At 39.9% G+C, this 72,089-nt stretch overlaps 1 protein-coding gene across 1 annotated transcript; it reads right to left on the bottom strand.

Moving 5' to 3' along the window:
• Nucleotides 1-27,576: 27,576 nt before the first annotated feature.
• LOC137503353 (myb/SANT-like DNA-binding domain-containing protein 3) lies at nt 27,577-38,499 on the bottom strand. The gene is made up of 4 exons (XM_068230910.1): nt 38,100-38,499; nt 37,931-37,995; nt 37,722-37,823; nt 27,577-27,639 (listed from the first exon to the last, which is right to left on the bottom strand). The coding sequence occupies exons 1-4, from the start codon at nt 38,497-38,499 to the stop codon at nt 27,577-27,579; spliced, it is 630 nt and encodes a 209-aa protein (XP_068087011.1).
• Between the last annotated feature and the right edge of the window lie 33,590 nt (nt 38,500-72,089).

Raw genomic sequence — 72,089 nt, 5'->3', positions numbered from 1 at the left:
TGTACCTGTGGCCACACATTGCAAGTATCACTGCGCCAACATCGAGGGAAAACTCCTCTCTCACGATGCTTTGACATGATCAGGTTGGGCTGCTTATCCAGATCGCCTGGAACTTGTGAAACTTGAATAGAATTTGCCCCGTAACTACGAAGATTCCTGGACGATGTGGAAGTCTTTAAACGGACAAAGTGGGACAAAGTAAAGAATAATATCCACCTGATACTAATGCTCGTATCTGGCACTAGGCAGCACCACTGTACTATGTATCATCTCTCTTGTAATTTGTACTGTATTATGAGACTGACACAAATAAATAAACGACCTCCTTCAGTTTATCTCAAAGATACACTTTAAGGAATGAGGTGTAGGGGAAGAAGGAGAAAATCTTGGCTACGGACTGTGCGAGAATGGTATGGACTCGGTACCCCAACTTGCTTAGGACAAGGGTCAGATCGCCCCGATGACAGCCGACATACGATGAGTGTATTGTAGAAGAGAAGAAGATGGGACATTGCTAGTTTTATATTGTCAGTATATCTGTACAACTTAGAATGCGATAAGCCTGAATTATTCCGCCTCGTGTGGCTTAAATACTGTTTTAATAATAGACATGGCCTAACTGTCACTGCTGAATGTTTCATACGGCAGCGCATTTCGACACACGGCGCACTTCCGTCTCGGAATGCAAGAGAAACAGTGCTTCGCGATGGCGTGGTGGAACATGAACCACGTTTCATAGCTAACTCTAATTCACTGACTAAAATGTTCGACGTTCTGATACAGATAAAATATGAGGTTCATGAAATATTTAATGAGCAAATGTACAACGAGCAGTATGATAAATATATGATGCCCAGTATTGTACAGTTCGTCGCCATAAGACCTATCTGTGTCGGCGCAACGTAAAGCCCCTAGCAAAAAAAAAGTATTGTACAGTAGTAGCAGTATACCGGTAATATACAGCGTTAACTTCTTTATTACGCGCTTACAATGGTACTAAAAGCCGTTAAATGCACATTAAACAGCAACTAATGTGAATAATTATAAAATGATTAACGAAACCTAAAAACAGTTTAAAATAGTTTTTCTATGTATACCTAAAGCATGCGGTACCTGAGGGGCTCAGACGGTTAAGGCGCTGGCCTTTTAACCCCATCTTGGCAGGTTCGATCCTGGCTCAGTCCGGTGGTATTTGAAGGTGCGCAAATACGACAGCCTCGTGTCGGTAGATTTACTGGCACGTAAAAGAACTCCTGCGGGACTAAATTCCGGCACCTCGGCGTCTCCGAAGACCGTGAATGTAGTTAGTTGGACGTAAAGCAAATAACATTTTTATTATTATTTCAACTTGAATAATTATTGTTACGGAGTTATCCGTGGTAGTTAGAGTTGAAAGAAGGTGCGGGCGGGAATAGGTCTCAACTACAAAATTAAAGTTAATTTAAAACTTTAACAAAGGTTATATTTCTTTTCAAAATCAACAGATAACAACAACAGAGTAACAGGTACCAAGTAGCAGGAAAACAAGTTAAGAAATTACAATTCGTTACAAGACTTGGACTTCGAGCCCCAAGTTTAATTCCTGAGCTCTCAGCTCACAACGACAATTGCTAAAGGGCAGAAAACCCCTAAGGACAAGGAGCACTTGGTCCTAATTACAATATTAAAGAAAAGAGCAGAACCGCTCTCAATATTACAGGCCTATCAAAGGCTACAACAAACTTCATTTCAGACTGCCCTCAAGGCACACCAAGAGACAGGGGTATTAGATACCCAACCTACAGGGCCTTTACATGAGGAAAACAAAACATCAGTTTAAGTTACTGGCCCATAATGCAAAATTGAATGGAGGCGATAACTTGCACTCCTATACAACGTTTTGTCTAAAAACCTATGTGGCACTAGGCCCATAATACAGGGGCTAATCCCAATCTATGGAGGTGACTAGTCGGCAAAATAAATTTAAGACTTAAAGAAGGAAGAGAAAAACGGTTACGAAAACATAGTCACCTCGAATTCAAACTGAAAGGGAGTTCGAGAGGGTGAAGCACTCTCTATCCCCGCTTTATAGTAAAAGCGATTTGAAGTTTTTACATACACAGAAAGGAAATTTACATATTAAAGGAATAGGTTACATATTAAAGGTTTCGAAACCTCCCCGAGAGTTAAACTGCTGGGCTAGCGAGAAATACAGATGTTAAAAGGCCATTACCTTGTAGATGAACTGCTGCTTGAAGAAAGAGGCGCTTCCCGCCCCCTGCTACATGTTCACACGCTAAGAGAGATGTTACTGAAGAGGCGAGGAGACCAGAAAAATAAGCAGTTTTTATACCCTCGCGGAAAATTCGAGACGTTTCATGAATGATTACAACCCGCCCACAAAATTTTATTGGATAACAGCAAAAACGAATACACAAGACGAGGAAGAAACACCTTATTGGTGGAAAATTAATTACAGAAATTCCTGATTGGCTACATTCAAAACAGGCGGAAAGAAAGGATTTATATTGCCAACCCACAAACCACAGAACAAAATTTAGTAAACATAAAACTTAGAAATACAATATTTCTTCAAAAAAGTTCATTCCATTGCACCAGAGTGCGTAATCATAGTTTTTTCTCTGTAGAGACATCTAGAAGAGTATGTCCACACTTCTTGATACGGAATAAACAAACACAAATCGATATAGACACAGTTCAGAACACTTCAAAATTACCAAATTTACAGTAGTGACATCTTCCAAGAAACCGTTGAGGTAATAGCGTTGTTAAAGTTCAGGCTTTGGCCTGTAGAGGAGTTTTCAACTGGCGCAATATTTAAATTTGCGGCGTGGAGGTGTACCGCCCGGTACAAATATAAAATGAGTAATAAAATCCCAGAAGTGCCCAAGATCGGTATTATGTGTGTGGTAACAGACTTGGTCTATTCCAGTTTAAAATTTTACTTCAATTTTAAGTTTTAAAACATAAATTTAGAAACTTTGCACTTCTTTCTGTTATAATGTGACTCTCCTTTCAGAACAATAATGTCATTTTTCCGTGTGAAAGACCTTACATTGTGGAGTGCATTGTTATTTTAATCATTTGACTCGCGATTCGGAATATAAAGAGTCTCGGCTTATCTTCAGGGCAATGTCACGCGGAGTGTTTCTATTGTGGCGAGGAGATGATCAAAGCACCGTCACTGTTTCAAAGCTGTGCTGTTCCGAACCATCGATGTAACTGACGTGTGTTGGTTCCTGTTGACGCGACATGACACACGAAGTGATCTCAGTGCTTCGAAACAGTAGAGCCTTGATGTGTTGATTGCGCCGGCACAGTGTTTCGAACCCTACTGGGCCTACGGTATAAATGTAAGGTGATCTAGGGACGTCTCCTCTGAAATATAAATACAAGTTTTTCGCTTATGAACATTCAGAGTGGATACATCCCTGTAGCTTGTACCGTCACGCAGGAGTATAAATTTTTCTAAAATTTTGGCAGATATCCACCTCGTTAATAGCTCGGAACACGGGGCGCATGACTGTACCTCGAAGTGTTTCGTCGTAGATACGTACAGAAGTAATGCGGCAATCACCTCACAACACGATGGGTCCCGCGGAGTGATGACAGCTGCTTTAAAATTTGAGCCAAATTGCTTTCTCTTCTACTTTTCCTTTTCAAATTTTAAATTTTACACTTTGCTAAACAAATAACGATTCAGGTACAGCACTAGCTCGTTATCTTTGGTACAATGTTGGAAAAATCAGATAATAGTAAATTAACAATATGAGCATGAAACTCCCTAATTACAATTTTTACATGAGCGCTACTGATCCTTTCAATCAACAGTCAAGGAGGCGGATCTCCCAATTTCTACATCAGTGGAAGAGCTTTCTGTTCTACAAATTCACATTTTAGTGGACTATTCTCGAAAGTTACAAGTTCCAGGCCTATTCAGGGACAACAAAAGTAAACAGTAGTCACTGCCCTAACTGCTCAACAGTCTAATTGCCCAAAAATGAAATGAATGATGTTAACTGTAACAAGTGCCCATCATACCTGACCTTTGGTAAAGTTACTGGCCTAAAGGAGGCGAACACTTGCACTCCTTACACTACTTGGGATTACGGCCCGACGTTACAGAGGCTACGGAGGTGACTACATGGGTTCAGACATGCCAGGTGGATTTTAACGGTTATAAAATCATAGCCACCTCAATATCAAGTTGAGAGGGAACACAACAGAGTTAATCACCCTCTATTCCCTGATTTCGGTTAAATTCTCATGACTTGTTTGAAATTTACATTTAAAGTTTGAAATTAACATTTGAGGAAATAAAAGTTACAGTACTAAATATTTTAAATGCTCCCCTCGAGCTATCACGTAGTTACGCCGAGACTGCCATTACCTTGAGCTGGTGGACATCCAGAAGATGGACGAGGGAGCCTTTCCCCTGCCTCCGTTACGTACAAACTCTAGACTGGAGCGGTCACCAGGCCTCGGCTTTTATAGTGGAGAGGAAAGGTCCAGGAAACTCTGGACACACCCCTATTCTTATTGGTTAATTTATTAAATGTGAGAAATATTTGATTGGTCGATGAATAAATGTACAAAAATTTTCGCTGGCCGACGTCTTCAGTTATTTATTCGAAACTAGCTGTAATACCCGGCGTTGTCCGAGTAACTTTTGAATGCTTACCTTTGGTATTTGTATTACCAGTTAGTTATGTGCGAAGTGGATGCTTATTGATTTATTTTTGAGATGTTGACGTTACGACCTATTATATAGTTTTAGAGTTATTTAGACGTATCTGATTTCAAGTTTTAGATTATTTAATTTTCGAGTAAAGCCTTGTCCTTGTGGAAGCTAGAATTCACTGGAAGTATTTGATTCTTTCCAAAAGTTAAAGTAATAATTATATATATTTACCCGTCACACTATACATATGATATACACGATTTCGGCAGTCTTTAAGACTGTCACAATCAGTCTAGTGACCCCAAAAGCAGTGAATTCAACACTAATCTCGGTCATTTTCTACTATATACTTTTAAGCCCTTCTCAGCTCCTGTCTCAATGGAGACCGAACGTGGACTTAAACAGTATCAAGAGCGTCACAGTTCGTATAAGAGACACATAAACAATGGATTTCGACATTAATGTCGGTTATTTTCCATCACTTTTGCACGTCAGCCCCTCTCATTCCCTAGCCCCAGCTGAGGCTGTGATTTTTCATCTCCATAGTATTATTTCTAAGATGGTAAGTCATATGTGTACCAAGTTTCTTTGAGAACAATTCTGGAACATACCCACATACAGTACATCCATAATATCCGATATATTTACATTCATTTCCACCCCCTCTCAACCTCCACACTGATTGCGGCAGAAGTATGACTTAACCATCCAGAGTGTCACAGATCAACTCTGTGACGTCGTAAAGAACGTATTTGACATTTATATCAGTACAAAATCGTTTATTTTTATATTTCACCATCTCCTCTAGGTGTGCTAGGGGTGTTTTACCCCAACAGTATTTTCTTTGATAGTAAGTCATACGTGTACCAATTTTATATGAGTGCTATGCTGGATGAAGAATACATCCGTATTTTTGGTCATTTTGAACAGTTTTCTTTCCACCCCTTCTAATATCCCTGCCGACAGGGGCTGAACATCGACAACCTCAGCGACCTCGAAAAGTATGGACTGTACACGAATGTTTGTCGTTATCTGTTATTTGTTATATTTCAGCCGTCGTTCTGTGTTTTTTATAATTCACCCTCGCCCCTATGGGTGCTAGGTGTATCTGACCCCCACAGTAACGTATCCTATATAGTAAGTCATGTGTATACCAAGTTTGCCCCTAAAGTGAACCTGGGATGTCTCAACCCTACGTGGTTTGTCTCATTACACTAACAATCTGGAGTGCCGCTATTCATCTCAGCGACCCCGAAAACTGTGGATTCGACACTATTTTCGACTATTTTTTATACCACTCCTCCCCCGCCCCTAACCCAAAGGGGGCTGAACTTTGACTTATAAAAATCCGTAGACTCACTATTCATCTCAGCCACCCCGAAATGTATGGATTCGACAATATCTTCGATTATTTTTATATCACTCCCCCATCGCCCCCCTCCCCGAAGAGGGATAGACTTGGACGTAAAAAAATTCTGGAGTGTCACTATTCATCTCAGCGACCCCGAAAAGGATGGATTCGACATTATTTTCTATTATTTTGATATATCACTCCCCCCTTGCCCCCACCCAAAAGGGGGCTGATTTTGGACGTTAAAATATTCCGGAGTATCACTATTCACCTCAGCGACCCCGAAAAGTATGGATTCGACACCATTTTCGAATTTTCTTAAATATCACCCCCCTCGCCCCCCCCCCAGCCCGTAAGGTTACTTTGGGTGTCTCACCCCCACGCGGTTTGTCAAAAAAGAATCCGGAATGTCACTATTCATCTCAGCGACCCCGAAAAAGGATGGATTCGACATTATTTTATATTATTTTGATATATCACTCCCCCCTTGCCCCCACCCAAAAAGGGGCTGAATTTGGACGTTACAAAATTCCGGAGTATCACTATTCATCACAGCGACCCCGAAATGTATGGATTCGACACCATTTTCGAATATTTTTAAATGTGACCTCCTCGCCTCCCCGCCCCTAAGGGTACTTGTGGGTCTTACCCCCACGCGGTTTGTCTCCTGATACTAAGTCGTAAGTGTACCAAGTTTGGTGTAAATCGCTCCAGTGGTTTAGGAGGAGATGCAATACATACATACATGCATACATACAAACATACAATGACATTTATATATATACTAGCTGTAGTGCCCGGCGTTGTCCGGGTAGCTTTTCAATGTTTACCTTTAGTATTAGTATTATCAGTTAGTTAAGTGTGAAGTAGATGCTTATTGATTTATTTTTGAGATATTGCTTTTACGAACTATTATGTAGTTTTAGAGTTATTTAGATGTATCTGATTTCAAGTTTAGATTATTTTATCCTTGCGTAAATCCTCGTCCCCGTTGAAGCTAGAAATGACTGGGAAGCATTTGATTCTTTCCAAAAAAAAAAAGTAATAATTATATGTATTTGCCAGTCGCACCGTACAAAATGATGTGCACGATTTCAGCAGTCATTGAGACCGTCACAATCAGCCTAGTGACCCGAAAAGCAGTGTATTCAACACTAATCTCGGTCATTTTATACTATATACTTTTAAGCCCTTCTCAGCTCCTGTCTCAATGAATACTGAACGTGGACGTAAACGGTATCAAGAGCTTTCGACATTAATATCGGTTATTTTCCATCATTTTTGCACGTGAGTCCCTCTCATTCCCCGCCCTCAGCGGAGGCTTTGAATCTTCATCTCCATAGTATTTTTTCTAAGATGGTAAGTCATATGTTTACCAAGTTTCGTTGAGAGCAATTCTGGAACATACCCACATACAGTACCTCCATAATATCCGTTATATTTACATTCATTCCCCCCCCCCCCCCGACTCAACCAACATATTGATTGCGGCTGAAGTATGACTTAACCATCCAGAGTGTCACAGATCAACTCTGTGACCTCGTAAAGAACGTATTCGACATTCATATCAGTAAAAAATCGTTTTTTTATATTTCGCTATTTCCCGTAGGTGTGCTAGGGGTGTTTTACCCCAACAGCATTTTTTCAGATAGTAAGTCATACGTGTACCAATTTTATATGAGGGCTATGCTGGATGAAAAATACATCCGTATTTTTGGTCATTTTGAACATTTTCCTTTCCAGCCCTTCTAATATCCGGGCTGAACAACGACAAGCGGCGTGTGATTATTCATCTCAACGACCTGAAAAAGTATAGCTGTATCTTAATTAAGGCCATGGCCGCTTCCTTCCAATTCATAGGCCTTTCCTATCCCTTCGTCGCCGTAAGCCATATCTGTGTCGGTACGACGTAAACAAATTAGCCAATAAGAAAAGAAAATAGAAATGTATGGATTCGACTCAACTTTCGAGTATTTTTATATATCATTCCCCCACCCCGAAGGAGGCTAAAATTGGACATTAAAAATTTCCGGCGTGTCACTATTCATTTCAGCGACAGCGAAAAGTATGGATTCAACACTTCTTTTAATGATTTTTATATCTCACCCCCTCGCTCCCTACCCCTAAGGGTTGTCTCATGATGCTAAAAATTCGGAGTGCCGCTATTCATCTCAGTGACCCAGAAAAATGTGGATTCGACATTATTTTCGACAACTTTTATGTATCACTACCCCCTCGCCCGAACCCTGGAGGAGCTGAATTTGGACTTATAAAAAATCCGGAGTCTCACCATTCATCTTAATAACCACGAAAAGTATGGATTCGACACTATTTTCGGTCATTAATATATATCACTCCCCCATCGCCCCCCACCCAGAGGGGGCTGAACTTGATTTTAAAAAATTCCGGAGTGCCAAAATTCACCTTGGCGACCCCAAAAACTATGTATTCGACACTATTTTCGATTAATTTTATATAACACTCCCCCCGTCTCCACCCCAATGGGGGATGACCATGGACTTTACAAATATTCGGATTGTCACTATTCATCTCAGAGACAACGAAAAGTATGGATTGGACACTATTTTCGAATATTTTATATATCACCCCCTCGCCCCCGCTCCCCAATGGGTACAGGGGGCCTCCTACCCCTAAGTGATTTGTCAAAACAAATCCGGAGTGTAAACATTCACCTCAGCGACACTAAAAAGGGTGGATTCGACGCTATTTTCGGTCATTTTGATACATCACTCCACCCTCGCCCCCACCCCAAAGGGGGCTGAACATGTACTTTAAACAATCCGCAGTGACACTATTAATCTTGGCGACCCCGAAAAGTATGGATTCGACACTATTTTCGATAAATTTCTTATACCACTCCTACCACCGCGCCCCTTCCCTAAGGGTGCTGAACTTGGACTTCAAAATCTTCCAGAGTGTCACTATTCATCTCAGCGACCACGAAAGGTATGGATTCGAGATTTTTAAAATATTTTATATGTCAACCCCTAGCCCCCCCGCCTCAATGGTTACGTGGTGATGTCTTAGCCCCACGCGGTTTGTCAAAAGATATCCGGAGTGCCAATATTAATTTCAGCAACCCCGAAAAGGGTGGATTCGACCCTATTTTCGGTTATTTTGATTTATCACTCACCCTCGCCCCCCAAGGGGGCAGAACTTCGACTATAAAAATTTCGGAATGTCACTATTCATCTCAGTGAACGTAAAAAGTATGGATTCGACACTATTTTCGAATATTTTATATGTCACCCCCTTGCGCCCCTCCCGTCCCTATGGGTGCATGGGGTGACTTACCCCCACGCGGTTTGTCAAAAGAAATCCGGAGTGTCGATATTCATCTCAGCGACCCCGAAAACGATGGATTCGACACTATTTCCTGTTATTTTGATATACCACTTCCTCCTTGCCCCCCACCAAAAAGGGGCTGAATTTGGACTCGAAAAAATTCCGGAGTATCACTATTCATCTCACCGAATCCGAAAACGATGTTTCGGCACTATTTTCATATATTTTTATATGTGACCCCCTCGCCCCAACCCCAAAGGGGGCAGAAGTTGGGCTTTAAAAAATTCCGGAATATCACTATTTATCTCAGCGACCATAAAAAGTATGGATTCGACACTATTTTCGAATATTTTATGTCACCCCCTTGCGCCCCCCCGCCCCTCAGGCTACATGGGGTGTCTTACCTCCACGCGGTTTGTCAAAAGAAATCCGGAGTTTGACTATTCGTCTCAGCGATCCCGAAAAGGATGGATTCGACACAATTTCCTATTACTGTGATATATCACTCTCCCCCCGCCCCCGCCCAAAAGGGGGCTAAATTTGGACTTGGAAAAATTCGGGAGTATCACTGTTTATCTCGGTGAATCCAAAATGATGGATTCGACACTATTTTTGTATATTTGTTATGTGACCCCCTCGCCCCCCCATCCCCAAGGGTAATTTGGGTGTCTTACCCCCACGCGGTTTGTCTCCTGATACTAAGTGGTAAGTGCACCAAGTTTTCTGTAAATCGCTCCAGTGGTTTAGGAGGAGATGTCATACATACATACAATGACATATCTATATATATAAATATATAGATATAGTAGTTCATCTCCACCTCAGAAGCGCAGCACAATAGTAGTGACATCTGTCGAGAAATGTTCCACACTATTTCCAAAATGAGTTTCAGATTTCATGATCTAGATGGCCTTCTACAAGGCGCTGGTGCGGGTGTACCTCCGGTACAGTAACCACGGCATGGATCTGTTGTGTTCTACCTCACCAGTGGGTGCGAGATGTGTCGCACATGTGGATTTGACTCTGTTTTACGACCTGATGCTCTTCCCGGCGTCAAGCCTACGTGATGGGATGTAATCTCTATTACGTGTTGATAGTGTTGCGTAAATATTCTGGGACAAACACAAATACCCAGTCCCCGAGCGTGAACCAAGACCAATTACAATATTATCAGACCTGAATGCATACAGTGGTGGCTCGTGATCAATTCCACCAGTGGGGCCCGATATAGAGTTTTCGGCCATGGAAATGGGATTGCGGCAGGTATTTTTGAAACATGGGTATCTACACCGTACCACAAAAACTCCAAAGGTGAGTACGTATTGTAACAGTAAATGTGGTACTTCGGTAGACATGAGACGCAGGGCGTGTACCATTCGTTGAAGTGCGTACAGAGGGAGAGGGTTTGTTTAGAAATAAATCTTAAAATTTCCTCTGAGTTTATTAATAAATTCAAAGTAATTTCACCTCTGTACAGCAGATACAGTAGAAAATGTTCCTCGTCCTAGGGCTGGCGATGTCCTTGGATTCCGGCAGCTCCTCCTTTTCCCATACCAGTGAACCACCATTCCTCCCCCGATGGAAGTTCTAGAAGATCCATTCGATGTCTTGAAGATCCATACGGTGCTGATGAAGGGCGTTGAGGTAGTCCTCGTGAACGATGAACGTGAATGAACATCGTTAAGCTTTGGGGCGAGTTAATGCAAAACTGCTTCTGCACAGATGAGAGAAAAGTTTATCAATGGTTTTAACAAGGTTCAAACACGAAAAAAAAGTATCTTTGAAAGTTTATCACACGGTCAAATGTCACTAAATTTTGTCCCGTGTTAAATGAGAAGAAGGCCACTAAACTCGAATGAGCATGTAAGTTAAATACTCATAAAATAAAAGTCTACTCGAAACTTATCGTCGAATTTTAACAGAGTCACTTGAAGTTTGTGGCACTTGGCATAATGTAAAGTAATGCCGCACGACTTAGTTCTTAGTTTGAAACACTGTTCAACGTAATTTAATTGGATTAGAAAATAAAGATGTTTCACTCGTGAATTCGAACTCATTCACGTATTGATAATAACATGAAATTAAAAGACGAAATTAATCATGTATTGACAGTCCTCGGTTCGACTGTTCGTAAAATCGAAACGCACAACTGAATGTTCGTAGAATTGAAATGTGCTGTTTAGTAGAATTGAAATGCACAGATCACACATGCACAGTTTTCAGTTCATGACCTACAAATATTTACACAGTTCATGAAATGGTAAATTAGTGACGTAGTCATGCTTGCAATCGAGTAAATCTGGTTTAAAACACAGTCTCATAAACTTGAAGTATTTAGTACTCTGTAAGGAGCAAACTGTCCTAAATCCTGTCCGTAACATTAAACATCAAATTACGAGCACTCGAAAACATTCGCAAGTCTTAGACACTCGTGTAGAATAAACAGTCACTTAATAATGTTCAGACGAAGCACAATTTATATCACGCCCCGTCGGAGTACAAGTTTATCACTCACAGTATAAAGAAATCCGTACAAGTCCATATTAGACGCGATTGGGTTAAAGCCCACGGACTCGAAGATTGATAGCTGCTTCACGCTAGATCACGGTCCTCGCGAACCGACTGTATGAACTCCACTGCCTAGCGTGCACATACATACTCTGGCCACATATTCAGGCCACACACTGCTCTGCTGAGGGAAGCAGTACCGTATTTATATCTGATCCGGGCCTTCACATCTCGTTCCATAACTTCGCCTCATGTCAGATTTACGTGAAACTCTGCAGGAACGTAGATAAGGGATCGGGTTACACGATGATATTGTTAAATTTGTTTAATTATTATTGTGGGGAAAGTTATTACCTATAGAAACTCGAAGAACATTCCACATCAGTCTAGGCTCTGTGTTGTGGTGAGGCATGCTGTGACGTCACCCGCTCTCTACGTCACACGCACACAGCTGTTGCTCGCCGTCCAGTCAGTCTTTCTTAGCCGGCCCGGAGCGTAACGCGTAAGTTTTTTTTCAAGATTTCTATTACGGGGACATAGTTTTGTACCGCCGTTACCGGTACAGTATATCAAAATATATCGGCCTAAATATATACACTAAGTAGTTAATAATGAAGGAATAGTATTTATTTCACCAAATGGCACATTACTTATACAGCGGTTGAGCATGCCTGTTCTTCTGAACAATGACTCTGTTGTTAAGGTTGGGCATCCACCAGATTCCTCCTTATGAATTGAACAAGCAGTGAGTGAATTCAGTCTGTTTTGACCAATATTATTCAAAGATAATCATTGACTCTTTTTAATGTGCTGTAACTTCGCTCTTCTTTCGCTGTTGAAACTGGCGTAGTTAGTTCAATTTGTAGAGTTTTGTGTACCTCAGAGAACGATCCTTCGGAGGAATGCTTCATGAAGAATGTGAACAAATCACAGGCAGAAGGAATATCCTTAAAGTATCATTCCGATAAATCACTGAAAGTTCATTCTTAGTTTATCTTCGTAGATAAATGGATTGCAACTTAATGAGAAAGTATTGGCTAAATTCGCTGGGAAAGTTTCTCTGACCGTAGCAAACTTTTCGGAACAATATTTCGAAACTACTTAATATATGAGACTCTTGGAATTGGTCTTTCATTTGGTTGATCACTATATCCAACACTTCGTTGGCATCTACAATCAGATTTAAACCAGAACTCTATTTAGAGCTTTTTGTTGCTGTGGTATAACATTCATCATCATCTTCTTCCTGATACCATTCATTATTCTCTCTTATTCCAGAAACAGCTGATTCAAAACGTTCTAATGCATTGAATATGGTAACTGCATTGGCACTCTACGTCGGAATTATGTTATACAAATTATCAATATGTTTCATCGTCTAATAGAAGAATTCCAGAAGAAAGCAAAAATTCTGAATTGTTAAGTAATTTTTAGCCGGGCTGAGTGGCTCAGACGGTTGAGGCGCTGGCCTTCTGACCCCCAACTTGTCAGGTTCGATTCTGGCTCAGTCCGGTGATATTTGAAGGTGCTCAAATATGTCAGCCTCGTGTCGGTAGATTTACTGGCACATAAAAGAACTCCTGTGGGACAAAATTCCGGCACCTCGGCGTCCCCGAAAACCGTAAAAGTAGTTAGTGGGACGTTAAGCAAGTAGCATTATTATATTATAAGTAATTTTTAAAACCAAAATACTCCCTTATTGTTACATCATCCTAACCATCTTCGATCTCAATCTTTTCAAAACATTCCAATAAATGTGATTTCTTTTAAGCCCATACTGCATGTAGTTGAATTGAAATAGTCCAACAGGGGTGATTAGGGCTAAGTTTTCTTTATCTTCATCTGCTAAGCATACCTGGCAGAAGGCTTGTCACATGTCTAATTTAAGAAACACTGTTTTACCTTGAAGAAAGTAACTGAAGTCATCAGTGTGAGGTATAGTACACTCTTTGAGACTGCGATAGTTACCACACACACACACACACACACCATGTTAACCCGTCAAAGCCCAAATACAATGTACGAAATAGATCTATGAATTTCATTTTAGATTACATTTCTTGCCGACCGGCCGTTTATAATTTAATTTCGTTTATTTAAAGTGTTCTGTTCAACGTGATGGTACGATTTTTTCCTTTAATTTATTTCTTGCCGACCGGCGGTTTTAAAAATAATTCCGTTATTTTACCCTTGGTGTTCATCTTTAATTTAATTGGAGTTTTTCTGTGGATTTAGTGAGGTCAGGTTACTTTGATTTCATCTAATTTGATGTTATTTTAAAGACCATTTTATTCCTATTCGATTTAAAACTGATTTTATTTTGTTCAGTTAACCTATTATTTTATCTTGGTAAAACAAAACTGCGAGGATGACCTGTAATTTGATCTGTTAACTTCTCTTTGAGTTTATGAATTATATTTTTCTTAAAAAAAGGAAAGATTTGTCTTGTTTTCTGCTCTATAACTATTTGACACACTGACAGCTGGTAGCTTGATCCACCGGTTTATCGTTGTTTTCTGCCACCTGGAGGTAAGTTTACTCTGTTTCTATGTTCTTTTCGTATTGTTTTGGGTGTGTAGTGTATGTGACGCTTCCTGTTTGTTTCTCTTGCACTGGACCTTTTATCCTGAGTGGTGCAGTTTTACTGACGATCAGCTAGGTTGGTATGGGTTACCTAGCTTGTGGGGCAGTACAATACACTCTGTACCTCAAATGTCCATAAAGAATGACCGAAACATGCCTGTTCTTTTAAGTATACTTGACATGAATCTGTAACCCCTACGGAGGTCGAATAAGGTTTTGAATAGGGGGAAAAAACAAAGACTTATACTTTGTACAGTTCAGCACTGACAATACAGATCATGAAGTTTATACAGTTTAGTCCAGATTATTTTCAGACGTTTACAGAAGAGACTGAAAATAATGTACTTTACATTAACTTTGTATTTACCTTGATAGTTTAGTAATAGAGAAGGGACCTTCCGCATTTGTACACAATGAAAGTGACGTTCTTGTATTTGCCTGGGATGTTTCGCAATGCAGTGAAAACTACGGTAATCGTTGTCTCAGTAACTGAGTGGAAGATCTGAGAACAATAGTTCGAAGATTTATTTGGCACCAATCCCAGGTTAATGGGTCGAATAGTTCATGAGAAAGAGGGCGTATACTTTGGCGTGTTTCGTCGTCCGTTACTTCGCTGCGCACCATGTACTCCCATTTCTTTTGTTAATACGCCCATTCTCGCTTCGCTCAGTTTATTCTGGTGTAGTGCTGATATCGTTTGATTTATTAAACCTGTATTACTTCCCTTTCATTCAAACTGCACCGTGCCATCCTTCTGCTCCACGCAATGTCATTTCAAATTGACAGCGGGTCAATTAATTATGAAAATCAGCTCATATTGGCCGTATTGACTTTGTAATTGATTGTGTGGTTATCTCTACATCCTTTTTCTCAACTAATAAGGTGTCATAGGAGATTTCAAGGCTCTGAAAGAATTACGGTATATGAATTCATCAGATGATGTCAACATTCATATCAGTGAAGAGATTGCGATTTCTACTATCAATCTACGCGAGGAAACATCCCGTAATGAAACGTACATCTGCTAGATTCGACTTCGTGCTCTCAAGCGGATAGGGATCAGACTATTTCAAACACTTCAGAGAGAAAGACAGAGACACTGATTAGGGATGATTCATACATACAAGCAAGGTAGAGATCCTTACCATCAAAGGTATACCACTTCCATCTCTACAACATTTATTACTTAAAGAGCAACAACAAAATGATGTTGGGCCTGCAGGTGTCTATACCACGTATAGAGGTCGGCAGCGTGTGTAGAAAAGGAGTCGTATATTATATATGGATGTCGGCATCAAAGGGTTAATGTGGGGCTGTTGTCAGTTGCCTCAATGAAGGAGATTAAGATACAGTAATTAAGGTAAAAGACTGCAGGAAGTATGACTTACCTTTTGTTCTAATTCATGTAATGAATTGATTACAGTTTTCACTTAATTTACTGTAACTATTAAATATCACCTTTCCTGAAGTATTACAAATGTAATTAAAATAAGGAAAATTCCAGTAATTTTTTGTGACGTACATGGTCAGTTTTTATAATTCAACTCAATAAACTCGAATAAAATATAAAATAATTAATTATGTTTATTAACTTACTCTTGTCACCCTCTCGTCTGTAAATTCACTGCCACAACCAAGACAAATCACGAAATTATTTAATGTTTATGTTACATATATCACTCAAATATTCTCCTTGTCCATATCGTACTAATGTTATGTATTATTTACTTGTAATCATAGTTAGTAATTTAAGGGAACATGTACGCGAATTTTAAAAAAACAAACTAAAACACTACTCTCATACTATCCCCCAGTCTTTCCTTAATCCAACCTTATACAATAAGTACAGGTTATTAATATTTTAGTACCTTTTACAGCCCTAATCTTAAATATCTGTAGAACTCTGGCACGCCCCTTTACATTTCAAATGTATTTAAACTTCATAATATTTCCTGAACAAGTCACTTTGTTGCAGTAAATGTAATATCTGTGCAAAAATAGTAAATTTCACTTTCAAAAGCTGGATAACCTGCACGATGTTCATCTTACTTTACATCAATAATAAATAAACTATAGTGTTGATCACAACAGTTTTTCTTAAAATATAAGTAGCAAATATTTCCATAGATATGCCGAGGACAAGGAAATTTGGTGCTGGCAGGCGCAAGTTCTACGGAAATAGATTTACATCTAAGGAGCAAGAAACACAAATCAATACCAGTAATGGTTCTGGTGAGAGTGAGGTTAAGGTGCAATGAAGTGCTTCAAAAAAGAAACTGAAATATTTGGACAACTCATACAGCAGTAACTTTAGTGAAGAAAAGATTCCAAACATAAATCCTGGGTCTGTGATAATTGAACTGAGTGTTGTTTGCAGTTTACTGAACAAATGTTTAAAGTGTAAATGTTGTGAAAGTGAAAGTAGTATTGTACTGCTTGAATATGTTAATAGTAGGAAGAGTTTAGTCTCAAAACTTATCATTATGTGCAGTGTCTGTGGTCATGAGGAACTGTTATACCTCAGGGGTAAATAATAAGAGGCTTTATAATATGAACACAAGACTAGCCTATGGTATGCGGTGTATAGGCAAAGGATATAAAGCAACACAAACTTTCTGTGCAATTATGGATTTTCTTCTCCCTCCTCACTGCTATTGACAGAATAGTTGCCAAGGCAAAGAGAATGTTCAAGGTGACTTCCAAGGAGGCAAGAACCAGAAAAAGGAATATAAGGAGGAAGAAAGACGATGAAGAACTTCCGAAACGAGATGATTATGGGACTGGAATGCATTAAACACATCAGGTTACGCCACAACTTTCATTAAAAGCAAAGTTAAACTTTAAGTCCAATTTCCAGAAAGTTTAGTTTTCTGACATATTTAATTTAATAGACCAAAAGTACTCAAGCTAGAAGGCTGAAACTTCGTGCATAGAATCAGTACGATAATTGAAGAATCGTAGACTACAATCATGGACCTATCTTAAAAAGTTAGGACTTGACTTCAGCTACATCCAACAAAAAATTGCTGTACTTTTATGTACCAAGTTTTAATTAATGTTGCTAATTCATTTCTTTCTGTATGTTCTCCGTAATAGACTACTTTACGCACACATTCTCTGTACACAGTTAAAAGTGGTGGATTTTATTGATAATTTTCAGAGATAAATGTACCTAAAAAACTGTCTACACTCCCAAAAAGTAAATTACATACAAAGGATAAAGTAGGCTAATTATTAAAATACTAGACTACCTAATTTTTCTTTTTTGTTTTATGGTTCTAAAAGGTTAGTTACACTTTTACGGTGAATTTCGGGTGTATATGAAGCAAACTACTGGTGATATCTTGTGTGTGATTTTTAATTAAAATTATGGTCCTTCACAGACATGTACCCTTAAGTTCAGGTTTATATGCAAATACTCTCCCTTAAGCATGACTGGTACCAGTGTTCATCCTTCATAATGATAATTGTAGAGATTTTAATAAGAAATTAGTCTTGTTGTGAAGTGAAGTGAGTCTCCCCAATACCTGGAAATAGTTGTCATATACAAGACAGCTTACATGACAAAGGGAGCACATTGGATCACAGATATCCATGGGCAATTGTCTCTACATGCCTCAAATTCTCCCGTATGAATCACATGATTTCATTGGTACAAACTGAAGCTTACAATGCTCAGCCATCCCTGGCATGAAGTAGCCGGTCTGAGTGCAATCGCTGTTGCTGTATGAAGATTAACAGCAACACTGAGAAGCATAATAATTAGCAAAATGGAGGTGAGATCCTGGTTACGGGAGCTTCCCATTAAAGACATGTAGAGAATTGTAAAAACGCCCGTAAATGTTCGTTGGATAAATGGCCGATGTCTCCTTCGCTCTTTCCGTTTCCTCATATGTTTGCGTAGGCCGTGCGCAATGTGTTAATTTTGAAGCACTAGCACGAACTGGTATGCACTTTGCTGTGCAAGTCTGTCAAAAGTGTGGCCTAATGCGTCATGCATTGATCATAAGAATCCTGTAGATCGTCGAACATATTTGTAAATACTGGTTGCAGCAGAGTGTTTTCTCTTGTAATTCATGTACATTTCTAGATAGAGTCGTCTTGACTGGGAAACAAACTATTTCAGTATGCCCATATGTGGCCATCTACAGGTGTGACATCCGGGGAACTGAACAATCTCCAAAGGACCGTTGTGAAGTGAACATGTGCTGTACCAGAGCACGCAGATATGTATTCTCGTTGTTATGCGTTAGATTAGGTATCAAATGTTTAATAGACTTTAACTCAAGCGAGTTGGCTATAATGATAATAATACTCACGAACATCAATACAGAAACTAATATCCAACCGACAAAGAGCAATGATAATAGGAATTAACTAGGTTCGTGGAAGCATTTCGGCAACCAGAGATTTTCGCAGGAAAGTACATTATTGACAAAAGATAGTAGAAAAATATTTCAAACAACTCAACGTACAACACGTATTAATGCTAAGAATTAAATATACAATTCAGAGGACCAAGTTAAGAGAGCAACACGGAATAACATTCATAAAACGAATCACTGACCAAGACGCAGTGTACCAGCCGCATATTGCTTGAATGGTCGCAAAGAGAACAACAGTGAAAGTTACCTTAAGAAAATAATCCTGACAACAAATCTCAGATAAACAATAACAAGAAGTGGCGAACATTAAAAAGGAAGAACCCCATCATTGGAAAAATGAAAAGGGGAACTCGGGGAGGTACATGAATCGAAGAAACCGTCCCGCGTAGTTGAAAATGGCATAAGTAAAGAAAAATACTTCACATGGCCACACACAGTTACGTAACCAAAATAATGCAAAGGATCGTTAACCACCTGTAATCACTGTGCTTCTATGGGAACTTCATAAATTTCGAGATAGCTTAATAAACACTCGTAGATGTTTGACTAACGGAGCTGCTGAAATTAATATAAATAAGCCATACTGTGAGGACATAATTTGCCCATATGCCGTGCTGAACAAGAGTCCAGATAGCAAAGATGTTAAGGCAACTTAAATACGCCGAAAGCAGAACCACACCGCTGTCAAAATTGAACTGATTTGTAGAAGCGGAGGGCTGATCTGTTATAGGGCGAGTGTAGAAAGTTCAAAAACACATTTATCATAAGATGATTCCAGACGGCTGATGTTGTAGTGACATAGAGGTTCCCAGGTTGCAGAAGTGAGGAGAATAAGCGAAGGTAGCAGCTGTACGGCGAGGCAGTATAAAGTCAGTAGCGTAGTAGCAAGCTGCAATGCAGACGGCGAAGTAATGGTAATTTGTGCAATCTTGAGAGTATTTTGGGGGAATTGTACGCTGCGATCACATTTCATGTTATAATGCCAAGTTTTGAAGTTTATAACTTGTTTGTAATTTCAGTGTTGTTTATTTCATCTCAAAACCTACTTGTTAATTCTTTTCTTCTGAAGTTGTTTTTTTTTCACGTGTTTGAATACATCAGGTATTCTGAGAGAAGCGATAAGCTGTGACACGCGACCAAGCTTTGTATCGGCCATCTTCTCCTGCAGCTAGCGGCGTCTGGCGTCATTTCTTCCCTGCGCATCTTGGAAGGAGGAATATTCGGAATAAGGACAGGCTTGATACAAACACAAATTACTGTCAAAGACTCGGGAAGTGTGTCTTAAGTACTTCTTAATTTCCAACTGACACGTATTTTGCGTTCAGTCTGCAACCCTCTGTGGTTCATTTAGTTTCATATCCTTAATCTTTATATCGTTAAGAACTGAGTCTAACCATCGTCGTATTGGTCCTCCCTGTACTTCTCTTGCCCTCTATTGCCACTCGCCAAACATGACCCCACCACCAAAGCCAAATTAAATCAGCAGCTGTACTGTACAAATTTGAATTGACTACCCTCATTCCGAATATCCTCCTGCCATTGTTTCCACCTGATTATACCAGCAGTCATTCTCACTACTTTCAGGTCTGTTACTTATATCTCATAAATAATGTACCCCCACATCCATCCATCTTTCACTCTCATGCAGCAAAGTTGATGTGAAAACAGACCGATGAAAAGATAGTGTGGTCTGGGAATTCTTTCTCACAGAATGCCATTGATCAAACTCTGAGCTCACTGCAGTGGCTTTTAACAGGGAGGGCTACAACTCAGAATGTTCTTGAGGTGGCCACACCTATTCTGTAGCAACTTGTATCCCGAACTCAGGACCACTCATCTGTTGAAGTACGTGACTACAGTAACCTACACCGTGAACTATTAATATTGAACTTATAATATGGTAATAAGTTTAAGACTTATCGGGGTAACCGCAAGGACTCTGTAGAATATAGGCCTAATTGTCACAAATCCATAATTCAGTACAAGTGTTTGCTACCACATTGAAGCACATTGCCTGGGATATATTTCCAGCTGAAAGTAGGAGTTTTGATACCAAGGTTTAGCTCGTCCCTTGGATACAATACTACAGCTGTAGAAGGGATTTCTGGAGATTATGATACTAGACACGCGTTAAGTCCTCTGACACCTGCAGACAACAGGATGCCGTTATCTTATGGAATACTGTCGAAAGAGGCTACTAAAAGAGATGCCAGACTTGAGAGAGCATGGGTTAGCGAACTGGGGTCTTTAGCTGAGTCTAGGCATGATATTCTAAGTTGTTGTGTATCTAACCCCCTTGGCCAACTCTTGTAGGGCACTTTATTCTGATGTTGTGGAGTTCTAAAAGAGTAAAGCTACTCCAGGGGCACCCTCGCCTTTAGTAAGAGCCGCGCAACCTGTGCCGTTGTTGTGTCTGTATTGGTGAACTAGGGGTATTTAGTTGAGTATAGACATGTTGTGTGCTAAGCTGTTGTCTATCTAACCTCCTGGGCCAACTCTTGTACGACACTTAATTCTGATATGGTGGGGTTCTATAAGAGTAAAGCGCCTCCAGGGGCACCCTTGCCTTAGGCAGGAGCCGAGCAACCTGTGCTGTTGTTGTGTCTGCATTGGCGAAATCGCGGGGGTCTCTCTCTGAGTCTAGGCATGTTGTGTGCTAAGCTGTCGTCTATCTAACCTCCTTGGCTAACTCTTGTAGGGGGCAATTAAGCCCTAGGTGAGCAGAGTAAATGCCACTCCAAAGGATTCGAACGTGGAGTTGACATAAGCTCAAAAACTAAAAGAGCTTAAGTGCATTTCAAATATCCTCACCCTGATTGAAATATGTGTACGATGAAGATGTACTGACTACAGTAAATGTGGAGACGTGTACATTTCAGCAGAAAAAAAAGAATGACTTTGCGAGCTAAGTTGTATTTTTTCTATCTGGCGTTGTAAAGGAATGCGACAGTGTGTTATGACCCAAGACACCTGACTTGAGAGAACTTGGAGTCTTCAGCTACATGTCAAAGCTTGTTCGCAGTGACGTCACTACAGCTCTTGCTTCTATGATGACGTCACTCCACTCAGATCCTCATTTTTATGAGGTGAGGTGGAGGGATAGAATTGCATCAATGGTGTACTGCCAGTCGTAAGGGTGACTAATAGGGAGGCTAACTCAGGGGAGAGCTCTGCTAGGACACAGGGGTAAATAGGCATACACAGAGCCTTATAGAGGCAATTCCTTAATTCCTTCTTCTTCTCCTTCTTCTACTACTTCTTCTTTTTATTCTGCTTCTTTATCTCTTTACCCTCCAGTGTCGGTTTTTCCATTGGACTTAGCGAGCGATCCTACCTCTAACGCCTCAAGGGCACTGCTACAGACTCTGGGGGTCGGGGATACAACTGAGGAGGATGACCAGTACATCAGCCCGCCTCACCCACGCGTTAACATCTCAAGACCTAATTGCTGACGTGATTATGGTCAAAAGTGCTAGGTTAACCCATGCGTTTGACACCAGGCTTAACTTTACAAGGGCGTTACAGTCTCAAGTATGAGATTCGACTTTGATGCTGAGATTTGTGGAAGCTGATGGCTACACATAGGACTAGGGATATGGTGTAATACAAATATTTTATTCATACGGGGCGTAATATTGGGAAGCATCTTTGAAATTCTAGAAACGGTGAACCTGGGATGCACATATCAGAAAGAAAAAAAAACTGCTCGTGCAATTTGACTAGTTTGGATGTATTTGTTGACACATGGAATACAAAGTTCGTTTTTTCTACAAGTTCGCAACTTAGGTACAATCACGCAGGAAGACCTAAACTATCTTTGTACTGAATACCCAATATAATAGGTAAAAATTAATGTAGTGCCGGAATTTAGCTCTGCACGATTTCGCGTATTATCAGAATTCTCGAATATGGAATGAAATCCCTACCTACACTACACATTCGATACTCCTGAAGGCCTAACGTTGCGTTGACCATGCATTAACCTCCTAGGACTTGACACGGTACCAGGCAGATGGTGTAAGTCTTAATACACGATGTGCATTATTCATTGAGGCTTAACGCTGTAAAGCGACTTTAGGTCTTGGGGAGTGGAGCGACTGCGCAAGGTATTTGCCAAAGGAAGACAAGAGCTACGAAAGGCGTGGAAATTAAAGACTCCTTAGCCCTCGTAAACGTAATAGCATGGGGGGGTCGGAAAAAACAAAAGAGAACCGAGGAAGGTAGGATAGGATTATTCATACGGGGCGTAATATTGGGAAGCATCTTGGAAGTTCTAGAAACGGTGAACCTGGGATGCACATATCAGCAAAAAAAAAATATATGCTCGTGCAATTTGACTAGTTTGGATGTATTTGTTGACACATGGAATACAAAGTTCGTTTTATCTACAAGCACGCGTATACATGTACTCTTATGGCACTAACCCGGTGGAGGCTGTGCTAGGGCTTTTTTCACGTATTACTCCAATTCTAGGTTCTATCCATCTAACCGGATGCCCTTCCTAACTTGCGACTCTCGGTGGAGTGATGTAACATAGGCAGGAGTGTGATGGAATACTTCTGTAAGAAACGACTACAAAGGGGTGTTATGAACTCTTAGCTTCCGAGCGTGGTATTAGCGGCTAGAGGACCTCAAGCTGAGTCTGGCTTTAATTATAGTTGTTTAAATTACTTTGAATAGGGAATCGAGGGTTGCTATTACTTTGAAAGGATGAATTATTCCGTAGACAAACTGAGCTGCCAAAAAACCTAAGACAGAATATTAGAATTTTTAATTAAAAATATATTAACTTTATAACTAAAATTAAAAAGTGAAGAATATAAATTTCTCTCACAGTAAATAAATCTCCAAAAATTCACATCACAGATAATTGACAGGTCGTAACAATCCTAGAAGTAAACATTCAACCGTGAACATTGAGAAATACAGGTAGTTCAATATAAAACGTGTGGCATTCAAAATGACAGGTGAGGGTTCTACATTGCAAATAAATTCAGCGTTTAAATCATCCTTTTAGCGTGCAATTTTTTCTTTCTTTCTTTGTTGGCAACCTGACTACAGTGCCACTCATCTGACGTAGTAAGTTTCTATAACGTTATAATAGGTTTGCCATGTCTGCAGCACTTCGTAACTGAATCAATTTCCTTTCAGGTAATTCTCATGGTGGCCAGTTTCATTAACATGATCCCATGTAAACCGGCTGTAAGGAGGACTCTCTGTTAATTTGTGGTGTTATTGTGTGTTCCAGACTCGGTGCGACTGTGTGCGGCACTCCTTGGGTCACTGGCGGAACACGTGGAGATTAGGGAATTGCAGATGGAAGATGACACCAGAGTGGTGGAAGAATTGGTGAGAACCCTTAAGGAGACAGAGAACAGCGCGAGTTCATGGGAAGATATTCTGAAAAAGAGGCAGATTGTGATAGAACAGAGGGAGGAGACATTTGAGAAGAAAGCAAAGAATGTGAAGAAAGCACGTAAGGAGAGAGAAGAGGAGTTGGGGAGAACATGTAAGAAGAGAGAGGAGGAAAAGGAAAGAGCATGTAAGGACAGAGAGAAGGTTGTTGAGAAGAGAGAGCTGGCTTGCGAGATGAAAGAGAAACCTCCTCTCCAGAGAGAGAGGATTGGCGGAAAAGAGAGGAAGGTCCACGGTGGCGGGAACTGCTCGTCCAGTACGAACCAGGTCACGAAATCCTTCAGCAAATTCTATATTGGTCCGCTGATCAGGGATATATCAATGTGGTGAATTTCCTTCTTGCAAGAAATCCCTGTGTGGACTGGAAACGTACCGATTTGAACCATGCTGAAGAAGGGGACAGCTGCATGTTGTGGAGGCACTGGTAGGAAAGGAGAAAATCGAGGTCTAGTGGACTGTCTCTCCTTTGGAAGGAGTGTCATTGATGTAAACATTGGTCCCCACAGACAAGGAGTGCCTGCACTTTCCTTGTCAGCCATACATGGCCACGTGGAGGTGGTAATGTACCTGATGGAGGAGTTAGGTGTTACTGGGGAGTTGCTGGGTACTGCTCTTGTACAAGCTGCTCAGTGGGGTCACCTCGATATAGTGAGATACCTCACCACACAAGACCCCACTAGTTTCAATGCAAAGACTAATAGTTGCACAGCTCTGACCCTTGCCAAACGGAGGGGGGAAGGCACCATGAGGTGGTACGCTTCCTAGAGCAGTGCTCATTGAATAAGTAAGTTACTTGGACACACAACAGTAATCTAGTGTGTCTCCCTCTATCCGTAGTACGATCCTTACCTGCGCCTTGGAGGTGAGGAGGAGCCCTTCCTCCTCTCAGGAGGTTCAGTGCTACAACAGTGAGGGATTCTGCCGGTAACAAAGAACTCTGTGTTGTGTCGTTGCCTGGAAGCGAATTTTATTCTATGCTAAGGCTTGTATCAATGTAAATAAATTATTTCAAGGTAATAAAACTGTTAAATATGAGTTAGTGCTGGCCTCAGCCCCATCTTCCTTGTGATTAAATTATCAGCTCTCTGCCTCCTTTGTTCTTGAGAGGTGTAGACCATATGCCGCTCTCTAATTGGGAGTTGAGTAGAGTAATAAACAGTATCGTCGAATTAAGTGGTTGAAGCTGCTCTACAGGCTGAGGACAGTGTGGATAGTCAGCACCATAGATCATCCAGGTATGTGACCTTGAGGAACGTTACCGTTGAAGACGCTGGCATGAAATATGTAGCTTGATCTCACTTAGGTAGGTAGCCTTCAGATATGGCACAGATGGGAAACTTGAAGTAATGTACGTAATTTGCCCATCACACAAATGACAAGCACATCAGTCATCTTAAAATGTTCATGATTTCACTCTTCACCACTACATTTACGCTTTCAGTAGTTCCTGCATTGATCCCTGCAGAAGTATTTGAATTACTTTTTAAACAGGGGTGAAAGTGAGAATCGATGCAAGTGGCTGTGTCAGCGGAGAATAAGGCAGACTAATGATCCAGTTATCCCAGTGCGTGAAATGTGATTTTACTAGGGTATAAAATCAGGCTTGAAATTTGAAACCATATTTTGATATTAATTACATAGTATTTATCAAAATAATAATGAATGATCTCAATTAATTTATGACGATAAAAATATATTTTGCATTGAATATTTGGTTTGAAAAGCTGTTGGCTCAGTAAACTCGCGTCCTCACCCTGAATTAGTGCAGCTAATTTCATGTGCACCCCCCAATGGAGCCGCATATAAATTTTTAACCACTTAACTGGAATCGAACCCAAGCTAAATGTTATGCTGCCGTAGTTTCATTGAAATGGCAGAAAGGGTTTGAACATAACACAGGATGAAAGGAGTGAGCTGACGGCTGTCATACTGAGGTATGTACAGGGGAGAACGGCCAATGACATAAGAGGCCTGTCGCTACAAAGAAACTATTGATCCCATAGGAAGCTTGAGTGGGTCACTAGTTGCACTTAAGTCTAAACATTTTAGCTCTTACTTCCAACAAATCCTTTGCGAATCTTCCCCCAAGGAATGCCGCATTTGATTCCTTGATGCGTTTATGAATAACCGTGGTATTGGAAAAGGAGGGTGCAACTTTCAGCCAGTCGCCACTGATCTGCATTTAGGGCAGTCACCAGGTGGCAGGTTCACTATTAGATGTGGACAGGTCTTACGGTGACAATGAGACAGGGAAGGAAGTTACTCTGGCCTTAGTTTGCTTGGTGGGGAATTTGGTAACCACAGAAATCAATATTAAAGTTTGCTGAGGTGAGGTTTGATCCCATTTTCTCCCGACAGTGATGTGGTCACTCGCTCTGTGGAAACATTTTAGTCATGCTGTAACTAAGCTGTGATGGGAAAAGTGCAAAATAAAAGTGATTGGGTTCAATTAATTACCCGAGCATAAGTTAATTTCTGAATGTAATCAGTAAAGCTACAGTAATCGTAGGACGCGAGTCTTCAGAGAACCACTGAGTTTTTTACATGGGTATGCTAGAAGGAAATGCATTAGTCTGTTTTGTACCTTTTAGTACAAGGACATTAAGTGGCTATCATCGGTGCGTGAGACTAAATAGACATTCAAAATGATAGCTCTCGAGCAAAATTAGAATGTCACTTTCGAGTTTTCAGGGTAACTTATTCAAATAGGGGAGCGAATATGCCTTAACCCGTTCACCGTCACGAGTGTATACCGGCTCCATTCTCTATGACGTGGGGGCGGTATTCCCTGCCTGTAGTATGAGGCGACTTTAAGGGAGACCAAGGACTGTCAACTTGGGAGTGTCGTTTGGTGACCACGGTTCCGCTAGCTGAGTCTGGTATGAGGCTCCTCTACGGTTTGCGAGTCCTCCCTCTATTTTGCCGATACCTTCACTTCTTCTCCATTTTCCCTCTGATTTGTGTTAATAGAGGATGGTTGCCCAGTTGTACTTCCTCTTAGAACAATAATCACCACCACCGTCTCACGATTACCTAAATCTGAACAAGTTGTGAGTAAATGAACGGGTGCTGGTGCTCCAAAGTTACCAAGCTCTAGATACGATGTACATCGATTACTACAATGTATCGATTACAATTTTATTTTCAGAAGTAAATCACGAGTAAAAGTTACTAAGAAGGTAGTCGTTACAATTCAATTACTTGCCAACTGTATAAGTAAGATATTCGTGCTCATGACACAAGCTCGTGTTACTACCTGTTAAGTTACTGATGTCGGACCAGAGTACGGTCTACTGTATTGTTACATCCTGATTGTTACAGAGCACTTCATAGGCAAGTAATACCTGTTAGCGCTTGTCCCGCAATGGAGCAGGGTCTGGTGTCTCCTGTAAGCCAGTCTTCACTTGGTTCTATAAGAGCATCATTTGGAACAAGATGAACATCCCTCATGTCTTCTTGAAGGCGATCAAGCCAGTGTTTCTAAGACCGACCACGTGACCTGTTTTCAGATGGTGTGATGCGAAGTGCCTTCTCTACGCATTACATGGTCATACCAAGTAGGATATAAAGATAATAGCAGAAACACTCTCGAAGGTGCAGCCTCTACCACTATCTAGCGGCTCGGAGTCGACTGCCCCTTGCGGCTGCCAAGACATAATACCTGAGCCAGAGATCTCGAAATTGTATTGTATTGTATTGTATTGATTTTAAGTTTTAGACGAATTATGGAATAGCTTTTCAAGTACAACATGTGAGAACATTCAATGGGGAATATCATATTACTTGATTCATATTTCTTCACTAGTAAGTGGAAGTTTTCAGGGTCATGGCAATTAAGTTCAAGGGACATCAAAATATCTTTACATTCATTGTATGGGATTGCCCAACCAATAACATAATTGTCTGCATTTGCCTGTGTAGTTTGCACATTACTGTCGATGATCTCATTTTTTTTCATTACTATTAGGTCTCTTATCACTAATATTTAATCTTTCATTAACAGCGTAACTCATTTTAAAATACCGGTAATTGTTTTTGTTTAGGAATACTGCAGCATCAGCCTCACAATTGCTACCTTGTCATGGGGATAGTAAGTTATTTATCTAACAGTTCTTAATGCACTGTGAATATCAGATGCATCTGGAGCTGTATTATTGCCCTCTTTACCTCTGACAATGGCAAATGAATTTTCCAGAAAATCTTGTGTCGGTCTTCTAGTGAAGAGAAATTGAAAATCCGTTGCTCCATGAATTCTGACCACAAAATATTAAGAGCAGTGACATTATCTACCCAACATTGAATACATGTTGTGTTGAGATTACTATTACCACCTCTGTTTAACACAATGATCTGTCTTAGATATTTTTAATTTCTACCAATTTTTCTAAATGATTAGAATTACTGCAAAGATGTTGTCTATACTGCTTAGGACCTGTGATACTACATTTTGAGGAATCCAAGATGTCAAATAGTATGTCACATATTTCAATTAAATCAGCTCTAATAGCTGCAGAGGGTGGTAGTGAATTAAACTGAACCTCCACCTTTATGCTACAAGCAACAGAATGACTCACAGTCCGAACAGCTAAACAAACTCCCATTGGGGAAAATGAGGGAAGTGAAATATACCTTTTATTCATTTTGGGGCTAGTCTGGGAACAATGGTTGAATCTTTGTTATAAAATTCTTCAGTATGAGACTAGCTAAAATTTTCCCTCCTTCATTTAAATCATACTTCTTTAAATTGTTTTTTGAGTCGATTTAATCAAGTGAGGGGCATCATAGAAAATGTATATTTATATATTAATTTTTTGGCTGTTTTTATGCTAAGTTTCAACAATACAAGTCGCTCAGGAACAGAACAAGACTTCAGGTACAGAACTAGCTCGTTAGCTTAGATACAAGATAGGGGAAATCAGAAAATCAACCAAAATTGCTAAATAACAATACGAGCTTAAAGCTCCCAATTTTACAAGTGCTACTTGAGCACTGTTGCTCCATCCACTCAGTGGTCCAGGAGACAGGTCTCCCAATTTTACAAATGTTACTTGAGCACTATTGCTCCATCCACTCAGTGGTCAAGGAGACAGGTCTCCCAATTTTACAAATGTTACTTGAGCACTGTTGCACCATCCACTCAGTGGTCAAGGAGACAGGTCTCCCAATTTTACAAATGTTACTTGAGCACTGTTGCTCCATCCACTCGGTGGTCAAGGAGACAGGTCTCCCAATTTTACAAATGTTACTTGAGCACTGTTGCACCATCCACTCAGTGGTCAAGGAGACAGGTCTCCCAATTTTACAAATGTTACTTGAGCACTGTTGCTCCATCCACTTGGTGGTCAAGGAGACAGGTCTCCCAATTTTACAAATGTTACTTGAGCACTGTTGCTCCATTAAGGAGACAGGTCTCCCAATTTTATATATGTTACTTGAGCACTGTTGCTCCATCCACTCAGTGGTCAAGGAGACAGGTCTCCCAATTTCATTTACAGAGTACTCACAGCGTACAATCTTCCGAGAGCACCTTTTGCTCAACAACGTTACCGCCATCCAAAAGGCACCATTCAATATTTACACTAACACCTCTACAAGAATAGAAAGAAGTCTATGCTCTATGAATTTATCTTGGAGGCTGCGCTCCGAACTTTATATCCTTCCTGCTTTCTCAAGGCAACCTTCAACTTTTACATTCACAACCAGTGTATCTTTGCTCAATAAAATTAACACTTTCCAGGCCTCTCGAGGCACAACCTACATTTTACAATTCAAACCGTATTCACTGTCTTACACACTCAACAGTCTTAACATAAGTAATCAATTTTACAGAAGTAGAGAATACCCATTCTACCGGGACTTGGTGGGAGAAGACACACAGATTAAAATTACTGGACCAAGAATCAAAATGATGCGGAGGCGGACACGTGCACTCCTTGAAATTTGCACTCAAAACATCAAAACCCTATTTGGGCTTCGGCCCGAAGTTACAGAGGCTGAGCCTATACTACTGAGGTGACTAGATGGAGAAAATCAAAGTTACGAAAGATACAGACAGAAAACGGTTACAAAGTCATAGTCACCTCTAAGTCAAGTTGATAGGGAACTCAAGAGGTGTCACTCTCTCTAGTCCCGAATTTTAACGAAGTGCTTTTCTGCTTGTTTAAAATTTACATTAGAAGTAGAAATTTACATTTGAGAAGACTGGAAATTTAATGTTACATTAGGAAAGACAGGAAACCCTCCCCTCGAGTGAGCTTTCAGAGCTATCACATAGTTATTAAAGGGCTGTCATTACATCAATCTGCTGGAATACTCGATGATGGGCGAGACGCCCCCACCTCTTCTATTAACACACACTCAGTAGACTGGACGATCAATAAGGCAAGGTAGCTCGAAAAGGTACTAGATTTTATACCCGAGAGGAAGGTTCTAAAGAGCTCTGGGGTAAGGCCCAATACACCTCCAAATTTTATTAGATAATCAAAAAGGTACAAGACGGATCCTATTCCCTAAAAAGAAAATATAAAAAAATTATATTCGTCGATATTTGAAATTAGTGGACAGAGATAGAAGTGTTGAAAACTGGAATACACCAAAAACAAAGCATAATCAACTCAGTTTAGGAAACCTCAAAATGAAAAATTACTTTAAGATTTGAGTAGTTCCTCTTCACACTAGAGGGCATAACATAAGTTTTTGGGTAGAGACATCTGTAGATAAAAGTCCAAACTTCTTGCGCTAGTAGTTGCGACATTCATATATCAGACGGCATTCTTCAAGGCGCTTCATTTAATTGAACGGGGCGGGTGTACCTCCCGGTATGGACCTCCCCTCCCTTAAAGTCTCTCCTCACAGTTAAAGTTTGACATTTTACTTGTTAGAAGAAAATATACCTAGTTGTATTTTACAGGCAGAAATTTTCTTGAAAAAGTTCATTCTTAAGAAATTACGTTAAAAACAAGACTTGAAGTCTTCTTTCAACCGTATCAGTACAAGATATACAGTTCAAGTTTTGACGGCAAGAACAGCCGCCGCAGCCTATTGCCTGGTGGGGTCGCCCGGATCCCCAAGTACTCTCAGATACATCTCTCCCGCTACCTTGAGAGGGGTAGCCATGATGATGGTCGCCACAGACCAAATATAGTGATAATGCTCCAAGATGGGTAGGCACCACAGCCCTCGCCGGAAAGGATGGTGTTCCAGTACGCCGTTATGCAGGAGACTGGGCCAGAGCAGAGTGGGCCGTTACCACACGCCGGCATCCCTCGCCAGATGAAGCTGTCATTTATTTGGCGAAAGAAATTGTTTTTGTGGGGAGCGAGAGTTGTGTATTTTTCTAAGTTGGAGTTTCAGATCAGGCGGGCTGCATGTGCGACTAGTAGGCTTGGGCTTAGAGGCGGGCAACGGGATAATCAAACCTCACTAGGGGGGAAGGATGTATAGCATTAAGTATATGCATAGGATACTGCCGTTAGGTGGATATGGGATGGTGGTGGTGGTGGTGATTATTGTTTTAAGAGGAAGTACAACTAGGCAGAAGGACTCCCCATATACCTTACAAAGTGATATTTAAAAACTTTTGTTACAGAACTGACGCCGAAGAAAGATAACAGTTTTCTTTTTGCCATGACTTAGTGGCCTATACTGCAAAACAAAAGATTATACCGGTTTAATCTGCGAAAGTGGGCTCTAAATAACCTCTCAGTGGCTGAGTAACTGACCAAAAGAGTGACGGGAGTTAAGAAGTCCAAAAAACAAAAGGCCCATGAAGTCTGGGGGCAAATTTTCCTGCAGGTACGAAATTCTTGACCATAACTTCATCTCCAACCTTTAAATTGGTGGGCCTACGTCCACGATAATATCTTTCTCTAACCTTTTCATGAGAAGCGTTCAGATTACTTTCAGCCTTCTTCCATAGGTCTCTGATATTATCAGGACGTATTGTCTCTGGTAATCTGTCATTGAGTGACGAAAGATTAGACAGCGGCGTGTTGGGAAAAAATTTAAACACGAGAGAGGCGGGAGTGAACTTGTGGGACTCATGAACAGCCGAATTTAAAGTAAAACATAACCAATGCAGAGAAGTATCCCACTTGGAATGATCTCCATGATGAAATGCGATCAACGCAGATCGAAAATTACGATTGATCCCCTCAGCCAGAGATGATTGAGGGTAATAAGCTGAAATTGTTACATGGGATATGGACAGATGGAAACGCAATTTCCGGAATAAGTTAAATATGATAGACTTTGCATTATCAGAAACTATATCTTGACAGGGACCAAAAGAAGCAAAGATAGTATTCAGACAAGAAATGGTAGAGTGAGCTGTAGTCAGCTTAGTGGGAAACTACCATGAAAATCTAGTGAAGCCGTCTACACATACAATAATAATAAATTTATTCCCGTTCCTCTTTGATCCCTAATGGGGTCTCATGATAATATTTGAAGATCATTGGCACAAGAAAGGTTGGAACCATAACTTTCTGATCATGCCTCGAAGGACAACACAAAACCCCGTTACTCAATACATAAGGGACAACATGTTCCCCAGAAGAAAGGGTTTCCATTATCGGATCCAGCACGGGATCTTCTGGTTGATAATTCTCAGTGTCACGAAACAGCGTAGGGGCATCCGTCAAAATAGCATTAATACTAAGAAGTGTGGGCATAGAAAGAGAAGAACTAACTTCCTGTTCACTGGTCTCAATATCACTAGAAAACATGTGACTTAGTCCATCAGCAACTACATTTTCTGATCCCCTAATGTGTCGTACATCACATAGGAAAACTGAGATCCTGAGAGCCCAACGGGCGTTACGAGGCCTTGCTAAAACCCTCCTTAAGGCTGCTTGTGTCTTTCTAATTCAAATTTGACATGTTCCAGATAAAGGCGTAACTTCTCCAGGGCAAACAAGACTGCAAAACCCTCTAATTATAGATAGAATACTTTGCTTCTTGAGCCGATAGGTCCTAGACGCATAGAAGGTATGCCGCCTTCCGAGTTCCGTTCCCTGAAAAAGGACAGCAGCCACAGCAGATGAACAGGCAGCACTTTGGACAATGAATTTCTTAGAGAAATCGGGCATGGCTAGTACAGGGACGTTACAAAGAGCCAATTTAAGGTCTTCAAAAGCGGCTGGCTGCGATGGCCCCCATTCAAATTTTACACCTTTCTTGCGACGTAAGTTCAAAGGGCGCCGCCCTAATAGCAAAGTTAGGAATACATTTCCTGAAAAAATCACCATGCCTATGAATCTAGCGATTCCCTTTATGTCCTTCGGAGGCTAGAAGTCACGAATAGCCTGTGTTCTGGAATGGTCAATATAAACACCATCGGGCGACACAGTATGCCCTAAGAACGACATAGAAGGATTAGCAAAGGCTACCTTAGATAATTTAACAGTCAACCCAGGCTTCCGAAGGCGATTGAGGACTTCCGTCAGATGATCTAAGTGCTCTTCGGAGGTCACTGAAAACACGACGACATCATCGAGGTAATGTTTCAGATATTCGATTTTGATATCGGAGAAGACCATCTCCAGCTGTCTAGTAAGGACAGCTGCATACGTGTGGATCCCGAAGGGGCGCGGTAGTATTGATACAGATTCCAATCCGTGGCGAAAGCCGTCAGGTGTTTGGATTCTTCTGCCAGAGGTATTTTATTATATGCCCGGTTAAGATCTAATATGGTAAAGAACTTAGCCTTGCGAAACCATGAAAAACAAGAATGAACATTCAGAAGGGGTACAGATTGTAACAAAACCGATATATAAGGCCCTCAGGCCTCCTCTTCCATCTAACCAGGAAGTGAAATATACATATATTACATTGTATTACTTACAATAAGTAGATCTCATACAAATTAAATTAATAAAAATACAAGCATGGTGAGATTACATTAAGATGAAATAAATTAAGATTAAATTAAGATGAAATAAATCAGATATAATGAAAGGATAGATCCTTCAAACTAATATTCTACATGTAAAAGAAAGAGGCAGTACATGAAACTTGATTTTAAAAACAAATCGGATAAGAATTTTAGACTCTCTACCAGGACATCCATAACAAGAGAATGTTTGTAAGTAGCAGCATCAAGTTTACAGATGATCCTTACTAGTGCATAAAATATCTCCAAAGTGCTTCCTTGAAAGTGCGAATAGCGCTTAACCCCCTGATACTTTCGGGAAGGAGGTTCCACTCACGGCAGGCAATTACTGTGAATGATTTATCGTAGATGGCAGTTCTATGTGTAGGTAAAGCAAGGATGGAATTATTAGCAGATCTGGTGTTAAGAGTATGATAAGGGGATAGGTATTTGAAATATGAAGTAAGGTAAAATTGCTTTGAAGAATTAAGGATTTTATGGAGATGGCATAGGGTATGCACAGTGCGACGGATTTCTAGTCGGGGCCAAGATAGGTGGTTATATGAAGGAGTTACGTGGTCATAGTACCGTAGGTTACAGACGTATCTCACACATGCATTTTGAACACGTTGTAATCTGCTCAATAAAATGTTCCGAGTGTCTCTACAAATCGCGTCACAATAGTCGAAATGAGGGAAAACCAGAGCTTCTACCAGTATTTTTTGAGTTTTTCAGGAAAATAAGTATTTATACCCGCGCAGCATGTGCAATGCAGAGAATGTTTTCTGGGTGATGTTTGTAATATGCGTTTTCCGTGACATGTCATCATCGAAAGTAACACCTAGGACTTTTACTGATGACATGAATGGTATGTTAGTATTACACAACCTTATAGATGGAATCTCTGGTGGATTGACCTTCGCGAGTAGTTTCGGGTATCCAAAAATGATAGCTTGCGTTTTTGCTGGGTTTAACCTAAGACCACATCTCAAAGACTAAGAAGAAAACGATGTTAAATCCTGATTGATTTTGTCTACGGCCAAAAATATTAGATTTGGAGATGTATGGAGGTACATTTGTACACCATCAGCATAAATATGGTATTTGCAGTGTATTAGGATTTGGGAGACGTCATTCATGTAAATAGAAAAAGGAAGGGGTCCTAACACCGACCCTTGGGGTACACAACACTGCACAGACCGCCAAATTGATTTGTTTATTCTATCTGTAACACACTGCCGACGGCCTTATAAGTAGAAATGCAACCAAAGAAGGGCGCTGTCCGAGAAATGGAGGGAATACAATTTCGAGAGCAACATGTCAATGTCAACAGAGTCAAAAGCTTTGCTCAAGTCTAGGAGTATTAAAACTGTCACTTCCTTGTTGTCCATAGCTTCTCGGATGTCCTCTGTGACCTTCAGTAGTGCCGTTGTAGTACTGTGTGCTTGACGAAAACCAGATTGTAGTGGATCATGTACGTTGTAAGTCGTCATGTAGTCTGTTATTTGTCTATGAGCGATGAACTCTAGCGCGTTGGATAAAGCAGAAAGTATGCAGATGGCTCTGTAGTCAGATGGTTCAGAAGGGGATACTACTTCTTTAGAGGACGTATAATGCCCACTTTCCATATATCGGGAAATGTGCTCTCTACAAGGGAAGAGTTACATTTGTTAATTAGTGCAGGTAATATCACATCCAGAATAATTTTTATCATCTCTATTCCTATACTGTCATTTCCTTTTGCCGCTGATGTTATCCGATTTATAGCAAACCTGACTTGTGAGTGGGTTGTTGGACGGAAGTAGAAGTTTTGTCTATCTGTTCGCGTCTTTGCATAATTCCCGTCTAGAACTTCCTGTTTCAGGGCTGCATTTAATGTGCAGTTAGATGAAAAATAATCGTTCAGTTCTTCCAAGGGTATATTTTTTTCGTCGTCGTCTCGTCCTTTGGTAATTCCAAAGCTCTTTATGGATTTCCACAATACAGCTGTTGAAGCATTTGTTTGAATTAAACTGTGGGCGTGTCGTAGTTTCGCGTTTCTAATCTGTTGGGTCGTAGCATTTTTAGTCTCTTATAGTTCAGTAGATTGTCAGGAGTGCAATGTTTCTTAACTCGTTTATAAGCAGCATCGCGTTCAGCCATTAGTGCTCTAATCTCATCTGAGAGCCAGGGAGCTGGCTTTCGCGTAAATCGAGCCTTTTTTTTCAGGGGCATGTCTATCGTACAGTTCAGTCATATGTTGATTGAAGAGAGTCACTTTGTCATTTATGTATTTAAGTTTAAATATGTCGTGCCATGGCACTGCAACTGTGTCTTGTAAAAGTTTATTCTTATCAATTCTTCGTAGATCTCTATATGAAATTTTTTTCGGTTTGAACTTGGGACTTTTAATAGAATAGGCCATAAATATAGCATCATGTCGCGATATGCCTGGGGCACTAATTTGACCACGATGAGGAACTAATTCAGGTTGGTTAGTGGTAATGAGATCTATTAAAGTGTGTGATGTGTCTGTGTGATGTGTAGCGTTGAGAGGGAGAAACGTTAAATCGCAAGCTTTTAAAGAAGTTAGTAGGTGGGTTGTCTGAGGATAGTAAAGTTCAAGAAGGTTTATGTTGAAATCAACCGTTATAATTATATTTGAGTAATCAGGGACTTAATCTTGTATTTGAGTCTCTAGATCGCATAAAAAACCCGCTTTCGGTGGTTTATATATACTACACCCAGAAGACATTTTACTTCACTCACAGTTATTTCCGGGAACATGAACTCAAGTTTTCGCTCGTACGGACCTGGAGACCTACAGATTATTTTAGGGCGTAAGCTGGTCGTAACATATGCGGCAGTACCCCCGGAGGGATTACTTAATCTGTCGGATCTGAGAAATGTATAACCCGCCAGCTGCAGTCTTTCTATTGCGTGGTGTGGTTTTAACCAAGATTCAGTGATTAATATTGCGTGGAAACTGGGAGGCATAAATAGGGCTTTTATTTCATCCATTCGCGCCTCCGCAAGGAAGCTTTGAGCGTTTATATTGCAGATACGGAGAAAGCTGGTGGTTAATGATGTCCCTTGTCGACTGGGAATGGCAAGAAAGCTCAGATGACAATAGATGTGTGTTGCCTGCAAAGCTGGTTCCAGCGACAGTGGGGGAGGGTGGAGTAAATGAAAGGTTTTGAGGACTGTTTGCAAGGAATAGGGGAGCCTGTACGTTTGTCTCAAGTTCATCAGGGGGACTGTAACTTACGTTGTTCTCAGTTACGTTGGAGATGATTATGACAATAATGGGAATGGATTTAGAGTCAAACAAATACATTATTTTGTCCCTCTGAAAGTAGTAGTAGTAGTAGTAGTAGTAGTAGTAGTAGTAGTAGTAGTAGTAATGAGCTTTTTATAAGTTGGAGGACACTATGCTAGTTTACTTATTTATTTCAGTAGACTTCAGTCACAAAGTCTCCCCATATGCTATGCTGCAGGAAGTAATTGTCTCCTCTTGTCTAGGTTAAGCTCAGCCCTGGATGGCACATCATCGTAAGTTAAACGTTAACCACATTCTACAGTATAGACCTAGTCGAAACATTACCTCATATTCAAGTTCATTAGAAAGAAATATGGACTTACAGTTTTTGGAGTGGCCTGTGGTGAAATTATATCCAGTCTGGTTGCCTCAAGGTGTGTAGTGGCCTTGGGTGGTGTACTCGCAACCAAACTTGGTTCATTCTGCTAACAGAACAATGCACATCTTGTTCAGTATAATGTATTAACATTCAATCACTTTAAGGTATACGTAAGGTTCATGGAAAATAATATTTGATATAATTTATAATTACCTGTACAGCTGCCACAACTGAAAGATCCTCATCCTCATCCACAACTTCCACTATCTCGGCATCTCCTACAACAGTACACAAAAATGTGTTTAACATTTACCATCTGATTTATATTAACATGTAACATACCCTTTTATTGAGGTCCTCCATGAATAAAAGCAATACATACCGTAGTAAACCGCATCACAGTCGTACACGTTACTGCAGGGCTCTATCTGGTCTTCTATCAAGGATAGAACCCTTTCATCTATTTTGGTTGCAGTTGGAGTGTAGGGGCCACCTCCTGTTTTGAATCTCTCCAACCGTTCTTCTCCCTTTGCCTTCTTCGCCAGCCTCTTAATATTGATATAAAACTGGCGAAGTTGTTTTGCAGTCCGGGAGGTTACATTGGGATTAGAATTGAAACCCTCCCGGACTTTCTCCCACGCCTCGTCCTTTTCTCTTATTCTTAAGCCATCTGTGCGCTTGCACTCAATCACTTCCCTATTTTTACTTACTAACTCTATTAGCAACTCCTTTTCGAAGGAAGAGAAATTGGAACTTCGATTCCTCTTTGCTTCACTCGCCATATTTAACAGCTGTACTCAAACAAAAGCGCATCGGAGCGCGCTGTAAAACAGCATGTTCGTACCACTGCCTCCGTGATCCACACCACTTCGCAATGTTAGTGGAGTTAACAGGCGATTAGTTAACATTTCACAGGAAAAGTTTGATGAAACGCAAGAAACCTAACAAGATGTTAAATTTTTAACTCGGTATTAACTAACAACTTGTTAGTATATATTTAACATGTGTTGATGAAACTGGGCCTTAATATTCTAGATCTTCTTTCTCCAAAGGTTTCCTTGATTTTCCTGTATGCAGCATCTACCTTTACCAGGACCATACAACCTTCGATATTCTTGCACTTCTCCTTCAGCCATTCTTCCTTAGCTACCTTGCACTTTCTATCCACTTGATTCTTCAATCGCCTGTATTCTTTTCTGCCCTGTTCATTTCTAGCATTCTTGTATTTTCGTCGTCCATCAATCAGGTCTAGTATCTCCTGAGTTATCCACTGATTCTTACTTGATCTTTTCTTCCTTCCTAACATTTCTTCAGCAGCCCTACTGACTTCATTTTTCATGACTATCCACTCTTCCCCAATTGTGTTTCCTTCAGCCTTTTCATTTAGCCCTTGTGCAACATGTTCCTTGAAACAGTCCCTCACACTCTTTTCTTTCAACTTGTCTAGATCCCATCTTTTTTGCATTCTTTCCTTTTTTCAATTTCTTCAACTTCAGATGGCATTTCATGACCAACAAGTTGTGGCGAGAGTCCACGTCTGCTCCTGCGAAAGTTTTGCAATCCAACACCTGGTTTCTGAATCTCTGCCTAATCATAATGAAGTCTATTTGATACCTTTCAGTGTCTACATGTCTGATCCACGTATACAGCCGTCGTCTGTGTTGTTTGAACCAAATATTGGCAAGGACTAAATTATGATCAGTGCAGAATTGAACCAGCCGACTTCCTCTTTCGTTCCTTTGTCCCAGTCCAAATTATCCTACTGTATTACCTTCTCTTCCTTGGCCTACCACTACATTCCAGTATCCCATCACAATTAGATTCTCGTCGTCCTTTACATATTGTATTAAATCTTCTATCTCTTCGTATATTCTTCCGGTTTCCTCATCATCCGCTGAACTAGTAGGCATATAGACTTGCACTATTGTGGTGGGCATTGATTTGGTGTCAATCTTGACGACAATAATTCTTTCACTATGCTGGTCGTAGTAGCTTACCCGCTGTCCTATTTTCTTATTCATTATGAAACCAACTCCTGCATATCCCCTGTTTGATTTTGTGTTGATAATTCGGTAGTCGCCTGACCAAAAATCCTGTTCTTCCTGCCAACGTACTTCACTTATACCAACTACATCCAACTTCAGTCTATCCATCTCCCTTTTCAGATTCTGTAACCTACCACAACGATTCAAACTTCTAACATTCCACGCTCCGACTCGCAGAATGTCAGTATCCATCTTCCTGATGATCGCCCCCTCTCGTGTAGTCCCCACCCGGAGATCCGAATGGGGGACTAGTTTACCTCCGGAATATTTTACCCGGGAGGAAGCCATCGTCAGTACATCATTCATACGGAGAGAACTGCATGTCCTCGGGAAGTAGTTACGGCTGTAGTTTCCCGTTGTTTTCAGCCTGTAGCAGTATCAACACAGCTAAGCCATGTTGAGTATTATTACAAGGCCGTATCAGTCAATCATCTAGACTGCCGCTCTTGCAACTACCGAAAGGCTGCTACCCCCCTTCCGATGAACCATTCCTTAGTCTGGTCTCTCAAGATACCCATCCGATATGGTTGCACATGCGGCTCGGCTATCTGCTTCATTGGGACACGCAAGCCTCCCCACCGCGGCAAGGTCACATGGTTCGCAGGGAAGGATTACTTGATTATAGAACATTAAATAATCCACAGGAACAGCTCCATTTCTTGTGGGTGATTTCTGACAAAAGAGTTGTTTTACAGAGATGTTGCTAAGTTTCGGCTGGGAATACTTCGAGAAAGGAAACAAGTTGTTCGATTAAGCAGTATATTCTGAGATGTCATTGGAGAGATGGCTTGGAATGACATTAGTTGAAGAATAAATTTAAAGCATGTTCTCTAAATGTAGGAAAGTTCACACATGAAGATAAGTTGGAATTCAATAAGAAAAATTTTGGCAGATGTTCACTTGTAGGAAGATGATTCAGTGATTGAAATAATTTACCAAGGGAATTGTTTCATATAATTCCACAATTCTTTTTATTACATAGGAAACCGACAGCCTTAAATGCTGTTGATTGATCGATTGATTGATTGATTGATTGATTGATTGATTGATTGATTGATTGATTGATTGATTGATTGATTGATTGATTGATTGATTGATTGATTGATTGATTGATTGATTGATTGATTGATTGATTGATTGATTGATTGATTGATTGATTGATTGATTGATTGATTGATTGATTGATTGATTGATTGATTGATTGATTGATTTTTGGTCTTAATGTGATGCATAGAGAGGGATGATGGATATTTCTATGGCTATGATTTAAGCATTGTGTACTTGTTGGGAAAGTAGTAAGAATAATGTGGGATTATTTGATATTGCAGTGAAGTGTTTTTGGAAAGGAAATATATAGGAACATGGAAATGAACAAAGAGGTGACACATCAGGTCGTGTATACAAGGATGGGAACAGGGGAATGTGAATATGAGTGGAAAAAGAAAATAGCTAGTCATGGTGGAAATAGGGATCAACAGAAAGAGAAAGAGAAGCAAGGAATGGTATTTGGTAATGATTTGGAAAAAGTATTTATTTTATTGTTATTGTACTGGAGGTACGCCCATCCCTTTTATTTAAATTGAGCGCCTTCGGCAAGGCCCTAATTAAAATAAAGTTTGAAATTCCTATTACGAGAAGTTTGAATATTTCTGAACAGATGTCTTTGCTATAAACGTATGTTGTGCCCTCTGTTGTGAAGGTGAACTGTTAAAATACTAGATAAATTTTGTATGTATAAATTTTTCATGTTGAAAAGACAACACTTCTATCTCTTCCCACCAACTATGATGTTGGCCAATGAATAATTTTGTACATAAATTTTTCTACCAATCAAAATTTTCTGGTATTTCTTGATTATCCAATAAGAATTGGGAGTGTGTCAAGCCTTAGCCCAGAGTTTTCTGGAACTAGTATAAAAGCTGGCACTTTATGGACCAAGTTATCTTAGCGATCGCTCCAGTCTAGAGCGTATTTATAAAGGAGACGGGGTCGCATCGTCCATCTTCGAGAGGTCCACCGGCTCAAGGTAATGGCTGATCTTGATTAGAATCTGATAGTTTTCCAGAGCTAACTTGAGGGGAATGTTTCAGATCTTTAGTAATGTAACTTCATTTTCTAAAAATGTAAATTTCAAACTCTGAATGTAAGTTTCGACCAAGCCGAAAGAACTTACCCTAATCAGGGAATAGAGAGTGATGTACCCTCTTGTGTTCCCTCTCAACTTGATTGTGAGGTGACTATGATTTTGTAACGTTTTCTGTCTTGTAATTTTTGTAATTTAAACCCTTTTCTGCATTTAGTCACCTCCGTAGTATAGGCTTAGCCTATGTAACGTCGGACCATAAGCCCAAATGGGGTTTTATGCGTGTAATGTAAAATTCTACTAGTGCCAGAGTTTGCCTTCTTATCATTTTAGTTGTTGGGCCAGTAATTTAATCTTTTGTTTTAACCGTAGGCCTTGTAGAATGGGTATTTGTTACCCCTGTTTAACTCCATTTATATCATGTTTAAATTATCAGACTGTTGAGCAGTTCCCAAGACAGTGAATACTGTTTAATTTTGTTAAATGTAGGTTGTACCTTTGAAAGACCTCAAAAGTGTGAATTTTCGTAAATGAATTTTTAAGTGTAAATTCATAGAGCAAGGACGCTCTTCCTAGTAATTGTAAAGGAATTGATGTGAAGGTTGAATGGTGCCTTTGTGAGGCTGGGGTGGTGTAATGTGTGGAGAGTAGTCTCCTAGGTAATATGCTCTTACTAATGGTGTAAAAACAATTGGAAGATCCGTCTCCTTGACTATTTTTTGAAAGGGAGCAGCTGTGCTTGGGTAAAGTCTGTATACTGGGAGCTTCAAGCTCTTGTTGTAAATAGTTGTGGTATTTTTAATTTTGTCACGGTAGATTACGAGCTAGCCTCGTTTCTAGTCTATTGTTATTTGCTCAGCAAAGTGTAAATATTTCAGATTTGAAAGGATAAAATAAATATCAGGAAAAGGAATAAAACTGCCAACTTTAAGTATTATAATTCACCGGACGAGTTGGCCGTGCGGTTAAGAGCGCGCATTTGTGAGCTTGCATCCGGGAAATAGTGTCGGCAACCCTGAAGATGGTTTTCCGTGGTTTCCCATTTTCACACCAGGCAAATGCTGGGGCCGTACCTTAATGAAGGCCACGGCCGCTTCCTTCCCATTCGTAGGCCTTTCCTATCCTATCGTCGACAGAAACCTATCTGTGTCGGTGCAACGTTAAACAAATCGCAGAAGAAAAACGTTTTAAATTAATCTTCTGACTATGTTATATCCCATTCATGTCCGCACCTTCTTTCACCTCTGTAAACCATGGTATCCCCGTAACAAGTGGTAGCAGAGCTTGGTTGAATGGGTCTTGATAAAGTCCCTTTTGACGGCTACACATAGAAATCAACACCAAACTCTAAAAATTTTCTTGGTTGCTGGATTTTTTTCAAATTTTCTTAGAATCTCTATTACTATGTCTGGTTCTCGAGAAGTCCTTGCGCCTGGGTACCTGTGCAAGGAGGAATTGATTTATGAACTTAATTACGAAGGTCCAGTCTGGTTGCACGTTTGCGGCATATATTGCCAAACTAAATGTATCTTAACAGTTTCCCATTTGTATCCCAGTATTTGGGGAGAAGCACGTTGATGAGGCTCTGTCCACAATCACTGATAATACCAACGGGCTAGCGTCAGTTGTAAGTTCCTTTGAAGTAAGTGACCCTTCTACTAATCAACTTAAGAGAGTTCAGGCTAGACTCTTCCATTTTATAATAGGTCTTGGGACCTATTGTCTCTCAACCTAAAGGATGATCATGCTAAGGAAGCTAGTAACTTGGTCGAACATCTGTCTGACATGTCTAATAGAGTTAAGTCGATTGTCGTTCGGGATTGCTCGTGCTAAAAGTGACCATGTTCCAGCTGTAAACTTGACTACAGAGGAGGACTCCAGTAGATCTGCTGAGAGTAGGAAATCGGTGGTTCCACAACAATCATCTGCCCCATTGGAGCAAGTGCCTGATCATTGAAAGCCTTCCACCTTTCTTCATCAGTAATTCAGTGTCTGAACCTCTCAATCTCCATTGCCGTCCCCTATTTTTTCACTAGGTTTCAGCAGCTTGCCCCACCCGTTAGCCATCTTGCTTAAGGGCATCTCCAAATTTTCGATTGATTCAACAAATGACGTAATTGCATTTCTAAGGTTCCAAGTTGAATTTCAAGATCATGCTTTGGTGTTTGCTGTGTCTCATTCTCAGATTCTACAAATTATTTACTCATGTTCTGTAGGGGTCCCCTCGGACAAAATTGTAAAAGCCATAGCTGACAGATGTTCCATTGAAGACTTTCGTGCCCACGTTTTGGCTAACTTTATTCCAGCTAGAGAAATGCTATCCTTAATACAGAAGTACTTCTTCCGAGTAGAGAGGTTGGACGAGAACTTGGACGACTTTTTCAAGATATAAAATTTTATACGCGGGTATTCACTCTCCATTTTGCGGAGATAAAATTGTGCAAACCATTGTCGGAGGAATTTCTCCAGCTTATAGGTCGTACTAATGTTTTGCTTCTCGACCTCAAACCTTCTCCGAACTTGAGGTAATGTTAGTGTCAGCCGAGACAGTGATTTACGCTGACACCTTACGTGTCGCCAGGGAGCCCCCTCCGTCATCTAACAGTTCTCGGCCACCCCCTCGCCGAACCTTTCTCACACGCAAGTGTTATATGTGCGGATCGACTGAACACCTTAGGAATAAGTGTCCCTTGGAAAAATCTAGTGGAAGTAGGAACGGACCAGGTCCGTCACAACGTTGTTTGCTTCAGGTAAGAAACCTCCTCTAATTTATCCTGTTAAGGCCCTAGAGAATGCCTCAGAATTGCTTCTGAGACCCCAGGATAAGTGCAATTTCTGAAAATTGAGGTAAATAATGAACCTGTCACTGCACTATTAGATTCAGGAAGCGATAGCTCCATTATTTCTGAGGAGTGGTACTCTAAATTGAAAGCCTGTCTTAAATTTCTAGACTATTGCTTGTCTTCTATGAAATGCGTTTCGGCAAAATGTTCACCATTAGACATTTTCGGCTTTATGGTAGCTAAAGTTCGTATCTCAAAATGTACATGAAAAATTATGTTGTTTGTGGCTAAACAGGTGTCTTGCCGTGCAATATTGGGGGCCGATTATATGTATCATTCTGGTCTTGTGCTCGACCTTCAGAGCAAGTCGTGCACATTCAAATTTGATAGTAACGTTAATATTCCCCTTTTGACATGTAATTCTGTGTCATCTTCATCTATTTCGCCTACCCAGAGTGAGACATCGTTAGATGTTAGGCATCTACCTGAGGACGTGGCTGAAAGTATTCAAAGTTTATGTCATGACGCATTTTCAGAAACCCTTGGTGTCACTGACCTGATTGAGTATAAGATTGAGGTAAAGGATTCCATTCTTGTAATGTTTTCTCCATATAGGCTATCTCCACCTAAAATGAAGGCTCTTAAAGAGGTCATCGATCATATGTTAAAGGATGGTATTATTCGACCTTCAAAGTCGGCGTATTCCTCGCCCATTTTTCTTGTACCGAAACCCTAAGGTGGTTGTAGGCCTGGCATTGATTATAGAGCTTTAAACCGTAAGGTTGTATTACAGTCAGTGCTCTTTCCTGATCTTCATTCTTGTTTTGTATGATTTCGTATTGCTAAGTTCTTTACCATCTTAGAATTTAACCAAGCATATAATCAGATTCCGCTGTCCGACTCGTTGGCTAAATGATCAGCGTACTGGCCTTCGGTTAAGAGGGTCCCGGGTTCGATTCCCGGCCGGGTCATGGATTTTAACCTTCATTGGTTAATTCCAGTGGTCTGGGGGCCAGGTGTTTGTGCTGTCCCCAACATCCGTGCAACTCACACACCATACATAACACGCAGTTACCCACATATGACAGATGCCGCCCACCTTCATCGTCGGGTCTGCCTCACAAGGTCTGCATTCGGCTGGAAATAGCCACACGAAATTATTATTATTATCAGTTTCCGTTGGCGGAAGTATTCAAATATCTGACGGCTTTCGCCACTGATTGGAATTTATATGAATACAACTGCGTGCCTTTCGTGCTCCCCACAGATGTGGCTGTCGTTACTAGACTGCCGGATAGGGTCTTCATGACATTAAATTTGAATAACTTTATCATTACATCGATGATGTAGTGGTGTTTTATGAGACATTTGAAGAACGCGTAGATCATCTTATGGAAGTTCTAATTCGCCTTCGTACGGCAGCGTTGACATTTAAGTTTTCCAGTGTAGCTTTTGGTAAGCCCTTATAAGAGCATATTGTGTCCCCCGATTGGGTTGTTATCGATCATTCGAGAACGCAGGCTATCTGTGACTTCAAGCCGCTTAAGGACGTCAAAGAAATCGCTAGGTTCATAGGCATGGTGAATTTCTTCAGGAAATTTATTCCTAACTTCGCTAATAGTGCGGCGCCCCTAAACCTACTTCGTAGGAAAGGTGTCAAGATCGAACGGGGATCATCGCAACAAGCTGCGTTTGAAGATCTTAAGTTAGCGCTTTGTAACGGCCCAGTATTACCTATGCCCGATTTCTCTAAGAAATTAGTAGTTCAAACCGATGCCTCTTCATCTGCCGCCTATTGCCTATGCGTCTAGGACCTTATCGGCTCAAGAAGCCAAGTAATCCGTCTATAAATTAGAAGGTCTGGCGGCCCCGCTTGCCTTGCAGAAGTTACGCCTGTATTTGGAGCATGCCAAATTTGATTTAGAAACAGAAAACCAAGCTTTAAGTTGGGTTTTTACTAGGCCTCGTTTTACTGGGGGTATCGCCCGTTGGGCTATCAGAATTTCAGCGTTTCAATTCGATGTGCGATACATTACAGGATCAGAGAATGTGGTCGCAGATGGAATAAGTAGCATGTTTTCTAATGACATTGAGTCCATTGAACAGGAGGATAATTATTCTCCTCCCATGCCCATACTTTCTGGTGTTAGTGCTATTTTGACGGATGCACCTATGCTGTTTCGTGATATCGAGAAATATCAGCGGGAAGATCCAGTGCTGTCTCCTATTATGGAAACCCTTTCTTGTGGGGGACACGTCGTCCCTTATGTGCTGAGGAATGGGGTTCTGTGCTGTCCTTCGAGACACGATCAGGAGATGGAAATAGTTGTTCCACCTGTTCTTGTGCCCAAGTACTATCACGAGACCTCTTTAGAGGGCACTTAGGCATCTTCAAAACCGGAGGGACCGGGCGAGTTGGCCGTGCGCGTAGAGGCGCGCGGCTGTGAGCTTGCATCCGGGAGATCGTGGGTTCGAGCCCCACTTTCGGCAGCCCTGAAAATGGTTTTCCGTGGTTTCCCATTTTCACACCAGGCAAATGCTGAGGCTGTACCTTAATTAAGGCCACGGCCGCTTCCTTCCAACTCCTAGGCCTTTCCCATCCCATCGTCGCCATAAGACCTATCTGTGTCGGTGCGACGTAAAGCAAGTAGCAAAAAAAACCGGAGGGAAAATTAGAGAACTGTTTATCTGGTATAGTATGGACGGCGAAATCAGAGAAAGTATTGCTTACTTAGTAAGCCAACTTCTTCTACTAAGTTAGGGCTATTGTCCTCGCATCAAGCGTCTCGCCCTATGAAGCACTTGTACATAGACTACGTTGGACCCTTCCGTCTATCTAAGGGGAACGATATTAAGTTCATCCTTGTATATGTTGATGGCTTCACTAGATTTTCGTGGTTATTTCTGACTGAGCTGGCTACCGCTTAGTCGACCATTTCTTGCCTTAATACTATCTTTGCTTGTATTGGTCCTTGTCAGTATATAGTTTCCGATAATGCAAGGGCTTTCACATCTATCTTATTCCGAACATTCTTTTTGATTTGTTCATATCACATGTAACTACTTCTGCTTATTACCCTGAAAAATCTCTGGCTGAGCGGGTCAGTGGTAATCTTCGATCTGCTTTGAAAGCCGTTCACCATGAAGACCATTCTAGCTGGGATGCTTTCTTGCATTGGTTAGCTTTTGAAGTAAATTCAACTGTTCACGAGTCACATAAGTTTACGCCTGCATCTCTCATGTTTAAGTTTGTACCTAACACGCCGTTGTCACATCATTGGTCCATCAATGAGATATTGCCAGAGACAGTAGATCCCGTTAACTTCAAGGACCTATGCAAGAAGGCAAAAGTACCTTAAAGCTTCGCATGAGAATGTTAGAGAGATATACGATTGAGGACGGAGACCCACCTATCTAAAGTTTGGAGATCAGGTAATGGTTAAGAATTTTGTACCGGCGGGTAAGCTTGCCCCCATTATTTTGGATTTCTTAACAGCAGTCACTCTTTCGGTGAGCAACCCAGCCCCTGAAAGAAGTTTTAGAGTGCATCTCTCTCATATAAAACCTGTACAAATCTCTGGATCCGCAGTATAGGCCACTAAGTTATGGCGGTGAGGAAGTAGTTATATTTCTTTCCTTAACAGCTCAGAATCTCAAAATTGTAAATTGAAACGTGGAGGCCTTCTGCTCCACTAATACACCGCTTGTGTAATACGTTTTATTGTTCCACCTGTGTACAAACCTTCCCCTCTAAAAATAATTCCTTTTCCTCCGTTGCCCGGCTGCCATTACCTTTTCCCCGCTTCCAAAACCTAGCTTGCATTCCATACACTCATCCTCGATGCCGACCGCCTCACCTGAACATGCAGCTTAAATATAAACAAACTCTCGCTCTCCATAAAAACAACCACTTTGGCCAAGTAAATTACTGTTTTAGTCTTCTCTCTACCATGTGCGACCGAGTTGCAACATCTGGCGAGTAACGCTGGCGTGGGGTAAGGGCCAACCCCCCTTTGCCCAGTCTCCTTCATGACGGCTTACTTGAGCACCAATCTTTACCTGCAAGAGCTGAGGTGTGGTAACACTACCGCCTACATCACCTTGGAGCAGAGAAGGTGCGACAATCACCATGGCTACCCTTCTCAAGGTAGCGGGAGAGATGTATCTGAGGATACTTCGGGGCTCCGGGCGACCCCACCCTGGTATCGGCAGTGGTGGCCGCTCTTGCCGTCAATCTTGAACTGCGCATCCCGGACTTCTGCGGCTTCAGGAAGACTTCAAGACTTGTTTTCGACATAATTACTGGTACTTTCAAATGAACATTCATCAGGAAATCTTCCGACTACCTACTCCAACTTAAAATTTTTCTAAAAATGAAAACATTATTTTTGTGGGGTTGGTCAGTTGCGGAAGTACACCCGCCCTGTTTATATGAATTAAGCACCTTCGATAAAACCCTCTTTAAAGTAAAGATTAAAAAGACTATTACAAGAAGTTTGAATATTCTTCAACGGATATCTCTGCTGTAAACATACGTAGTGCCCTCTGGTGTGAAGATGAACTGTTAAAATTCTAGATACATTTTGTATATAAAGGTTTTCCAGACTGGAAAGTTCGTTATGGTTTTTCATGTTCAAAATTTTTCTAAACTTCTATCTCTTCCCGCCAAATTAGGATGATGGCCAATGAAAAATTTTGTACAAACATTTTTCTAACAATCAAAATTTTCTAGTATTTATTTGATTGTCCAATAAGAATTGGTGGGTTGTCGGGCCTTAGCCCTGAGTTTTCTGGAACTTTCCCCTCTACTATCAAAGCCGGCACTTTTCAGACAATTTGTCTTAGTGATCGCTCCAGGCTAGAATGTGTTTACAAAGGAGACGGGGCGCCTCGACCATATTCGAGAGGTCCACCAGCCCAAGGTAATGGCAGATCCTGATTGAAATCTGATAGTCTTCCAGAGCTAGCTCGAGGGGAAGGTCTAAAATCCTTAGTAATGTCACTTCGTTTTCTAAAATTGTAGATTTCAAACTCTGAATGTAAGTTTCAACCAAGCCAAAAGAACTCAACCGAAATAAGGGAATAGAGAGTGATCTACACTCCTGTGTTCCTTCTCAACTTGATTGTGAGGTTTCTATGAATTTGTAATCTTTTCTTTCTTCTAAATTCTGTAACATAAACCTTTTTCTGCATCTAGTCACCTCCGTAGTATAGGCTTAGCCTCTGTAACGTCGGGCCATGGGCCCAAATAGTGCCAGTGTTTGCCTTCTTATCATTTTGTTTTTTGGGCCAGTAATTTAACCTTCTGTTTTAACCGTAAGCCTTGTAGAATGGGTACTTGTTACTCCTGTTTACCTCCATTTATTTCATGTTAAAGTTATCAGACTGTTGAGCAGTTCCCAAGACAGTGAATACTGTTTAATGTTGTTAAATATAGGTTGTACCTTCGAATGACCTCCAAAGTGTGAATTTTTGTAATTTGATTTTTAAGTGTAAATTCATAGAGCAACGAAGCTCTTCCTAGTAATTGTAAAGGTATTTGTGTAAACGTTGAATGGTGCCTTTGTAAGGCTGGAATGGTATAATATGTGGAGAGTAGTCTCCTAGATAATTTTGTGGAGCAAATATGCTCTTACTAAGGGTGTAAAAGCAATTGGGAGATCCGTCTCCTTGACTATAGATTGAAAGGGAGCAGCTTTGCTTGTGTAAAGTCTGTAAATTGGGACCTTCAAACTCATGTTTTGTGAATAGTTGTTTTTTTCTCTATTTTTGTCACGCAAGATTACGAGCTAGCAAAGTGCAAATATTTAAGATTTGAACAGAAAAAAGAAAGGTCAAGAAAGGGAATAAGACGGTCAGCTTTATGAGTTTTAAATCAACCGAACGATTTTCGTATATCCAAACATTCATCTTCGCACCTTCTTTCACCTATATAAACTACGGTATCCCCGCAACAATAATAATAATTATTTTTATTTTCCTTAAATTGTACATATACACATACACGGATTTGCGTCCATCGCCACGTGTATATGTACATATACTCTGCTGAATATACACAGATATATTGCAATTTTAAATTTACATATCTACAAATGATCCTTCTTTTCAATGCACCTTGTCTACTCTGTCCTACAGTGTGTTCCTTTTCTAGTTTTTATCTCCCTTATCAGTTGTCCGAAAGACGGTGGCAAAAGGGACTCGTGTTAAGACGCAGCATATTGTTATGCAAGTTAGGTTCCAAAAAGAAAAAAAAAGAAAATAAATACATTCAGTGTAAATTTCGATGATGATAATAGTTATTTAAAGGGGCCTAACATCTAAGGTCCTTAGCCCCAATGTAAATTTTAATCTAATAGCAATTGTATAGTATGATTTGAAGTAATTCCACAGGTTGTACATGAGTTGATTATGTTTTTAAATGCTGAAGATATTCTGAGTAGAATTTTGTAATTAATATAATTTTTTTAAGGATGAGCTGTGTGTTTAATAGAAAAAGAAATTGATGTGAATTATATAATACTAGCAAATGTACCCGTGCTTCGCTACGGTATTCTACATTGTATACGGATATCGACGTAAATACTGTGCGTGCAGCAAATGAGATTGTTTTAAAATTGCATGTCTCTTAGCCTTATCCGAGAAATAGCATGGGGAGGTCCACATACGTTGTTTCCAATGTAAAGTGAGGGTTGCGGAGTTGTGATGATAACGCCAGGCTCACTTGCCTACTGCCATTCACAATCGAGTTGGCAAGTTTACATTATAATTGCAGGCCCCAATGCCTACTGCGCGGTCACAATCGATTTGGGGAGTTTTAGTTACAATGGCAGACCCATTTCCTACTTTCAGACAGGTTACAGTTGAGGAGTTTTTATTATAATACCAGGCAACTTCCCTACCACCAGTCAAAATTGAGTTGTGCAGTTATCATTATAATGACAGTCCCTTTTTACTGCTGCTAGCCAGCTTACTGCCAGTCACACAGAATTAGTGAGTTTCCATGAAAATAGCAGGCCACTATGCCTAATGCTAGTCAAATTTTAGATTGAAACATTTGTTTATAATGGCGGGCACCCTGGCCTAGAGCCAAACACAATAGAGTAGGGGACTTTCGAACAAAACTGCATGATCCCTTGCCTTCTGCAAGACAAATCGAAAAGTGAATTATTCATTAAAATGGTAGGCCCTCCTTGCTAATGCCAGTTACACAGGAGTTGGAGAAGGACCCCATTCCTACTGCCAGCAGTCAAAGTCGGTGTAGGGAGTACTGATTACAATAGCAGACACATCCTTTCTCGATCGCTACAAATCGACATCAATGAATATATACAGATGGACATACGAAAGTATATGAATGTTTACAATATTGCAGACCTTTATTTACAGATTAACTGCTGCTAAACGGTACGTCATATCAACAAAGGATTGTACCGTAAGGCGCAGTATTTAGCGATCTAAATGACTGGTCCTATGATATTTTCTCGCATCTTATCTATTCATGGGTCAGATTGAATCAGAAACGTTGAATAGGTTGAAATTTGTGTAAGAATATCTTACATTGCATTACTTTTCGGATAATTATGTGACATAGCATTTGGCTCACATATGGGTACTGATTGGGCCAATGTTCGTGTAGAGTTTGATCATACTATCTTTCCTGTAAGTGATTGAAATGATGCACATGAGAAGAAAAGGTTTAGAAATTAATTTCCATTAAGGCAGGTAGAATTCCATTAAGTTTGGTTGTGTGTATTTTGAGGGAGTGCAAAAACACGGTTTCGGTTTCGTATAAACCCCCAATTAGTTCAGGGATTTAGAAACAATATTTGCCCTAAAACCTCCCCAAAGGATAGGTGGATTCTAAACATGAAGTTTGGTGGAAATATATCCAGTAGTTTTCAAGTTAGAGAAAGACAAACAGACCAAACAAACAAACAAACAAAGAAACAAACAAACAAACTAACTAACTAACTAACTAACAGACACCAAGGAAACCTACCCTTGGACAGATGGATGCTATATATAAAATTTGGTTCAAAAATCTTGTTAGTTTTCAAGTTTGTAAGAAGTACGCTTTACACGCACCCGCTCTTGCGTTAAGTCCGCTGGGATTTGTACCGAAAAACGGTCCGTTAATGATATCTCCCTTACTAAATCCTGTTATCGAAATGATGCACATGAGAAAAAAAGGTTTAGAAATTAATTTTCATTAAGGCAGGTTGATTTCCATTAAGTTCGGTTGTGTATGCTTTGAGGGAGTGCAAAATCACCGTTTCGGTTTCGTAAAAATCCCCACTCAGTTCACGGATTTAGAAACGATATTTGCGCTAAAACCTACCCAAGGAGAGGTGGATTCTAAATATGAAGTTTGGTGGAAATATATATTTAGTAGTTTTCAAGTTATAGAAGGACAGACAAACAGACAAACAGACAAAGAGACTAACAGACAAACAAACAGACAAACAGACACAAAAGCTAAAAATGATGCAGGTGGTCATTATTACACCTGAAACGGATAACTGTACGGAATTTTCGCCAAAATAATCAATGTACAGATGTACGAAAATTTTTAAGCCCACGAAACCTATAGGTTATCGTTTTGGATATACTATACGACTGTGTTCTTATGCTGAGCCCAAAATTTGAGCCCCCCCAGCGTGCCCCCTTCAGGGAATTTTGAGAATTTCCGATTTTTCTAGGGATCTTGGGGTCGTCAGTTTCCCTCGTACCAAGTTTCAAATTTCTGAGATTTCTGGAAGTGCCTCATTAATTCACGTCTTTTTTCATTTTTAAATATTTATATATACATCGCTCCAGCCCGACTTGCTTTTATATATATAGATGACGGATAAGTATGAGCACGTTGAAAAGTGCAGACTTCCACTTCGAGATTCATATCTCCTAAACGGTTTATGATATTAAGAAACGGTTTGCGCCCTCAGACGAATCATTTATCGCTCTACATGTTTGTTTCTAAACGATTTCCTCGTATCTCCCATATTAAGGGGGTAAATTGAGTTCAAATTTTGAATAGGGTGAAATTTGGGTGCATTTTTAACATTTGACATTACATTTTGCCTACTTATATATAAGCTAGAATCATGAAATTTGGTACACATATGTCCCTTAATCGTGCCAATGTGCGCACACAACGTGATGATCCTATCATTGTTATAAGTGTGTCAAACAATAAAATATACTTGTAAAAATCACCAAATTTACGAACAATCCAGAAATACGGCCAAATTTAACGTATAAGGGAGAGAGATACGACAAAATGTCACAGGACCAAAGTTGTAGATCACTCCGAATTGAAGGGACACTGTGCCATCCGTTTTGTGATACGACTTACCGTTTAGCCAAAAAATAGCTCAAAAGGAATGTCTGCACAGTCATTAAAATTGCCTCAATATTTCGATATCTTTGGGGGTAAAAGGTGAAAAATTTGAACATCTTGGAATTTTCCCGTCGGTTAGGGACCAAAAGCTATAATTTCACCAAATTTCAATTGTCTACCTCGTCTCGCAGGTTGTGCCGCCATCTTGATTTGGGGGGATGCGGGATAAAAATGAGGAAATTCCCGAAACTTTTTAAGCCCACGAAACCTATAGGTTATCGTTTTGGATATACTATACGACTGTGTTCTTATGCTGAGCCCAAAATTTGAGCCCCCCCAGCGTGCCCCCTTCAGGGAATTTTGAGAATTTCCGATTTTTCTAGGGATCTTGGGGTCATCAGTTTCCCTCGTACCAAGTTTCAAATTTCTGAGATTTCTGGAAGTGCCTCATTAATTCACGTCTTTTTTCATTTTTAAATATTTATATATACATCGCTCCAGCCCGACTTGCTTTTATATATATAGATGACGGATAAGCATGAGCACGTTGAAAAGTGCAGACTTCCACTTCGAGATTCATATCTCCTAAACGGTTTATGATATTAAGAAACGGTTTGCGCCCTCAGACGCCTCATTTATCGCTCTAAATGTTTGTTTCTAAACCATTTGCTCGTATCTCCCATATTAAGGGGGTAAATTGAGTTCAAATTTTGAATAGGGTGAAATTTGGGTGCATTTTAAACATTTGACATTACATTTTGCCTACTTATGTATAAGCTAGAATCATGAAATTTGGTACACATATGTCCCTTAATCGTGCCAATGTGCGCACACAACGTGATGATCCTATCATTGTTATAAGTGTGTCAAACAATAAAATATACTTGTAAAAATCACCAAATTTACGAACAATCCAGAAATACGGCCAAATTTAACGTATAAGGGAGAGAGATACGACAAAATGTCACAGGACCAAAGTTGTAGATCACTCCGAATTGAAGGGACATTGTGCCATCCGTTTTGTGATACGACTTACCGTTTAGCCAAAAAATAGCTCAAAAGGAATGTCTGCACAGTCATTAAAATTGCCTCAATATTTCGATATCTTTGGGGGTAAAAGGTGAAAAATTTGAACATCTTGGAATTTTCCCGTCGGTTAGGGACCAAAAGCTATAATTTCACCAAATTTCAATTGTCTACCTCGTCTCGCAGGTTGTGCCGCCATCTTGATTTGGGGGGATGCGGGATAAAAATGAGGAAATTCCCGAAAATTTTTAAGCCCACGAAACCTATAGGTTATCGTTTTGGATATACTATACGACTGTGTTCTTATGCTGAGCCCAAAATTTGAGCCCCCCAGCGTGCCCCCTTCAGGGAATTTTGAGAATTTCCGATTTTTCTAGGGATCTTGGGGTCATCAGTTTCCCTCGTACCAAGTTTCAAATTTCTGAGATTTCTGGAAGTGCCTCATTAATTCACGTCTTTTTTCATTTTTAAATATTTATATATACATCGCTCCAGCCCGACTTGCTTTTATATATATAGATGACGGATAGGCATGAGCACGTTGAAAAGTGCAGACTTCCACTTCGAGATTCATATCTCCTAAACGGTTTATCATATTAAGAAACGGTTTGCGCCTTCAGACGCCTCATTTATCGCTCTACATGTTTGTTTCTAAACCATTTCCTCGTATCTCCCATATTAAGGGGGTAAATTGAGTTCAAATTTTGAATAGGGTGAAATTTGGGTGCATTTTTAACATTTGACATTACATTTTGCCTACTTATGTATAAGCTAGAATCATGAAATTTGGTACACATATGTCCCTTAATCGTGCCAATGTGCGCACACAACGTGATGATCCTATCATTGTTATAAGTGTGTCAAACAATAAAATATACTTGTAAAAATCACCAAATTTACGAACAATCCAGAAATACGGCCAAATTTAACGTATAAGGGAGAGAGATACGACAAAATGTCACAGGACCAAAGTTGTAGATCACTCCGAATTGAAGGGACATTGTGCCATCCGTTTTGTGATACGACTTACCGTTTAGCCAAAAAATAGCTCAAAAGGAATGTCTGCACAGTCATTAAAATTGCCTCAATATTTCGATATCTTTGGGGGTAAAAGGTGAAAAATTTGAACATCTTGGAATTTTCCCGTCGGTTAGGGACTAAAAGCTATAATTTCACCAAATTTCAATTGTCTACCTCGTCTCGCAGGTTGTGCCGCCATCTTGATTTGGGGGGATGCGGGATAAAAATGAGGAAATTCCCGAAAATTTTTAAGCCCACGAAACCTATAGGTTATCGTTTTGGATATACTATACGACTGTGTTCTTATGCTGAGCCCAAAATTTGAGCCCCCCCAGCGTGCCCCCTTCAGGGAATTTTGAGAATTTCCGATTTTTCTAGGGATCTTGGGGTCATCAGTTTCCCTCGTACCAAGTTTCAAATTTCTGAGATTTCTGGAAGTGCCTCATTAATTCACGTCTTTTTTCATTTTTAAATATTTATATATACATCGCTCCAGCCCGACTTGCTTTTATATATATAGATGACGGATAAGCATGAGCACGTTGAAAAGTGCAGACTTCCACTTCGAGATTCATATCTCCTAAACGGTTTATGATATTAAGAAACGGTTTGCGCCCTCAGACGCCTCATTTATCGCTCTAAATGTTTGTTTCTAAACCATTTCCTCGTATCTCCCATATTAAGGGGGTAAATTGAGTTCAAATTTTGAATAGGGTGAAATTTGGGTGCATTTTAAACATTTGACATTACATTTTGCCTACTTATGTATAAGCTAGAATCATGAAATTTGGTACACATATGTCCCTTAATCGTGCCAATGTGCGCACACAACGTGATGATCCTATCATTGTTATAAGTGTGTCAAACAATAAAATATACTTGTAAAAATCACCAAATTTACGAACAATCCAGAAATACGGCCAAATTTAACGTATAAGGGAGAGAGATACGACAAAATGTCACAGGACCAAAGTTGTAGATCACTCCGAATTGAAGGGACATTGTGCCATCCGTTTTGTGATACGACTTACCGTTTAGCCAAAAAATAGCTCAAAAGGAATGTCTGCACAGTCATTAAAATTGCCTCAATATTTCGATATCTTTGGGGGTAAAAGGTGAAAAATTTGAACATCTTGGAATTTTCCCGTCGGTTAGGGACCAAAAGCTATAATTTCACCAAATTTCAATTGTCTACCTCGTCTCGCAGGTTGTGCCGCCATCTTGATTTGGGGGGATGCGGGATAAAAATGAGGAAATTCCCGAAAATTTTTAAGCCCACGAAACCTATAGGTTATCGTTTTGGATATACTATACGACTGTGTTCTTATGCTGAGCCCAAAATTTGAGCCCCCCAGCGTGCCCCCTTCAGGGAATTTTGAGAATTTCCGATTTTTCTAGGGATCTTGGGGTCATCAGTTTCCCTCGTACCAAGTTTCAAATTTCTGAGATTTCTTGAAGTGCCTCATTAATTCACGTCTTTTTTCATTTTTAAATATTTATATATACATCGCTCCAGCCCGACTTGCTTTTATATATATAGATGACGGATAGGCATGAGCACGTTGAAAAGTGCAGACTTCCACTTCGAGATTCATATCTCCTAAACGGTTTATCATATTAAGAAACGGTTTGCGCCTTCAGACGCCTCATTTATCGCTCTACATGTTTGTTTCTAAACCATTTCCTCGTATCTCCCATATTAAGGGGGTAAATTGAGTTCAAATTTTGAATAGGGTGAAATTTGGGTGCATTTTTAACATTTGACATTACATTTTGCCTACTTATGTATAAGCTAGAATCATGAAATTTGGTACACATATGTCCCTTAATCGTGCCAATGTGCGCACACAACGTGATGATCCTATCATTGTTATAAGTGTGTCAAACAATAAAATATACTTGTAAAAATCACCAAATTTACGAACAATCCAGAAATACGGCCAAATTTAACGTATAAGGGAGAGAGATACGACAAAATGTCACAGGACCAAAGTTGTAGATCACTCCGAATTGAAGGGACATTGTGCCATCCGTTTTGTGATACGACTTACCGTTTAGCCAAAAAATAGCTCAAAAGGAATGTCTGCACAGTCATTAAAATTGCCTCAATATTTCGATATCTTTGGGGGTACAAGGTGAAAAATTTGAACATCTTGGATTTTTCCCGTCGGTTAGGGACCAAAAGCTATAATTTCACCAAATTTCAATTGTCTACCTCGTCTCGCAGGTTGTGCCGCCATCTTGATTTGGGGGGATGCGGGATAAAAATGAGGAAATTCCCGAAAATTTTTAAGCCCACGAAACCTATAGGTTATCGTTTTGGATATACTATACGACTGTGTTCTTATGCTGAGCCCAAAATTTGAGCCCCCCAGCGTGCCCCCTTCAGGGAATTTTGAGAATTTCCGATTTTTCTAGGGATCTTGGGGTCATCAGTTTCCCTCGTACCAAGTTTCAAATTTCTGAGATTTCTTGAAGTGCCTCATTAATTCACGTCTTTTTTCATTTTTAAATATTTATATATACATCGCTCCAGCCCGACTTGCTTTTATATATATAGATGACGGATAGGCATGAGCACATTGAAAAGTGCAGACTTCCACTTCGAGATTCATATCTCCTAAACGGTTTATCATATTAAGAAACGGTTTGCGCCTTCAGACGCCTCATTTATCGCTCTACATGTTTGTTTCTAAACCATTTCCTCGTATCTCCCATATTAAGGGGGTAAATTGAGTTCAAATTTTGAATAGGGTGAAATTTGGGTGCATTTTTAACATTTGACATTACATTTTGCCTACTTATGTATAAGCTAGAATCATGAAATTTGGTACACATATGTCCCTTAATCGTGCCAATGTGCGCACACAACGTGATGATCCTATCATTGTTATAAGTGTGTCAAACAATAAAATATACTTGTAAAAATCACCAAATTTACGAACAATCCAGAAATACGGCCAAATTTAACGTATAAGGGAGAGAGATACGACAAAATGTCACAGGACCAAAGTTGTAGATCACTCCGAATTGAAGGGACTTTGTGCCATCCGTTTTGTGATACGACTTACCGTTTAGCCAAAAAGTAGCTCAAAAGGAATGTCTGCACAGTCATTAAAATTGCCTCAATATTTCGATATCTTTGGGGGTAAAAGGTGAAAAATTTGAACATCTTGGAATTTTCCCGTCGGTTAGGGACCAAAAGCTATAATTTCACCAAATTTCAATTGTCTACCTCGTCTCGCAGGTTGTGCCGCCATCTTGATTTGGGGGGATGCGGGATAAAAATGAGGAAATTCCCGAAAATTTTTAAGCCCACGAAACCTATAGGTTATCGTTTTGGATATACTATACGACTGTGTTGTTATGCTGAGCCCAAAATTTGAGCCCCCCCAGCGTGCCCCCTTCAGGGAATTTGGAGAATTTCCGATTTTTCTAGGGATCTTGGGGTCTTCAGTTTCCCTCGTACCAAGTTTCAAATTTCTGAGATTTCTGGAAGTGCCTCATTAATTCACGTCTTTTTTCATTTTTAAATATTTAAATATACATCGCTCCAGCCCGACTTGCTTTTATATATATAGATAGATGACGGATAAGCATGAGCACGTTGAAAAGTGCAGACTTCCACTTCGAGATTCATATCTCCTAAACGGTTTATGATATTAAGAAACGGTTTGCGCCCTCAGACGCCTCATTTATCGCTCTAAATGTTTGTTTCTAAACCATTTCCTCGTATCTCCCATATTAAGGGGGTAAATTGAGTTCAAATTTTGAATAGGGTGAAATTTGGGTGCATTTTAAACATTTGACATTACATTTTGCCTACTTATGTATAAGCTAGAATCATGAAATTTGGTACACATATGTCCCTTAATCGTGCCAATGTGCGCACACAACGTGATGATCCTATCATTGTTATAAGTGTGTCAAACAATAAAATATACTTGTAAAAATCACCAAATTTACGAACAATCCAGAAATACGGCCAAATTTAACGTATAAGGGAGAGAGATACGACAAAATGTCACAGGACCAAAGTTGTAGATCACTCCGAATTGAAGGGACTTTGTGCCATCCGTTTTGTGATACGACTTACCGTTTAGCCAAAAAATAGCTCAAAAGGAATGTCTGCACAGTCATTAAAATTGCCTCAATATTTCGATATCTTTGGGGGTAAAAGGTGAAAAATTTGAACATCTTGGAATTTTCCCGTCGGTTAGGGACCAAAAGCTATAATTTCACCAAATTTCAATTGTCTACCTCGTCTCGCAGGTTGTGCCGCCATCTTGATTTGGGGGGATGCGGGATAAAAATGAGGAAATTCCCGAAAATTTTTAAGCCCACGAAACCTATAGGTTATCGTTTTGGATATACTATACGACTGTGTTCTTATGCTGAGCCCAAAATTTGAGCCCCCCCAGCGTGCCCCCTTCAGGGAATTTGGAGAATTTCCGATTTTTCTAGGGATCTTGGGGTCATCAGTTTCCCTCGTACCAAGTTTCAAATTTCTGAGATTTCTGGAAGTGCCTCATTAATTCACGTCTTTTTTCATTTTTAAATATTTATATATACATCGCTCCAGCCCGACTTGCTTTTATATATATAGATGACGGATAAGCATGAGCACGTTGAAAAGTGCAGACTTCCACTTCGAGATTCATATCTCCTAAACGGTTTATGATATTAAGAAACGGTTTGCGCCTTCAGACGCCTCATTTATCGCTCTACATGTTTGTTTCTAAACCATTTCCTCGTATCTCCCATATTAAGGGGGTAAATTGAGTTCAAATTTTGAATAGGGTGAAATTTGGGTGCATTTTAAACATTTGACATTACATTTTGCCTACTTATGTATAAGCTAGAATCATGAAATTTGGTACACATATGTCCCTTAATCGTGCCAATGTGCGCACACAATGTGATGATCCTATCATTGTTATAAGTGTGTCAAACAATAAAATATACTTGTAAAAATCACCAAATTTACGAACAATCCAGAAATACGGCCAAATTTAACGTATAAGGGAGAGAGATACGACAAAATGTCACAGGACCAAAGTTGTAGATCACTCCGAATTGAAGGGACTTTGTGCCATCCGTTTTGTGATACGACTTACCGTTTAGCCAAAAAATAGCTCAAAAGGAATGTCTGCACAGTCATTAAAATTGCCTCAATATTTCGATATCTTTGGGGGTAAAAGGTGAAAAATTTGAACATCTTGGAATTTTCCCGTCGGTTAGGGACCAAAAGCTATAATTTCACCAAATTTCAATTGTCTACCTCGTCTCGCAGGTTGTGCCGCCATCTTGATTTGGGGGGATGCGGGATAAAAATGAGGAAATTCCCGAAAATTTTTAAGCCCACGAAACCTATAGGTTATCGTTTTGGATATACTATACGACTGTGTTGTTATGCTGAGCCCAAAATTTGAGCCCCCCCAGCGTGCCCCCTTCAGGGAATTTGGAGAATTTCCGATTTTTCTAGGGATCTTGGGGTCTTCAGTTTCCCTCGTACCAAGTTTCAAATTTCTGAGATTTCTGGAAGTGCCTCATTAATTCACGTCTTTTTTCATTTTTAAATATTTAAATATACATCGCTCCAGCCCGACTTGCTTTTATATATATAGATAGATGACGGATAAGCATGAGCACGTTGAAAAGTGCAGACTTCCACTTCGAGATTCATATCTCCTAAACGGTTTATGATATTAAGAAACGGTTTGCGCCCTCAGACGCCTCATTTATCGCTCTAAATGTTTGTTTCTAAACCATTTCCTCGTATCTCCCATATTAAGGGGGTAAATTGTGATCAAACTGTGAATAGGGTGAAATTTGGGTGCATTTTTAACATTTTACATTACTTTTTGCCTACTTATGTATAAGCTAGAATCATGAAATTTGGTACACATATGTCCCTTAATCGTGCCAATGGGCGCACACAACGTGATGATCCTATCATTCTTATAAGTGTGTCAAACAATGAAATATACTTGTAAAAATCACCAAATTTACGAACAATCCAAAAATACAGCCACATTTAACGTATAAGGGAGAGAGATACGACAAAATGTCACAGGACCAAAGTTGTAGATCACTCCGAATTGAAGCGACATTGTGCCATCCGTTTTGTGATACGACTTACCGTTTAGCCAAAAAATAGCTCAAAAGGAATGTCTGCACAGTCATTAAAATTGCCTCAATATTTCGATATCTTTGGGGGTAAAAGGTGAATAAATTTTAACATCTTGGAATTTTCCCGTCGGTTAGGGACCAAAAGCTATAATTTCACCAAATTTCAATTGTCTACCTCGTTTCGCAGGTTGTGCCGCCATCTTGTTTTGGGGGGATGGGGGATAAAAATGAGGAAATTCCCGAAAATTTTTTAGCCCACGAAACCTATAGGTTATCGTTTTGGATATACTATACGACTGTGTTCTTACACTGAGCCCAAAATTTGAGCCCCCCCAGCGTGCCTCCTTGAGGGAATTTTGAGAATTTCCGATTTTTCTAGGGATCCTGGGGTCATCAGTTTCCCTCGTAGCAAGTTTCAAATTTCTGAGATTTCTGGAAGTACCTCATTAATTCACGTCTTTTTTCATTTTTAAATATTTATATATACATCGCTCCAGCCCGACTTACTTTTATATATATAGATGACGGATAAGCATGAGCACGTTGAAAAGTGCAGACTTCCACTTCGAGATTCATATCTCCTAAAGGGTTTATGATATTAAGAAACGGTTTGCGCCATCAGACGCCTCATTTATCGCTCTACATGCTTGTTTCTAAATCATTTCCTCGTATCTCCCATATTAAGGGGGTAAATTGAGATCAAACTGTGAATAGGGTGAAATTTGGGTGCATTTTTAACATTTTACATTACTTTTTGCCTACTTATGTATAAGCTAGAATCATGAAATTTGGTACACATATGTCCCTTAATCGTGCCAATGGGCGCACACAACGTGATGATCCTATCATTCTTATAAGTGTGTCAAACAATGAAATATACTTGTAAAAATCACCAAATTTACGAACAATCCAGAAATACGGCCAAATTTAACGTATAAGGGAGAGAGATACGACAAAATGTCACAGGACCAAAGTTGTAGATCACACCGAATTGAAGCGACATTGTGCCATCCATTTTGTGATACGACTTACCGTTTAGCCAAAAAAAGCTCAAAAGGAATGTCTGCACAGTCATTAAAATTGCCTCAATATTTCGATATCTTTGGGGCTAAAAGGTGAATAAATTTTAACATCTTGGAATTTTCCCGTCGGTTAGGGACCAAAAGCTATAATTTCACCAAATTTCAATTGTCTACCTCGTCTCGCAGGTTGTGCCGCCATCTTGTTTTGGGGGGATGGGGGATAAAAATGAGGAAATTCCCGAAAATTTTTAAGCCCACGAAACCTATAGGTTATCGTTTTGGATATACTATACGACTGTGTTCTTACACTGAGCCCAAAATTTGAGCCCCCCAAGCGTGCCCCCTTGAGGGAATTTTGAGAATTTCCGATTTTTCTAGGGATCCTGGGGTCATCAGTTTCCCTCGTACCAAGTTTCAAATTTCTGAGATTTCTGGAAGTACCTCATTAATTCACGTCTTTTTTCATTTTTAAATATTCATATATACATCGCTCCAGCCCGACTTGCTTTTATATAAATAGATGACGGATAAGCATGAGCACGTTGAAAAGTGCAGACTTCCACTTCGAGATTCATATCTCCTAAAGGGTTTATGATATTAAGAAACGGTTTGCGCCATCAGACGCCTCATTTATCGCTCTACATGCTTGTTTCTAAACCATTTCCTCGTATATCCCATATTAAGGGGGTAAATTGAGATCAAACTGTGAATAGGGTGAAATTTGGGTGCATTTTTAACATTTTACATTACTTTCTGCCTACTTATGTATAAGCTAGAATCATGAAATTTGGTACACATATGTCCCTTAATCGTGCCAATGTGCGCACACAACGTGATGATCCTATCATTCTTATAAGTGTGTCAAACAATGAAATATACTTGTAAAAATCACCAAATTTACGAACAATCCAGAAATACGGCCAAATTTAACGTATAAGGGAGAGAGATACGACAAAATGTCACAGGACCAAAGTTGTAGATCACTCCGAATTGAAGCGACATTGTGCCATCCATTTTGTGATACGACTTACCGTTTAGCCAAAAAAAGCTCAAAAGGAATGTCTGCACAGTCATTAAAATTGCCTCAATATTTCGATATCTTTGGGGCTAAAAGGTGAATAAATTTAAACATCTTGGAATTTTCCCGTCGGTTAGGGACCAAAAGCTATAATTTCACCAAATTTCAATTGTCTACCTCGTCTCGCAGGTTGTGCCGCCATCTTGTTTTGGGGGGATGGGGGATAAAAATGAGGAAATTCCCGAAAATTTTTAAGCCCACGAAACCTATAGGTTATCGTTTTGGATATACTATACGACTGTGTTCTTACACTGAGCCCAAAATTTGAGCCCCCCCAGCGTGCCCCCTTGAGGGAATTTTGAGAATTTCCGATTTTTCTAGGGATCCTGGGGTCATCAGTTTCCCTCGTACCAAGTTTCAAATTTCTGAGATTTCTGGAAGCACCTCATTAATTCACGTCTTTTTTCATTTTTAAATATTTATATATACATCGCTCCAGCCCGACTTGCTTTTATATATATAGATAGATGACGGATAAGCATGAGCACGTTGAAAAGTGCAGACTTCCACTTCGAGATTCATATCTCCTAAAGGGTTTATGATATTAAGAAACGGTTTGCGCCATCAGACGCCTCATTTATCGCTATACATGCTTGTTTCTAAACCATTTCCTCGTATATCCCATATTAAGGGGGTAAATTGAGATCAAACTGTGAATAGGGTGAAATTTGGGTGCATTTTTAACATTTTACATTACTTTTTGCCTACTTATGTATAAGCTAGAATCATGAAATTTGGTACACATATGTCCCTTAATCGTGCCAATGTGCGCACACAACGTGATGATCCTATCATTCTTATAAGTGTGTCAAACAATGAAATATACTTGTAAAAATCACCAAATTTACGAACAATCCAGAAATACGGCCAAATTTAACGTATAAGGGAGAGAGATACGACAAAATGTCACAGGACCAAAGTTGTAGATCACTCCGAATTGAAGAGACATTGTGCCATCCATTCTGTGATACGACTTACCGTTTAGCCAAAAAAAGCTCAAAAGGAATGTCTGCACAGTCATTAAAATTGCCTCAATATTTCGATGTCTTTGGGGCTAAAAGGTGAATAAATTTTAACATCTTGGAATTTTCCCGTCGGTTAGGGACCAAAAGCTATAATTTCACCAAATTTCAATTGTCTACCTCGTCTCGCAGGTTGTGCCGCCATCTTGTTTTGGGGGGATGGGGGATAAAAATGAGGAAATTCCCGAAAATTTTTAAGCCCACGAAACCTATAGGTTATCGTTTTGGATATACTATACGACTGTGTTCTTACACTGAGCCCAAAATTTGAGCCCCCCCAGCGTGCCCCCTTGAGGGAATTTTGAGAATTTCCGATTTTTCTAGGGATCCTGGGGTCATCAGTTTCCCTCGTACCAAGTTTCAAATTTCTGAGATTTCTGGAAGTACCTCATTAATTCACGTCTTTTTTCATTTTTAAATATTTATATATACATCGCTCCAGCCCGACTTGCTTTTATATAAATAGATGACGGATAAGCATGAGCACGTTGAAAAGTGCAGACTTCCACTTCGAGATTCATATCTCCTAAAGGGTTTATGATATTAAGAAACGGTTTGCGCCATCAGACGCCTCATTTATCGCTCTACATGCTTGTTTCTAAACCATTTCCTCGTATATCCCATATTAAGGGGGTAAATTGAGATCAAACTGTGAATAGGGTGAAATTTGGGTGCATTTTTAACATTTTACATTACTTTTTGCCTACTTATGTATAAGCTAGAATCATGAAATTTGGTACACATATGTCCCTTAATCGTGCCAATGTGCGCACACAACGTGATGATCCTATCATTCTTATAAGTGTGTCAAACAATGAAATATACTTGTAAAAATCACCAAATTTACGAACAATCCAGAAATACGGCCAAATTTAACGTATAAGGGAGAGAGATACGACAAAATGTCACAGGACCAAAGTTGTAGATCACTCCGAATTGAAGAGACATTGTGCCATCCGTTTTGTGATACGACTTACCGTTTAGCCAAAAAATAGCTCAAAAGGAATGTCTGCACAGTCATTAAAATTGCCTCAATATTTCGATATCTTTGGGGCTAAAAGGTGAAAAAATTTGAACATCTTGGAATTTTCCCGTCGGTTAGGGACCAAAAGCTATAATTTCACCAAATTTCAATTGTCTACCTCGTTTCGCAGGTTGTGCCGCCATCTTCTTTTGGGGGGATGGGGGATAAAAATGAGGAAATTCCCGAAAATTTTTAAGCCCACGAAACCTATAGGTTATCGTTTTGGATATACTATACGACTGCGTTCTAACACTGAGCCCAAAATTTGAGCCCCCCCAGCGTGCCCCCTTGAGAGAATTTTGAGAATTTCCGTTTTTTCTAGGGATCCTGGGGTCATCAGTTTCCCTCGTACCAAGTTTCAAATTTCTGAGATTTCTGGAAGCACCTCATTAATTCACGTCTTTTTTCATTTTTAAATATTTATATATACATCGCTCCAGCCCGACTTGCTTTTATATATATAGATGACGGATAAGCATGAGCACGTTGAAAAGTGCAGACTTCCACTTCGAGATTCATATGTCCTAAAGGTGTTATGATATTAAGAAACGGTTTGCGCCATCAGACGCCTCATTTATCGCTCTACATGCTTGTTTCTAAACCATTTCCTCGTATATCCCATATTAAGGGGGTAAATTGAGATCAAACTGTGAATAGGGTGAAATTTGGGTGCATTTTTAACATTTTACATTACTTTCTGCCTACTTATGTATAAGCTAGAATCATGAAATTTGGTACACATATGTCCCTTAATCGTGCCAATGTGCGCACACAACGTGATGATCCTATCATTCTTATAAGTGTGTCAAACAATGAAATATACTTGTAAAAATCACCAAATTTACGAACAATCCAGAAATACGGCCAAATTTAACGTATAAGGGAGAGAGATACGACAAAATGTCACAGGACCAAAGTTGTAGATCACTCCGAATTGAAGAGACATTGTGCCATCCATTTTGTGATACGACTTACCGTTTAGCCAAAAAAAGCTCAAAAGGAATGTCTGCACAGTCATTAAAATTGCCTCAATATTTCGATATCTTTGGGGCTAAAAGGTGAATAAATTTAAACATCTTGGAATTTTCCCGTCGGTTAGGGACCAAAAGGTATAATTTCACCAAATTTCAATTGTCTACCTCGTCTCGCAGGTTGTGCCGCCATCTTGTTTTGGGGGGATGGGGGATAAAAATGAGGAAATTCCCGAAAATTTTTAAGCCCACGAAACCTATAGGTTATCGTTTTGGATATACTATACGACTGTGTTCTTACACTGAGCCCAAAATTTGAGCCCCCCCAGCGTGCCCCCTTGAGGGAATTTTGAGAATTTCCGATTTTTCTAGGGATCCTGGGGTCATCAGTTTCCCTCGTACCAAGTTTCAAATTTCTGAGATTTCTGGAAGCACCTCATTAATTCACGTCTTTTTTCATTTTTAAATATTTATATATACATCGCTCCAGCCCGACTTGCTTTTATATATATAGATGACGGATAAGCATGAGCACGTTGAAAAGTGCAGACTTCCACTTCGAGATTCATATCTCCTAAAGGGTTTATGATATTAAGAAACGGTTTGCGCCATCAGACGCCTCATTTATCGCTCTACATGCTTGTTTCTAAACCATTTCCTCGTATATCCCATATTAAGGGGGTAAATTGAGATCAAACTGTGAATAGGGTGAAATTTGGGTGCATTTTTAACATTTTACATTACTTTTTGCCTACTTATGTATAAGCTAGAATCATGAAATTTGGTACACATATGTCCCTTAATCGTGCCAATGTGCGCACACAACGTGATGATCCTATCATTCTTATAAGTGTGTCAAACAATGAAATATACTTGTAAAAATCACCAAATTTACGAACAATCCAGAAATACGGCCAAATTTAACGTATAAGGGAGAGAGATACGACAAAATGTCACAGGACCAAAGTTGTAGATCACTCCGAATTGAAGAGACATTGTGCCATCCATTCTGTGATACGACTTACCGTTTAGCCAAAAAAAGCTCAAAAGGAATGTCTGCACAGTCATTAAAATTGCCTCAATATTTCGATATCTTTGGGGCTAAAAGGTGAATAAATTTTAACATCTTGGAATTTTCCCGTCGGTTAGGGACCAAAAGCTATAATTTCACCAAATTTCAATTGTCTACCTCGTCTCGCAGGTTGTGCCGCCATCTTGTTTTGGGGGGATGGGGGATAAAAATGAGGAAATTCCCGAAAATTTTTAAGCCCACGAAACCTATAGGTTATCGTTTTGGATATACTATACGACTGTGTTCTTACACTGAGCCCAAAATTTGAGCCCCCCCAGCGTGCCCCCTTGAGGGAATTTTGAGAATTTCCGATTTTTCTAGGGATCCTGGGGTCATCAGTTTCCCTCGTACCAAGTTTCTAATTTCTGAGATTTCTGGAAGTACCTCATTAATTCACGTCTTTTTTCATTTTTAAATATTTATATATACATCGCTCCAGCCCGACTTGCTTTTATATAAATAGATGACGGATAAGCATGAGCACGTTGAAAAGTGCAGACTTCCACTTCGAGATTCATATCTCCTAAAGGGTTTATGATATTAAGAAACGGTTTGCGCCATCAGACGCCTCATTTATCGCTCTACATGCTTGTTTCTAAACCATTTCCTCGTATATCCCATATTAAGGGGGTAAATTGAGATCAAACTGTGAATAGGGTGAAATTTGGGTGCATTTTTAACATTTTACATTACTTTTTGCCTACTTATGTATAAGCTAGAATCATGAAATTTGGTACACATATGTCCCTTAATCGTGCCAATGTGCGCACACAACGTGATGATCCTATCATTCTTATAAGTGTGTCAAACAATGAAATATACTTGTAAAAATCACCAAATTTACGAACAATCCAGAAATACGGCCAAATTTAACGTATAAGGGAGAGAGATACGACAAAATGTCACAGGACCAAAGTTGTAGATCACTCCGAATTGAAGAGACATTGTGCCATCCATTTTGTGATACGACTTACCGTTTAGCCAAAAAAAGCTCAAAAGGAATGTCTGCACAGTCATTAAAATTGCCTCAATATTTCGATATCTTTGGGGCTAAAAGGTGAATAAATTTTAACATCTTGGAATTTTCCCGTCGGTTAGGGACCAAAAGCTATAATTTCACCAAATTTCAATTGTCTACCTCGTCTCGCAGGTTGTGCCGCCATCTTGTTTTGGGGGGATGGGGGATAAAAATGAGGAAATTCCCGAAAATTTTTAAGCCCACGAAACCTATAGGTTATCGTTTTGGATATACTATACGACTGCGTTCTAACACTGAGCCCAAAATTTGAGCCCCCCCAGCGTGCCCCCTTGAGAGAATTTTGAGAATTTCCGTTTTTTCTAGGGATCCTGGGGTCATCAGTTTCCCTCGTACCAAGTTTCAAATTTCTGAGATTTCTGGAAGCACCTCATTAATTCACGTCTTTTTTCATTTTTAAATATTTATATATACATCGCTCCAGCCCGACTTGCTTTTATATATATAGATGACGGATAAGCATGAGCACGTTGAAAAGTGCAGACTTCCACTTCGAGATTCATATGTCCTAAAGGGTTTATGATATTAAGAAACGGTTTGCGCCATCAGACGCCTCATTTATCGCTCTACATGCTTGTTTCTAAACCATTTCCTCGTATATCCCATATTAAGGGGGTAAATTGAGATCAAACTGTGAATAGGGTGAAATTTGGGTGCATTTTTAACATTTTACATTACTTTCCGCCTACTTATGTATAAGCTAGAATCATGAAATTTGGTACACATATGTCCCTTAATCGTGCCAATGTGCGCACACAACGTGATGATCCTATCATTCTTATAAGTGTGTCAAACAATGAAATATACTTGTAAAAATCACCAAATTTACGAACAATCCAGAAATACGGCCAAATTTAACGTATAAGGGAGAGAGATACGACAAAATGTCACAGGACCAAAGTTGTAGATCACTCCGAATTGAAGAGACATTGTGCCATCCATTTTGTGATACGACTTACCGTTTAGCCAAAAAAAGCTCAAAAGGAATGTCTGCACAGTCATTAAAATTGCCTCAATATTTCGATATCTTTGGGGCTAAAAGGTGAATAAATTTTAACATCTTGGAATTTTCCCGTCGGTTAGGGACCAAAAGCTATAATTTCACCAAATTTCAATTGTCTACCTCGTCTCGCAGGTTGTGCCGCCATCTTGTTTTGGGGGGATGGGGGATAAAAATGAGGAAATTCCCGAAAATTTTTAAGCCCACGAAACCTATAGGTTATCGTTTTGGATATACTATACGACTGTGTTCTTACACTGAGCCCAAAATTTGAGCCCCCCCAGCGTGCCCCCTTGAGGGAATTTTGAGAATTTCCGATTTTTCTAGGGATCCTGGGGTCATCAGTTTCCCTCGTACCAAGTTTCAAATTTCTGAGATTTCTGGAAGTACCTCATTAATTCACGTCTTTTTTCATTTTTAAATATTTATATATACATCGCTCCAGCCCGACTTGCTTTTATATAAATAGATGACGGATAAGCATGAGCACGTTGAAAAGTGCAGACTTCCACTTCGAGATTCATATCTCCTAAAGGGTTTATGATATTAAGAAACGGTTTGCGCCATCAGACGCCTCATTTATCGCTCTACATGCTTGTTTCTAAACCATTTCCTCGTATATCCCATATTAAGGGGGTAAATTGAGATCAAACTGTGAATAGGGTGAAATTTGGGTGCATTTTTAACATTTTACATTACTTTTTGCCTACTTATGTATAAGCTAGAATCATGAAATTTGGTACACATATGTCCCTTAATCGTGCCAATGTGCGCACACAACGTGATGATCCTATCATTCTTATAAGTGTGTCAAACAATGAAATATACTTGTAAAAATCACCAAATTTACGAACAATCCAGAAATACGGCCAAATTTAACGTATAAGGGAGAGAGATACGACAAAATGTCACAGGACCAAAGTTGTAGATCACTCCGAATTGAAGAGACATTGTGCCATCCATTCTGTGATACGACTTACCGTTTAGCCAAAAAAAGCTCAAAAGGAATGTCTGCACAGTCATTAAAATTGCCTCAATATTTCGATATCTTTGGGGCTAAAAGGTGAATAAATTTTAACATCTTGGAATTTTCCCGTCGGTTAGGGACCAAAAGCTATAATTTCACCAAATTTCAATTGTCTACCTCGTCTCGCAGGTTGTGCCGCCATCTTGTTTTGGGGGGATGGGGGATAAAAATGAGGAAATTCCCGAAAATTTTTAAGCCCACGAAACCTATAGGTTATCGTTTTGGATATACTATACGACTGTGTTCTTACACTGAGCCCAAAATTTGAGCCCCCCCAGCGTGCCCCCTTGAGGGAATTTTGAGAATTTCCGATTTTTCTAGGGATCCTGGGGTCATCAGTTTCCCTCGTACCAAGTTTCAAATTTCTGAGATTTCTGGAAGTACCTCATTAATTCACGTCTTTTTTCATTTTTAAATATTTATATATACATCGCTCCAGCCCGACTTGCTTTTATATAAATAGATGACGGATAAGCATGAGCACGTTGAAAAGTGCAGACTTCCACTTCGAGATTCATATCTCCTAAAGGGTTTATGATATTAAGAAACGGTTTGCGCCATCAGACGCCTCATTTATCGCTCCACATGCTTGTTTCTAAACCATTTCCTCGTATATCCCATATTAAGGGGGTAAATTGAGATCAAACTGTGAATAGGGTGAAATTTGGGTGCATTTTTAACATTTTACATT

Source organism: Anabrus simplex, chromosome X (assembly GCF_040414725.1).
Source record: "Anabrus simplex isolate iqAnaSimp1 chromosome X, ASM4041472v1, whole genome shotgun sequence".
In the NCBI taxonomy this organism is placed as follows: Eukaryota; Metazoa; Arthropoda; class Insecta; order Orthoptera; family Tettigoniidae; genus Anabrus; species Anabrus simplex.
Note: the sequence above shows the minus strand (reverse complement) of the source record. Positions and strands in the feature narration are given on the sequence as shown.

Bases quoted from the DNA above. Each gene is read 5' to 3' on its own strand.
- LOC137503353 (XM_068230910.1), bottom strand. From the start codon at position 38,499: ATGGCGAGTGAAGCAAAGAGGAATCGAAGTTCCAATTTCTCTTCCTTC. The intron at 37,996-38,099 runs GTATGTATTGCT...GTACTGTTGTAG, and splicing joins CTGTGATGCGGTTTACTACG to GAGATGCCGAGATAGTGGAA. The intron at 27,640-37,721 runs GTAAGTCCATAT...ATGCTCTTATAG, and splicing joins CACAGGCCACTCCAAAAACT to AACCAAGTGAAGACTGGCTT.